This window comes from Amphiura filiformis, chromosome 7, assembly GCF_039555335.1.
Source record: "Amphiura filiformis chromosome 7, Afil_fr2py, whole genome shotgun sequence".
Lineage (NCBI taxonomy): Eukaryota > Metazoa > Echinodermata > Ophiuroidea > Amphilepidida > Amphiuridae > Amphiura > Amphiura filiformis.
The window spans coordinates 17715924-17788012 of NC_092634.1; the positions used below are offsets into that span (position 1 = coordinate 17715924).

At 36.6% G+C, this 72089-nt stretch overlaps 2 protein-coding genes across 6 annotated transcripts; both read left to right on the top strand.

The window, feature by feature from the left end:
- The first annotated feature begins 23493 nt into the window (after positions 1 to 23493).
- On the top strand, positions 23494 to 41994 carry LOC140156825 (pyridoxal kinase-like). 5 transcript variants are annotated; one of them, XM_072179814.1, is made up of 8 exons: positions 23494 to 23616; positions 30618 to 30712; positions 32534 to 32693; positions 33103 to 33307; positions 34931 to 35079; positions 36772 to 36893; positions 37879 to 37945; positions 39466 to 41994. In XM_072179814.1, the coding sequence occupies exons 2-8, from the start codon at positions 30620 to 30622 to the stop codon at positions 39579 to 39581; spliced, it is 912 nt and encodes a 303-aa protein (XP_072035915.1). In that variant the 5' UTR covers positions 23494 to 23616; positions 30618 to 30619; the 3' UTR covers positions 39582 to 41994. The 5 variants fall into 5 exon arrangements, with proteins under 5 accessions (XP_072035915.1, XP_072035917.1, XP_072035916.1 ...); XM_072179816.1 differs by lacking the exons at positions 23494 to 23616; positions 30618 to 30712 and adding an exon at positions 31185 to 31246; XM_072179815.1 differs by lacking the exons at positions 23494 to 23616; positions 30618 to 30712 and adding an exon at positions 31898 to 31959.
- A 26234-nt stretch (positions 41995 to 68228) lies between these two features.
- LOC140156826 (frizzled-9-like) lies at positions 68229 to 71552 on the top strand. Its single transcript, XM_072179820.1, has one exon. It carries the CDS (start codon positions 69568 to 69570, stop codon positions 71356 to 71358), a length of 1791 nt encoding a protein of 596 aa, XP_072035921.1. The 5' UTR covers positions 68229 to 69567; the 3' UTR covers positions 71359 to 71552.
- Positions 71553 to 72089: the final 537 nt, after the last annotated feature.

Below are 72089 nucleotides of genomic sequence, written 5' to 3' on the forward strand. Positions count from 1 at the left end.
TTTATGACCCCCTATTGGGGGCTAAATTTTTACAACCCCTATCTTGAGTCGAAAATTTTATCACACCCCCCCCCCTTCCGCCTACACAAACTCAAGACAAATTATTCATTGCCGGAAGAAAGGTGCGGAGTGCACCAAAACCACCGATCACAACTAATATCTTTGGAGCGAAGAAAGTGCGCAGAGTGGGTTCAAAGAAGGCGCGCGGAGCGCTCAAAAACATTTTGCATTATATAACGAAAGATTGTGCCACATTTTAGTTGCTAAGTTAAAGAATTCGAGAATATTGAGTCACCAGCCCTATTTTGGGTGTAAAAATATATGCCCCCCCCCCCCACCCGCCCTGTATATTTTGGACCCCTCCCCTTCCGAAGAAAATGCCAGCCCCCTAAAATGTTAAATAATAATTGTTAAACCATATACATCTCCATGCTTCGTCATAAATAGACGGGTATCATCTGATTCAGCAATCGATGGTCTTACTGTTTCAGAGTGAAATATTACTATTAGACCTTCTTGAGGACATTGGTGGGTAACTTCCCCCTGTGCCATCCAATATGCCATGAACTAGTAGGACCGGTGGGGGAGAAGGTGAAAGAAAAAAGGAAAGAAAATCCCCAACCATCGAGATAAAAAATATTCGCAATTTTGTTTGCCTCCCCTCACCCGCAACAAGATCAGGAAGATATTTTTATATTTTTCACTCCCCACCCCCCCACCCAATTAACCAAGAAAGCTATACGCCCATGTTAGTATTGGGCTAAATAGATGCACACCCCCTATAGAGGAGTTCGGATTTACAGACTTTTTATCCAGCCGTGACTGTTGGAAATCCAGACTTTCAAAGTGTCCAAAGGCAACCAAATCCGGCAGAAAAATAGCTCAAAATCAGAAATCTTCAATCTCAGAGCTCATTTTGAACATTCCCGTGATTTTCCCTTAATTTAATTGGATTCAACTGGAATTCCAGTCGTTTTCAGAGCAGACTTGAAAATCCGACCATTTCTTTGATTGAAAAATGACTCCTCTATAGGGGTGTGCACTTATTTTCTGGAATAGCACATCGTCCCTTCTTTCGTATTCAGGCTACCGGGGGCACAAAATAAATTTTGGTGGGTATGCTCCCCCGGAATTGTTAGATGAGATGGTGGGTCTTTTGGAGTTGACAGGGTACCGGTAAAAGGGGGTCTATTGGAGCTGCGTACAGTCAAAATCAAGGGTCTTTCGTGGTTTCCTGGTTGAAAATCGCTTGAAAAAAACCCAGAAATGTGAGGACTGAGCAATCTTTTAGAGCTGAAATGATCAAAATCAAGGGCCTTTCAGAGCTCTATTTTGGCCAAATTTAAGGTAATTCGGAGCTGCGAAATCCAAAAGGAGGGGTTGTCTTTCCGGAAAAACATACCCATTGTGGTCATTAGCGTTAATGTTCAGGCTATGCTGGGCCCGTAGATTATCAGACCCGAATGGCCCTTGAAAATGATATTCAAAGACTGGTTAGGTTTTATAGGGTTGAGGTTTTGGGTTAGGGTTATTGTTATTGTTAAGAATTGGGCCGTGTTATGGTTTAGTAGCAGTACACAGGACGAGGCGGGCGAATTGCCAACAAAACCCAATTATTTACATTTGCGCATGCTTAGCTTTTGATTTGTGTTATCTTTCAGAAGAGGATCATCAGATCATGTGGTCATGGTGGTTAATGCAGAAAATAGCCACTCAGCACGTGACCCAGGATCTTGCCTATCAATAAAAAATTCAGCTTCAGGAAAATCAGTGTCTATGGAAGAACATACGAGAATAGGAATCTCTTCATAAAGTTCTTTTATTGATTTGATTGTATATCGCTAACCGTTACATTGTAACCTTTTATGTTGATGTCTAGAGTTGAACTTGTTCCGGTAAGTTTTTTTTGTTTGTTTTTTTAATCTGCTCAACCCTGTTTTTTCGATCAAATTTCCTTGTTTATATTTTTGATCGAATATGCCTATCATAAAACTGAATAATTATCGGCTCGATAAGTGACCAGGTTTTAAGAGAAAATATACTACCGATTAAAAATTCAAGTTTGTCGGCATTTTCCCGAGAATACAAGAGGGTTTTTTGCAATCGAAACATTATAGAAAATCTAAGATTCTCGGCAATGAACCGTCTCATTTCTTCATATTCTTACTATATAAGTACAAGTTACTTGGTTTTAAAGACGATTTTACTCATTTTTTTCGGCAACGTGCTTAGTACTTTTGGTGCTATATGTGTCACGAAAATATATTGTTTGCCTCGGTTCGAGCGTACACGCGCTTGGGTCCTGATGGAAACAGGCTCAAGCAAAAACTGTTCGCCGCTTAAAAGCTTGAATAAGAATATGCTGGCCTGATATGCAGATAAAGGAAGGACACAGAATTGAAAAAAAAGAGCAAGAAAAAGAAAGGCGCAACAAATCAAGTGTTCCATTTTAGGTTAAGAAATACGAAATTGTGTCGAGAGATAATAAATATCTCATTTTGTCCTTCTTTTTTTATTTCAGACTTAAGATGACTGTTTACGCCACTGTACTCTCTGTGCTTAATCTTCAGTACGGTCTTCTATGCCTCTCTTCAGTCTTACTGTTTCTTTGGTGGATAAGACGCCCAAAGAATCTCCCTCCAGGTCCCACTACACTACCACTCATCGGCAGTCTTCCAAGCCTAATATGGGGGTTTTACAAGGCTGGTGAGCCCGCCTACGAATACCTCGGACGCACCATGAAAAAGATTTACGGTAGCGTGTACTCTGTGGATATCTGCGGGCAGTTGGTGATTTTTATCAATGATTATCAGTCAATTAGTACAGCATTTCAGGACCCAGCGATGACTAATAGACCGATACCAGGTGGAGGGATAGCTAAAAGGACAGGACAGGATGTTGGTGAGTTGAAATCTTTCTTTCGATGCAATAAAAATGCAAGCAGATGCAATTATTGTTGAGAGTAGCGTATCTAAAGAGTGGGTACCCGCACCACACCCCCACACCCACACACACACACCCTTTTGTAAGTCAATCGGGGAAATGTACCCAGTCGGGGGAAATGCACTTATATACTCTCTTAATGTAAAAGAGTGAGCATTATCGCACTCCAAAACATCACTCCAAAAGAGAAATGTCCAATCTTCAAAGCATGATTTAAGAGACAACTCTGTTTGGAATGGTCCTGTATATTGTTCTATGAACAGTGAACTCTTTTGAAGTGATTTCACCCTGTTTGGAGTGATTTTCAATCTTTTTTTGGAGTATTTTTATTCTTTTGAAGTGATTTTCACCTTTTCTGTTCATTCTTTTGATTCACTCTTTTACATATTGGGTGAAAATTGACACGAACCCCCACTTTAGTCTGTCAGGGGAAATGCACTCCGTCTGGGGAAAGCTAATCGGAGGAAGCATCCAGTAAACATAAACGTTTTCGACATCATTCGTAAATGGTTAGAAAAGTTTTAATGTCAGGTTATATAAAGGGTATACGTAACATTCATAACATTCAAAAACTTTTTCACTGCAAAATATTCAACATAATGTTATTTACATGTTGACAAGGTATTTGACAAAAATTATTTGTAAAGAATATTTTTGTATTGTATTTTAATACGACCATTATGTCAAGGGCTGAGAGCCAGAAAGCCTGAATTCACGAAGGATTCCTTTGTGAGTTTTCTGGTTCTCAACTGGCTTTCTGGTTCTCAACGCTCAATTTAATGTTATTTTTACCAAAACCAAAACCCAAAATACAACCTGCTGAAAACGTTTTAAAAGGGTTGTGTGTTTACTGCAGGGTAGCTAGAGGGTGGTTGAAATCGGCAATAGCAATACGTTTAAATAATACCTTCATGTGAATGTCTCAGTTTGTTTTTATCGCTTTGCTTTCACGGTTTATTAGCATATTTACCGTGTAGCCTACATCATCTGAATCATGGTGAAATCATATGAAATACCGTTACACTTGCCTATCCTTTATTGTCCACAGGAATGCTGCTGGCTAATGGAGACAAGTGGACTCATCAGCGTCGGTTTACAGTGGCTGCTTTGCGAAGCTTTGGAGTCGGAAAAACAATTTTTGCCGATAAAATCGCTGAAGAAACAAAAGCCCTCGCAGAAGAGTTTTGCCTGACAAACGAGAAACCATTCAGTGTCGATATCCTTCTAAACAACGCCACTGCCAATGTCATATGTTCAGTTATATTTGGGAAGCGTTTCGACTATAACGACCAAAGCTTCCAAGAACTGCTAAACCGTCTTGCCAGAAATATCGAACTTACGGTTTCCACTTCTCCTTGTTCTTCATTCCCGTGTTGCAATATCTCCCATCAAAAGGTCGTGAAGAGTATGCTGCTAACATTGCCAAGATTCGCGCATTTGTTGATACCATTGTACAAGAACACAAATCTCGCTTTGATCCAAATGATTTGCAAGATTATATCGATGTCTACTTGGATGAAATCCTGAAAGAGAAGCAAAGATCAGGTGAAAACAACCTCGTAACAGAGAACTCCCTCATTGCAACAGTGATTCAGATGTTCACAGCAGGTAGCGACAGCACTTCGGTGAATATTCGCTGGGGATTGTTGTATATGATCGCCAACCCTGATGTGCAGGCCAAAGTTCAACAAGAATTGGACAAAGTGGTAGGCAGGGATCGCATGCCCCGTCTTTCAGATAAAGCTGATCTTCCATACTTCCAAGCAACGCTGCTTGAAATAACGCGAAAGGCTTCAACGTCAGGCTAAGTGCCATGCATGCGGCAAGCGAAGACACTACATTGAATGGTTATAACATTCCTGAAGGCGCAATAGTAATGGCCAACTTATGGGCTTGTCACTATGATGCAGAAGTGTTTGCTGAACCAGAAGTTTTCAGACCAGAAAGATTCCTGAATGATGCAGGGGATAAGGTAGTTCAAAGAGACGAGCTGATTCCGTTTAGTATCGGTAAGAAAATGTTTGTATACTTAAAATGACAATAAAAAGTTGTAATTTGTAACCGACTTCGGTTCAATGAATAGTGCATGCTTTCGTATCAGGACAATTTTCATCAACAATATTCAGCAGAATCAATTTTTAATTAATTCATTCATTCGTTCGTTCGTTCGTTCGTTCGTTCGTTCGTTCGTTCGTTCGTTCGTTCGTTCGTTCGTTCGTTCATTCATTCATTCATTCGTTCATTCCTTCCCAATAATTAAAATCACACTCATATCCATTTCCTTAATTATTTCCATTTACCAATTATCATGATTATTAAAAAATCAATCACAATAAATTATATCATGAATTGGGTAAAAGCAACCTGTAAGATTTTAAACTGTTAATTTCCTTTACCTATACATATATAGCAATACCGTAAAACTTCGTCTATAAGCCTATAGAGTGCTTTTGATGAAAGCTAAATTAATCCAGACGCCATCTATCGACAAAATGATAATACTTTGGAGTTTGAGCAAATTAATCACCAATACAAACATATACAAACAAGTACTATTGTAAGACCAATCTATTGTATTGGCATATTTATGGTTGCCTCGTTTTAATTTAGCTTTCATCAAAATCACACTATATGCTTGTAGACGAGGTTTTACGGTATATAATAATAAAAACGATAAGCAAGGCCACGAATCAAATAATAAAACAGTGGACATTAAGGTATATGAAACACAGCATATACCTAGGCTTCTGAATTGCCAAAAAGTGGCTGAAAATACAAAAAGTGACGATGACTCATTTTGTCCCCCCATACCCCACCGGATTGACGCCACTGCATCAATACAACATGTATAATGTTTTTTCATGAATACTTTCTGTTTTCGTGTTTAAAATATTTTTGAAGAGGATCTTTTTATTATTACTACCCTATATTACAATTTTATTTATACACTGCAATTATGTTCAATTTTACTAAATTGCTCTTCTACATGACATGACCGTGTTAAAATATAAATAAAATTCACAGTAAAATAATAAAACATCAAATTGCATAACAAAAAAAAATATTATAGGATTTTTTTTTATTCTTTTTAATTTGATTGGTTTTCATTATTGTATCATTTTCCTATTTCTTCCTCTCTTCAGGACGACGTTTCTGCCTTGGAGACAATCTAGCCCGAATGGAGCTCTTCATCATCATGTCACATTTGTTGCATCGATTTACCTTCAAATCCCCGTCCGTTCAGTGCACTGATCTCGGCATGGCTAGGTTACCTGAAAACGTCAAAATGTGTGCAATACAGAGAGAGTAACATTTTTGTGTATAAGTCAAAACATTTTATGATGTTATTATAAGTTTCCGTAACTCCTCGAAACTTTAAGGGCTGGGGTATGAACGTTTGGACAGTATTTATTTGGTTTTTGAAATTCGCAATTTAATACACATTTTATGGCAAATCATTAAAAATTGATATTTTTGATATTTAACAGTACTCGAAGTAAACTTTATAAATCTGATGATTTATACTTAACGTGTATGTAGGTGGGATGAAATGCCGACGATCAATTGAAAATTTTGACCTTTCGTATTGAAGATATGGATTTTTTTCCCAAAACATCAACAAAAAAAAGGTCTTATTGGGAAAAAAATCTAAATCTTCAATATGAAAGGTCAAAATTTTCAATTGACCGTCGGCTTTTCCTCCCTGCTACATACACTTTAAGAATATATCATTAGATTTATATAATTTACTTCGAGGACTGTTATATATCAATAATTTGTCATAAAATTGGTATTATATTGTGATTTTCAAAAAATGAAAATTATTTGAGATCAGAAAGACATGCTTCGTATTCAGAATGCAATTCGATAGGTCTGAGGTGCGCTCATGTCCCTCAAAAAATACTGTCGAAACGCAATAAACGCTCATTTTAGATCCCTTAACTTTACGCATTTTTGCACAACTTTAAGTCATGGCTTCCAGACTTTTAAAAGACGTGTCGGAGTAGTTACCTGTCATGCCTGTTATGAATTGGTCGAATCGTGGACTAGTAATGACCTCTGACGAAAAAGTTATAATGTAAAGAGTGTCGAAACGAAACATCTTTATAAACTTGACACATATCTAAAGAACTGCAATATATTAAGCATTTTTAAGAATTTTTGAAAGTGCATGTTTTTCATACCGTCTTTATTCAAATCTTCAAGGTGTAACTTTTCAGTGAAACCATTTTAATTTGGTCATTCTTTGCTAAATATTATAAAATATTATTAGTAACAACTGTTAGGAATGTTTTCTGGTCATTTTAAGCCAACTAATCAGCTAAAATGAAAGAAAACGCACTCTCTTAGCCGGTTAATTGTTGTGTTCTTTAGGGGATTTGCTCTGTTATCCTAAAAACACAACGAATTTGGCTGAATTTGGATAAACATCTCAAAAAAAGTAACTAACCCCTTTAAATAATGACCATTATTCAAAACCGGCTGATTGTATTACAAATCTGTAAAATGCGTTGGATGCAGAATTCATTTCTGCACATTTTGACTCCTCATTTGCAGCAATTGACTAAATATTGACGTCACAGCGTACATTTAAATCAGATTTGAAAGTTGCAGTAAATTGTATTGATTTGGTATTCAGTGTAATGGAAGGGAATCTGTGTAATGATCTCTGAGTGTTTTTGTGTTGTAAAAAATTGTATGTATAAGTGCAACTTTCAAATCTGGACCTCACTACATTAAATTGACCAGTGTTTTATTGTTTTCTGGGCTATCGTATCAAATGAGGTATCAAAATGCGCAGAAATAAATTCTGCTTCCAACGCATTTTACAGATTTGTAATACAATAGCCCTTTTTGAATTATGGCCAATATTTAAGAGGGATTAGTTACTTTTTTGAGATGTTTAAGTATACGTTGGGACGTGTGTAAACATTACCAATATAGCTAAATATCAGGTTAGAAAAAAAAAGATCAAACTCATTTCAAAAGATCGTACGTTACGACTTTAATGGCAATGTCACGACCCGAAACCTAAAAATACTAGTACCGCAGTACCGGTAAACAAATAATTGCTATGTTACGTTGCCAAAATATCTGAGTGTTTATATATATACATTGTGTAACAAACAAATTCAAAGTATAGACCTCTGGAAAAGGCAACCGTTATACTTTGAATTTGTTTCTTACGCTCACCTGTAATGGGTTTGAGCACTTTTAATTCCAAAGTTAGTCACCTGAAAAACAATACTTGTTACATATACATTGTGTATAAATATATATCATTGTGCCGATTTTAACGAATCTGACATCATTATTGTTCGTCATATAAAAATCAAAAATAGGATTTGTCCCTAGCTTCATTTGGGAAAATATTGAAAAAAAAGAAAAAATCTAAATTTACGACTGAATGTTCAATCGGGAAAAAATTGCACAATATGAATTTCAATCGCTAAAATACTGCGAGTCACTCCTTTTGTTTTGATATACAGACGAATTCCAAACAGTCATTGTCTCAGCATCATCCAATAATGAGGGCCGATTGTTCCACGAAATGCGACAGAAACTATTACGCACATACCGCGTATTTTTATGGTCTTTCGCGAAAACGGGATGACACACAACGCTCTATCAGATGTACACGAAGGCATTTAACACTCTCTCGCGCGCTCTCGCGTATGCGCGTATACGCGAAGGCACGCAACGCTGGCGTGATCGTTAGACACGTCACGATCGAACGATCGGCCCTCATGAATATGCTAGAATTCACATCATGCAAAGCAATATTTGACTGTTGTATACGCTGGCGAAGTTACGTAATAATAGGTTCAATAGGTTCAAACAATTTTGAATATATCGCGCTGCAGTACAAGCAGGTTACATGCATCACCTATGTATGTCTGCAATCATAGATTGAATACAACAACGCACTGCAGGGTTTATTGTTCTATTGTGTCCGACTTCAGCGCTGACATTATTGGAAAATGTTGCCAATCAATATTCATAAGAGTGTACATTCAATGTCCAGTTATCGAAATTGGGTGACTTGTGTTTGGCTGCTGTAAAATACATCTGAATGTAATTACGTAACGCATAAAGGTTTTGGCATCATTGAATGGCTGCCTAGTGCTCTTATGTGTTTAATTTCTATAATAATAATTATTGTTTTCTTTATTCATTCCTTTCTTTTCCTTTGTCTGGACTTATTCTTTCTTATGCCTATACACTTTAGGGAGCTGTCGATCCCTCGCTCTCCTTCTCCCCCTCTCCCCTTCTCCCCCTCTTCCTTTCTTTTTCTTTTTGTCTTTCTCCCCTCCCCTACAATCTCGATCACCCATCGGCTTCTCTTCTTTTCACCCCTCGACCCATCCTTCACTCCCTCACTTGCCCCTGTCTTTTAAAATGGATATTCGTGATGTTAATAAACCCGTTTGATTTTATTGAATAGGCCTATAACTATGATAACAACACAATACGAAGTAGTTAATTATAGAAAGTGACACAGATAGACCTATAATATACCTGGTAGCAATGGCATGTTGTTACGGGTAATCGATCAGCAACTCTATTAAATTTATTTAAATGAGGCGCCTAAATAAGATGGGTGGTTTGTACATCGAAAAGTGTGCTTTTGTGTGCAGGCGAAGACACAGTCACACCCGTGGGTTGAATGAGAACAAAAGGTACCTCTCACTCAAGTGGAGGCTTTCACATGACATTTTTTATCAGTATACGCTGGCGAAGTTACGTAATTAATCGGATTAATTACCATAGCAATAGGTAAAAAAACAATTTTGAACATATCGCGCTGCACTACAAGCAAGTTACGCTCATCACCTGTGTATGTCTGCAATAATAGATTGAATACAATACTGGTCTTTTCAAAGACACCAACCCTACAGGTGCAAGTAATCAGCATGATATGGTTCAATGCAGAGGTACCGCGTGAACGTATCAGTGCCGCGCAGTATAGTCAAAAACTGTTTTCATCTATTGCTATGGTAGCAGTTTGCACTCATCACCTGTCTTCGATCATATAATAGATTGAATACAATACCGCTCTTTTCAAAGAGACTAATTTTATAGGTGCAAGTGATTAGCATTTCTTTGACATCTATGGTTCAATGCATCGGTACCGCATGAACGTTGTAGTGCGGGGCGGCGATATAGCCAAAATTGTATTCATCTATTGCTATGTAGTTAATCCGATCAACTACGTCGCTTCTACGGCGTATTTACAGTAGCCTTCCTGGTAAAGCGTTAACACGCTGTCAGGTTAGTTACCGGTTTAATGGTGGAACCCTTTTGTCCTGAACAAAAGGTACCTCTCGATGAATAGCTTGTCTGTAAATCAAATCGGCAGAAAGGAACAGTGCTATACGTAATCTATTGCGCCTCCACGGATATGATAGCGCCATGGAATACAATACCGGTCTTTTCAAATAATACTAATCTTACAGGTGCGAGTGATCAACATGATATGGTTCAATGCAGAGGTACCGCATGAACGAAGTAGTGCAGCGCGATATAATCAAAAATTGTTTTGACCTATTGCTATGGTAGTTAATCCGATTATTACGTAACTTCGCCAGCGAATTACAGTAGGGATTCCAATTGAACGAACACAGCTTGATCATTATTCTGTGCAGCAAGCTGTAATCCATATCTTTATATGTCCCTGTGCTAGTTCGTACGGTAAAGTATTGAGAAGTCCTTTGTTTTCTACATGGTGGTCCAAAAACAACTTTACCCAATTACAAAGGTTAAAGCCATATTATAACATTTCTGTAAAAATAGATTAGTATTTATTTTCCATAAAATGTTAGCTTTTACTGTCAGATATGTCCCATTTTAATTTTGAGCTGAACAAGTGAGGTAAAGCATAGAAAATTGGAATTTACTACTAGCGCCCATGCAGGTTACTCACGCGGTTGTAATACGGTACGATCCTCGGTGTGTGTGTGTGTATGTGTATTACGCATCCCGCACGCCGTGTACGTACTGTACATACGTGTTCGACTAATATTTCCATCGTAATAATAAAACGCCGGTTCCAAACTGTAGCATCTAAAGTCTTGATTTTTGAAGAGTATCTTTATTGACTAAAGTACATTACAATCATGTAAAAAGCAGAATTTAAAAAAATATTGAGGGCGTTCTCCTCAGCAAATGTTATAATATGGCTTTAATATCTTAATGTTGAAAAGTCTGTTTCAAATTGCTCTTGCAAATTCTTAACCCTAACAGACCTAAGTCTCACTAAAGCGCGCGAAAATTTGCAATTTGTGTCCCCACGATTAAGCTGCACTCCCCTGATTTCTCGAAGATTTCATTATATCGAGGATGATAATTAAATCTCACTAATAAAACCACTGTGTGTGCATGCATTCCACGTGACTTGATGACGCAATCAGCCAAAGTCATATACCCAGGGAATCGCTGCCCGGGGTAGCTTAACCTTCGTGGCTACAGGTCGGTGATCTTCTGCGTGGGATGCGAGGGGTCCGAGGTTCGAATGCCAACCAAAACCAAAATTAAAACTCAAAATATTTGAAATGGGGGGAATTGTATTCAATCTTTGATTGCAAATATGCACAGGTGATGAGTGCAACTTGCTTGTAGTGCAGCCTGATTATTACTTCGACAGCGAATCACTGCAAGCTGTTAATATTCACAAGACCTTTTATGTTTGGTCATAATTTATGTTATAACACTTTTTCTTATTTATATTTTTTATTATTTTACTTATTTCTAAAATACTTACACTGTTATGATGTTGGCCGTATGTTCAAAATACAGGCATGATTAGCGGGTATTAGTGAATTTTTCACTTACAATAAATTCGTGGTAAAAAAAACCCCACGCTATTACTCGCAATTTTCTTTCACCAATTTTATATAACACCATAATTTTAAATTAAAAGAAAAGAAAATGATTTATACACATGCATGTAAACCTAAACCAGGCTTATACTATATTAATATATATTATTATTATTATTTCAATAATTACACAGGGCCGCACAAACTTAGTTTTCAACCTTAGTCTTCAAACTGACGCCACATTTGTAATTTACTGAACATCGACTGCAAAAATGGCGTTCTGATGTTCTTTCAGAACATGCAAAAATTTGAAACAGACTTTTGAACTGTGAGATATTAACCTTTGAAATTGGGTAAAGTTGTTTTTGGACCACACTGTATTGCTTTGAAACGTTATGGACCATATCTCAAAATAAACTCTGCCGACATAACGGCGAATTATGGAACCAGGGTAGTGGAGAAATAAGTAAACAAAACAAACAAACATGCCTATTTGCAAGATTCTACTGCCCAGGGCCGGATTTACCATAGGGCCAGATGGGCCCGGGCCCAGGGCCCCCAAATTTTTGGGGCCCCCAAAATTGCCCTTTGCAGTGTGCATCTTCCATTTTAGCCGAAACTGGCCTGTTATGTAGCAAAGGTCAGCTTCAATTTGGGCTAAAATAGTATAAAATTGACAAATTTTCGCGCGCTTCGCGCGCAAATGTCACATTAGAAGATAAAAACTTGGCCACTTGAGTGCACATGCCTTCCTCACGCTGCGATTGGGGCCTCAAAATTTTGGCCTGGCCCAGGGCCCCCAAAAAGGTAAATCCGGCCCTGCTACTGCCGAACTTTTTTGCAAAGACATTTTTACAGTGGACTCTCTTTTGATAGACGTGTTGACAATCGGGTGCTTCAGTAGATATGCGGACTTTGGCTCTATATTACTTTGTAGCAAAAGTCGGCACCCCACAAATATCAGTTCTATTTTGATGACACTCGAGTATCAAAATAGAATAATGTAAATTTGAAAAGCTATTATATAATAATTCAATATTTAGAATCAACGATGTTAATCAGTTCTTTTGATGACACTCGAGTAGCAATATAAATTTGATTTGTGAACTCTAAAATCATAATTCAATGTTGCATTCCCATTGTGTAAATATTTCAAATGCACGCGAATAAACACTATCTATCTAGTCAAAGTACGTAAATTATCATACATGAAAAGTTCAACGTACTTAGCCCCTAAGGTGACATGCAAGAAAAAATATTTAAAAATATTAATTGTTTAATCGGTTAAACGAATTTTTTAATTAATTCGTTTAAACGACTTTTTTAATTTTAACTTCGCACTCTTTAGAGTGAGTTTTACACTCTTTTATGGGTGGCTTTCACTCTTTTAGGAGTGATTTTCACTCTTTTAGGAGTGATTTTCACTCTTTGCACTCTTTTGGAGAGTGAGTTTTTCACTCTTTCACATTAAGATCTCGAGATATAAACGAGGGTCATTCAAAAAGTGTTACCTCCATTGTCACATATCTGTTATCTTACGTGTCAGGAAGTTGAAATAACCCCTGATTATACTCTGAAATCTTGGCTACAGAGTAAAATATATTTGATTAAAATGTGATTTTTTATTGTTAAGATGTATTGGTTAAAACGAATACAGATTTGGTACGTCGAAAACGGTCTGGAAAGAAAGGCTAATTTTGATTAATAAGGTTGCCCACATCTATGTGGAAATCATTACAGATTTATTTCTGAAAATGATTAAAATGCTTTATTTTTGTTCAAATAATTTAATCAATATCTAATGCTTGCAGATGTCTTTTGCCAAACAAAACCGAAACATGTTCAGAATAGCCTTCATATTGCCCTTTTCCATAAGTTGTTGACTTCGATCGGGCGAGCATTTGTTGGTAGATAAGTCGTATAATTGGGTAATGTCATAAGTTCAAATCAAATAAGTCGTATGCACATCTTTTTTGTATTTTGTAAGTATCCACAAGGTTAATAGCAAATTGTTCATCTTATATCCATGTCAAGATACACCCATTGCTTAAATTTAAGACGTAATTACGCATTACATTACCCTTAAACGTGGTCTAGTTGAACCTTTCAATGTTTTCTTGTCATGTATAACGTGTTTTATTTTGTTTTGAATTCCCAAGGCATGCCAGGGAGTTCGAATAGGGACAAAAATTATTAAATAAATAAGCAGTTGGACAACCGCATCTTAAAAACATTTTTATGGAGATTATCCAAAGCTACAATACCGTAAAATTCCGTCTACAAGCATATATATGCCTCTAAACGAGGTTTTTTTGACACAAGAGACAAGAGGGAGACACTCTCAACAAAAACGTTATTTGGAGTTTGAACAACTATATTACTGATAGAGGCTGCTGTACAAACATGTATATTTGTAAGACCAATCTATTGCAATGTTTTTGAGAAAGGTATTGGCCTTTCATATCTTTCGTTAAAAAAACCCTCGTTTAGAGGCATACCGTAAACGTTCGCCTAATGGCGCTATAGAGTACATGGAAATGAGAGAGCGCCATCCCTGTAAAAGCCGACTATTATCACTGATCATTAAGGGTACGTGTAGTTAAAGGGTGAAACCTATCGACACATACAATTATGAACAAGATCGAACAAACTTGTTCATGATAATGCGGTAATCATTCACCTGATACGTTGTGGCCCAGTGAGCAGAGCATTAGACTATAGTGCAAGGATAAAGAGAACTTGTGGAGAAGATTGATGGTTCGAATCTCATGCAGTAATTTCTGACAGATTATGATGTCTGTCAATGTTTGTTTTTCTGATTTGAGGAAATTTTATTCTCTATTTTCTTGATTTTATTTTATATAACATTGTTTATATAATTTTATTATTTTATCTTGTATGTGTCTTTTTTCATGATTCTTTGTTTTTATCGTTTCATTTTATTGTAACTCAATCCATTCAATCAAATGTTGTAATGAACCTATTTGATTGAATAGGCATTTGTTATGTGTGTGAGACGAGTTGTCGCGTCCGACAAGTCTTTCAATTCGCGCGGGTGTCCTTGCCTATGCATCAGTGGTCATAAGAGGTATATCATTTTATTCGAAAGGGGGGTCCCAAATATACGGGGGTCATAAAGTCTTGGAAAGAATAATAGGAGGGGTCATAAAATGTTTTATGACCAAAATGTAGTGAGTCACACGATGACCACAGAAAGTGTGTTATTTTATTCAGAAAGACTGATTTCAATACAATTTTGGGGTTTGGGATCATACAATTTTTGTTGCCGAAATAGGGGGTGCGCAATTTTATTGACGGAGACTTTTTGTAAATTTGGGACCCCCCTTCCGAAAAAAATGATAGCCCTCTAAAAGGATTCAAAAGATAAACTCTGCCCCAATAATCCCTAGCTATTTTGTTTGAAACTGTTCCACGGAGGATGTATCATAATAGGCTCAGTCTTCAAATGATATAAATAAAATTTAAATGAGTAAACGAACAAACTGAATAGAGGCTGTGCATATGACGTATCATCCCGTAAATATGGCGGACTACTCAAATGCATTCAACAAAAGCATGATTGCATCTACCGCGACAGTTCGTCTCACACACATAATAAAATGCACTACGATCAAATAGGTTGATGACAACATTTGATTGAATGGACTGCACTGCGCCATGATTACGGGGAAGAAACCGGTTCAAATCCTTTGTTTGGAGCCAATCGATAAACGCAAGGCCTCTATAGCTATCATTGAATACTGGCTATGATTCCACAACACAATGAGAACATGTTATAAGGCGGTTTGGAAGGCACACAATACCACAATGGCTTTCCATATTATGTGCAGTCAACAACTATTCAGCATCGAAGCCCGGTATCGAAGTTACGAAATGTTACTATGTCAACGGGATCACGCGCTTAAGTAATGAACCACGATCGAAACAATCAGTACAAAACAAGGCATACCAAAATAGCGTGATCGTAATAATCGCCATACAAACCATCAGAGTCTATGTACAAACCACAAACAGTGCTTGGTTCCGATACAATCACGGAGTTACGTAACTACTTCGTGTCTAATATAATCAATGGTCTGATCTACTTGGGATATCCTTTTAAGAAAAGAAAAAATAGCTGATCATTTATAATGCATAAATGAATAAAGTAATGTAGTTGAACCAATTTGAAACATTGAGGCCGTTCTATTTTTCAAAGGTCATTTAACTGTTAAATATAGTGGAATATATCACGCATTGATAGGTAGCAGGTGGAGCAAATTTTGTCAGCGGTTTTGTTGCCGTTTGTTCGCAGTGCCTATTTATCTAAAAAAAAATAAGAAAATTAAAAATTAAATTAAAAAAATTTCACAATAATCGTTCGTAAAATGGGGACAAAATCCAAAAACATTTCTTGACCCTTCTTCACATAAAAGTGGGGGCAGAAATCAAGATTCGAACAAGTACCATTCACCATTCAAGGCGCACCCTCTACCGACTGAGCTAACGGGTCAGACAATAGAAGGGTGTAATTTTGAACTGAAGAATATTAAAAAATATGAAGAAATTGCAATGTTATAAAAAGATTTACCAAAATGAGTTACGTATAACGTATGAATCGATTTCCAATAGCACTTTGAGAAAGAATACCTGAAGAAACCCCAAAACATTTGATGCTCTAGCAACTAACCTAGTGACCTAAAGTATTGGGTCATGTCACGATATTTTTTTCTTTGGCATTATGTCCAGGTTGCTCAATTTAACATACACGTATCCTTAATGCTGTTGAGATTTTACAAGGATGGCGCTCTCACATTTCTAAGAATCCAAAAGCGCCATTAGGCGAACGTTTACGGTATATGCTTCTAGACGGAATTCTACGGTATGATGTTTATTCAACTTTTGGCTTCAGTTTTAACCGTTTCCGATGTACCAAATCTGTATTCGCTTTAACCAGTATATCTAAACAACCAAAAATCACATTTTCATCATATAACCCCCACCCCCCTCCTGGCTACGGGCCTGGCGGTCCCACAACGAATGACTGATTTTCCTGAAGCCCAAACTTTTAAGTTTTGTCGACATTAAAATGTCGACAAACCTACCCGTCCATATGGCATGTATGGACCCCAAGGTACAAATCACATTCATAATTTTTATTCGAGCGCCCCGGGGGGCTTTCGGCGTAACTATGGTTACTACAATGTAGAATCATAGACCATGGTCTATGGTAGAATGTACATTTTACCATGTTTATGCATTAGCTGGTAACCTTTGGGAGTCCTTTCATGTTGCTACTTTTATACGTATACTTATGATTATTTGGGCAAATGCACAAATGAAATTGTTTAAAATAGATTTGAACAGAACTGGAGATTGAGATAGAGTTTGTTTACAATGATTTCATAAAATGTTGAAAATAAATGAGTAGGTCCTTATGTAAGATTGAAAATATTAATTGGGGTTTTAGTAATCATGAATGATTCAATTGATGAAAAATGTCTGAGCAGAATTGCTGCTAGGTAACCAAAATTATTTTGCCGGTCTCGAACCCGGTCTCGGACCGAGACTTCTAGACCAGGAGGACCGAGACCGAGACCAAGACCATGCTTAGCTGGTCTCGAGACCGGTCTCGAGACCGAGGCCGTTCTCGAGACCTACAACACTGGTGATGACCACCAGTTGGCCTCCAAAATCTTCGCAACGTATTACTGCTGCATTCGCAAGTATCCGGCGCAATAATTGATGCAACGAGGACCGGGGTTGAAACCTGTATTCGCCAACGAGGCAACCATTTGACCCAAAGAGAATAATGACTTATTATGTTGTAAATAAAAAGAAAACTAGACATAGCTGTGGTCTAAGACCACAAACACAGCCGAGGGGTGACCCCTTAATGACCTTTGACCCCCAAATTTATTAACCCTCCATAGACATTGGCTAATGTCAATGCGTGTGTGCATATAGCATCACTCTGCTATGTTATTTGTGGCAGAAGAGGTATTTTGAAGGTTTCTCGTCTCGGACCGGCAGTGACCCTTAATGACCTTTGACCCCAAATAAAAAACCACTTATATATAAACACAATTCATTTGTGAACATACTATCACTGTGCTGTTTTTCTTGGCTGATAAAATTTGTTGGTATTTCGTTTTAAACCGGTAGTGACCCCTTAATGACCTTTGACCCAAATAAAATACAACATATACATTGGGTAAACACAACGCATGGTTGTTCCCAATTTCGCTAAAAAGGGGTTATTTGTAAACTATGTTTGTTTTTGACGATGGTGTGCTCGATATCAAAAAACAGGGTATATTTTGGTGAATCCAGAATATAGGCCTACTAATAGTCGTATTTTTGCTTATTTTGACCATGTATCTGATCGTATGCTTTGTATTCTTTGTACTTGGGCAAGCTTCCCATACCGAAAACAGAATTCGTATCGCTCTGCATTTAGTAGGCCTACGTGTTTAATATTAGGCCTATTAATACAATAATACAATACTCATCACAACAAAAGTAATTAGAATCTTCAAATAATTGTAATGCACGGTGTAAATTGGACATCGCCTCAAAATGACCTTTTACATTTTGCTTCAGTGGTAAACGCTTGAGGATGGCCCTCTTTAATTAATGGTATGAAGATGTTTTAGGGTTCATACTACTAAATCCGCCTGTGAAGCGGTTTCCGGCAAAAGTTTATCACGCCATTTATCACGCCGTTTAGCATGCAAAATCGGTACAATATTAACACTTTTAGTGTTGCAAATCGTGTTTTGCTAGAACTTGTGAATGTGATCTCTACTAATTTGAACAGAAAAAGCGAAAATTTGAGTGATGTTTACGATGATGAGCGCATGAACACATGAGGTCAAAACGCGGTTAGCAGTCAGACGTAAACACGGGAAAATCGGGCCTTTTTATATAGCGCTATTTTTCTCAAAAAGTAGACCTAAAATTTGGCGTCATTTTCAGATATGTTATGCAGAATTTTGTTCTGATTAAGATGATATCAAATATATATTTCAAAGTAAGACGTAACTCGACTTAAAGCCTACAACGTGACCCCTATTTTGCACGTAAAGTCTATGGAAAGCTATTTTGTGGTATGTACCCTTTACGATGAATAGCCCAGTGAAGAGGCGGCGATAAAGGAGTCCCGGGAAAGTAGTTAATCACCGTAACCTTCCGAGTCCAAAATGTGTAACCCGTAACATAGTTCTTTTTAAAAGAAGACACTGAGCTAAATTGTTACAATTTATACGGATCTGAGTTAATTATTTACTTGATGCAACATAAACGAGCATTTTAGCATCAAAAGGAAAGGACAATTATCTATTATAGAAAATTGATCAATACTATCGAAAGAACCTTTGAAGAAGTATTTTGAAAGTATTCGGTCAGACATCGAAAGTGACCCCTTAATGACCTTTGACCCCGCCGAAAAAAATACCACGTATACACTAGGTGACATCAATTCATGTGTGAATATACCGTCAGTGTGCTATGTTTTTCTTGGCCGATAAAAATTTTTGAAGATATTTTGTTTTATACAGGAAGTGACCCCTTAATAACCTTTGACCCCAAATAAAAAAATACCACATATACATTGGGTAAACACAATTCATGTGTGAACATACCATCACTCTCCTATGTTTTTCTTAGCTAATAAAATTTTTTGAAGATATTTCGATTTATACCGGAAGTGACCCCTTAATGACCTTTGACCCCAAATCTGTGTACACCCCATAGACACTGGGTAATAACAATGCATGTGTGCAAGTGGCGTCACTGTCCTACGTAATTTGTGGGAGAAGATGCATTTTTAGCTGAAATCACTTTTTGACCCCTATGACCCCTGCGTGACCTTTGACCCCACAATTTTCATGTGACATGTAGGGGCATGGTCAATGATGGTTGTGACCAAGTTAGGTCAAAATCGGTACAAGCATGTCAGTGCTAGCTAGAGCAAATGTAAAGGTTGACAGAAGAAAGGTAGACGATCTCGTAAGAAACAAAACACAGCTCTCGGCTGTGTAATAAAAGCCCTCGACCATTGCGCGCTACCACATGTAGGCTTGTCGGCTGCTATGCCGTGCATACATGTCGAATTTGAAGGATATAAGTCTTTTAATTAAAATGACCTCTAAATGACCTTTGATCCCAATTATTTTTACACCACATAGACACTGGCTATAGCCAATATATATGCACCAGGCACATATCCCTGCGCCGTGTAATTTGAGAAAAGAAGCATTTTGAAAGTATTCGGTCAGACATCGAAAGTGACCCCTTAATGACCTTTGACCCCGCCGAAAAAAATACCACGTGTACACTAGGTGACATCAATTCATGTGTGAATATACCGTCAGTGTGCTATGTTTTTCTTGGCCGATAAAAATTTTTGAAGATATTTTGTTTTATACAGGAAGTGACCCTTAATAACCTTTGACCCCAAATAAAAAAATACCACATATACATTGGGTAAACACAATTCATGTGTGAACATACCATCACTCTCCTATGTTTTTCTTAGCTAATAAAATTTTTTGAAGATATTTCGATTTATATCGGAAGTGACCCTTAATGACCTTTGACCCCAAATCTGTGTACACCCCATAGACACTGGGTAATAACAATGCATGTGTGCAAGTGGCGTCACTGTCCTACGTAATTTGTGGGAGAAGATGCATTTTAGCTGAAATCACTTTTTGCAAGGAACCAAATCTGGCTTCTTCAGACTAATTAAATTACGGGAGATATTCATCATTTTCTATCCCGGTATCCAAAGATTTATCGTCTGAATATTCACGTGTATCGATCCCGGGTATTCATTTCAATGTCTCTGCTGTGTAATGTAATTATTAACCGGGCGATGTCGGTGTGCGAGGCGGGGTATAATAGACGTTGGTCCCCCCCCCCCCAGTTTATTCAAGATTTTCGCATAGAACCCCCAAGATGTTTTTAGAAAATGGAAGATTAGATTACCATAAAAACGATACAGTAATCTTTATCGGGGTTCTATAAAAATTACATAGATTTTTCATATTTTTTGAGCGGTCATTTTCACTAAGGGAGTGTTCATAAATACTTTGGTGGGGGTTTTACCGGTTGGAAAATATTGGGGGGATCAAAACTTTTGGGTCTTAAAAAGGGGGGCTCAAAAACATTCGGTCCTTAATAGGGGGGGATCAAAAAATTTGAGGGTAAAATTCTGGGGTAACATGTACGAGAAGGCATGTACATTCCAAAATTTTGTTAAGCATTCAATTTTGTAATCTCAAGCTACAAATCAAAAAAATGTGCGCACTTTACAATTTGGGTGTAATACTATGACTCCAATGAGTAATAACTCCAAACGGTAATTTTCAGCTAATGAGTTAATGACCATAGGGGTAGATCCTGGGGGATAACCACCCCCTCCCCCAATATTTTGATAGGGGGATGGTCCATACAATTCTCCCCCAATGTTGACGCCTGTATATGGGTTTCTAACCAAAATTAACCCCATTATTAATTTGGTCATTTTAAACTAAAAAGTGCCAAATTGTTTGCGCTTCGCGCAAATTTGTTCCAGTTTTGTACTATATTTCACCAGTTTAGCTTCAATATGGTAATTTTTTATCGCGCTTCGCGCGCATTAGTACCTTAAACTTATTTTATCGGCAAAACCACTAGACTTCAAGACATTTTCTCCAACCCCAATGTCAAAAAGAAATCTATGCCACTGATAATGATGTATATTTTTGTTTCCTTTTTTAGAACCTTAAGGGGGGGGTCAAAAACATTTAGACCATAAAAGGGGGGATAAAAATCCACCATTTTTAGTGGGATCAAAAAATTTGACGTCCGAGGTCCCAACTTTTCCCCCCCCCCCCCCCCCCCCCCGCATCAAAGTATTTATGAACACTCCCTAAATTCACAAAATATTTTGATGTATATAAAAAGCTATAAAATTGAAATAAAATTCTCCGCCTCCTAAACAACACCAACTGTACCACAATTGGGTATCACGAATCGTTATACATGATGTGCAGTTAATATTCATATATTCCTTTATCATGTTACCAGCAGACTATGTAAGCATAATTGTGACACGATCTGGTCCATGGCGGCCAATTTGAAATTGAGATAAAGACAAAAATATGGAGTATAAAAACAATTAACTGCATAAGAAAATAGACATCACGAAACTTCATAACTTAAGCACCAAGTATATATCTTTGGTGTTTTCAGTATATTATAGTAACTCAATTTTCAAAAATGCCTCCTTTGGCTTCCATGGACCAAATCATGTCACAAATATCTATCAGTACTACAAAGGTGCAAAAAATGAATTTTTATGGTCACGATTGTCCGAATGAGAAAAATCGTCGAATTTATCCCGAGATCAAGGCCTTGAGAATAAAATTGACTAGAATAGGATTTTCAGAGCAAAATTAAACCCCGGGGGGCCACTTGTATTTCAAGGTGGACACCATGCTCGTGTAAAAAAACAAGTAAAAAGGGTTGTTTTTCAGCATTGGGCAAGTACAGCGCTGTACCTGTTTAGGGTGTCAAAAACGCCAAAAATCAGGAAAAAGGGTATACTTTTCCAAGCAAAATACTTGCTTAGGCCTTTTTAGGGTACCAAAGATTAATGGCAAAATAAAACAGGGTGAAATAGGCTATGTTTGGCTTCTATCAGAACAAATCGTGGGGTAAAACATTAAGAAACATCAAACTAACAAGAACCTGAACATGCATTTTTACTTTCTTAGTGTTAAAAAAATGGCAAAATACTTGTTTAGGGTATGTTATGCATGCGCTGAGTAATACTCGTTTAGGGTGCGTTTCGAGAGTCCATACATGAGCATGGTGTCCATCACGTAATGTAAGTGGCCCCACCGGGAATTAAACAAACAAGATAAATAGACCCGTGACTAGATAAGATTTACATGTAGCGCTATCTCACTTCCCTGGTCAGGCGGACGTGACGGGAATAACGTTGACCAGTCTAGACAATCATGGAGCAAAGTCCGAGTCCATGGACTATTCACCCTAGTCCTCATTACAGAAAAATACAGAAATATTTTTGGGATTTAAAAAAATTAACATTATCTTGTTTTGCCAAATGAAACATATCTAAATCCTAGTCCTTTAGTTAAGTTCTAACTGGCAATAAAAGTCCAATATAGGTCAATTTTTGGAAAAGGGCCAAAAACGTGCGTTTTTTCGTGTGCTGTTAAAATCAAGCCCAAAAACTTGTAGGCATCGTATACATTCTAATAGTTGGAAACTTCACATTAATTTTTCTAATATCTTTTATAACAAATAATTATAATCAATAGTACAAACTTAATTTATTAACTAGCATAACTCATAGCCTATACTCCTAATTTTGAAGGATTCGACTTGTGACCAGTCTTTGAATTTTAAATGCAATTAAATTAAGAAACAAGCAAAATTGTATGAGACACCAATTTTCCTTAATTGCAATTGAACTTACATTGCCAGTTAGAACTAACCAATGGATTAAGATTGAGCTATGTTTCATTTGGCAAAACAGGAAAATATATTTTTAATCAAAAAAAAAAGAGTTCTATACAGTTTTCTGGAATAATGGGGAAAAGCCTGGGCAAAATCATCCCATCACCATGATCACTCACAGCACACAGCACCAGGCAAATTTTATAGGCAAATTTATTTGCCGCCCTCTGTTGTCTTGCGTATTAATTGGTGACGAGCTGTGATTAATTCACCGTGTGGGCGGAAGTAACTGATTATATCTGAAACTTCGTGAAATAAAATCAATCATTCCAGGGTGTTGAAGCTGTGATTTCTAGCACTTAATACCATTTACTTTCGGGAGGTAATATTACTTTGACTGTACCAACTTTTTTACCCAAAATATTAATCTTATGGGTGTGTCAGGTGTCGAACTTGAAAGGGGTCAAGTGGTTAAAGTTGTTGAATTCGGAGGGTTTCGCAGGACTATCATTTAGCTCATTAGGGACCGTTCATTATTTCTACCGGAGGGGGGGGGGGGCCGGGAGCAGACAGAAAGTCACTGCCGAAAACTATATGACCCCCCTTCTCCGATAATAAAAATCATGTGACCCCCCTCCGAGCTACATGAAAATCATATGACCCCCCCCCCCCCCCCAACCAAAAAAGAAAGTATTGCTGCATGCTGCAGAGGAGTGGGGTCTTTGTAATTTTGGTTACAGGGATGTGCCACACAGACCTTTGAATGCTGACTTTCTCGCATCTGTACCATTTTTCATCACCATGTAGCAGTGATGTCATTGTGCATTTCATTTATAGGCACAGCTTCAAGTAGCTAGTGGACACTTTAAGCGCTGAAGTATGCACATGCGCAATGACGCGCAATAGATGCACGCATGGATCAGCTGCCTCAACGCATCACGTCACTGCCACATATCAGGCTGACAAATTATGCCTTTTAATAAAAGGAATAAAAAGTAGTGACATCTTACCATAAATCAGTGATGTACAGTGGCATAGATTTCTTTTTGACATGGGGGGGATGGGGGTGGGAAAAAGTATAGTGAATCCAGCACCTTTTGGTGGCAAAATAAGTTTATGGTTCAAATGCGCAAGCAAAGCGCTCGAAAAATTTTGATATTTTAAAGCTAAACTGATGAAATATGGTGCAAAAGAGGAATAAATGCAGCGAAGCCATGCGGAAATTGCACTTTTGATCTAAAATGGGCAAATATGTGGTCAGAAACCTATATTCAGGCGTCAACATTCGGGGGATGATTGTATGGAGCATCCCCTGGCAAAATATTGGGGGGATCTCGCCTATGTTGATGTATCAATTGGACTCAAGTCCACTTTTTGCCTGACTCGGACACCAACAGACTCGGTTCGACTCAAACTTGGACACAGAAGGTCCAATTAGATCCATACAAAATGTGAAATGATTATCTAAAAATGTCAAAATAGATCTCAAATGTGATTCAAAATTTGTTGTCATAATGATGATGATGATGATGATGTTATTTTTCTATAATGTATTTGAATACATTGCCCAAGTTTACTGTCATGGTGGTTTGGGCGAGTCTTTGTAGTTTAACTAGGGTATGGAAATGACACCTGTGTGGGGTGGGGTTTGATAGTAAAAGAACAAAGAAAAGTCTGACCACAGCATTACTGTGCAGCAGCTTGCAATTCTCTATTACGAAAATGGCAGTGTACATGTATATTTATGAAATATGGTTCAAAATTCTCTTATTTCAGCAAATTTGTATTGTACATTTGACATTTGGCAAAATCTAGAATTTTTCTCCATTTTTTGGAATGTTTTACCCAATGACCCATTTTTTCAAAATGTTATAATAAATTACTTACTTTGTGCAAATTTATGTCAATTCACACCGTGGCAGGTGAAAAACAGGTGAGGCCCGACTTAAGTCCGGACTAGGACCAAAGTGTCAGCCGACATGCAAAGCATAAATTTAATGGTCAGGGGTCATGGGGCAATGTTCCAGATGGGGGTCCAGGGGGCGAAGCCCCCAGTAAGCTCTAGGATTTTTGAGATGCAAAACCATCTGACCCCCCCCCTTTCAATAACTAAAAAACCATCTGACCCCCCCTTTTTGCCTGACAAAACCATCTGACCCCCATGTATTCTCCGGCCCCCCCCTCCGTGGAAATAATGAACGGTCCCTTACTTAGGTATCCCAGGTGAATTCAAATTTGCCATCAAACTGCATCATTTTATATATCAAATTAAAGCCCTTGAGTAAAGAAAGCCAACACTGAAAACCTTTTTGTCATACACTGTAGCACTTTCCAAAGACCAAAGTTACATCTTGTCAAAGATTGACTTTCATCAAAAAGATTCTGCTAGCAAAATTCCCCAAAACAGCATTACGGGGGTGTTTCTAGATCTTAGTCTCATGACGATAGCACCTTTTTTAATGGAACTGCTATCAAAATCTCTCTGAAATTCCATGTCTTGAGTCTCTCATCACCAAAAAAATCATATATTTGGGTCAAGTGAAGTATAGACAACATATTTATGAAGGTTTCCTTCTTAAAAAGCTTCTTTTTAATTTCAATGTAAATTTGTATTGCCGGTTTAGGCCATTTTGACTGACTAACAAATGTGTTAACTGAGGTTTCCCTGTGATACCTACATTACTAAATACTAATAATAGTCATAGGCTGTACAGCCCAAAAAAAAGGGTGATGTTTCAAAAAGCTTAGGGTACCAGCTGAATTGAAGCAGCTAATCCTCCTGAGCATTTTGACACCTTTTAAAAAAAAATCGGTTGAAAAATGAGACAGTGCGGGCCGAAAAACTACGCATAAGGGGGATTTCTTGGGACCCCCTAATTTACCACTATTTTGACAATTATGGGCGTTTTCTTTGCTGTTTGTTGGATTCTAATGATTATTTACATGCTTTTGGGTCTCCTGGATATATTTATGCAATTTTTACACAAATTGTATGTTTTGATGCAAGTTTAAGAGCCAATTTAGCATGTGAGGGCGCTGTTCAGCCTAATACCTGTTACGTATCCCCCTACTAAAATTTTATCATTTCTTATTATCAAATCAAAGCTACTGATAAATAACATCATCTGTCCAAATTTGAACTCTCAAACTTATTTCACTTGTGTGTGGTACCCATTTGAAAATGTGTAGAGACGCTTCCATTGACTTACATGTGATACAAAGTTCGTTGACCCCTGTATATTGCTATGGGCAGGTTACCCCTTTATTAAAAATTAGTGCCACGGCCACAACAAATGTGATAAATGGTAGAAAATTTCAGAATATGGATGATTGATGATTATCTCTAGTATGATTAACTTAAGAATCAAAAATGGTTGCGAAAGGGGTCACTAAAAGGTAAAGCGCCCTCACTGCCTAATTTTACCCAAAACCGTTAATTTTAAGGACGCTAAAAAGTTTCATCTGACACAAAGTGCATAAATGACCTTCCTGTACCTAAAACTATGTAAGTAGACACCCAAAATGCATTACATAATCCTTAATGTGAAAAAATGCCCTTAAAACTAGAAAATATAGGTCAAATCTGCCCCCCCCCCCTTGTGCGTCGTTATTTGGCCCGCACTGTCTCAATTTTTGGCCGATTTCAATAAAATTTGTGTCAAATTACTCAGAACAACAAGCTGCATCAAATAAGCTGGTACCCTAAGCTGTTTGCAACTACACCCTTATACAGCCTATCACTACTAATAACCTCAGCTGGAATAATCATATTCAGGAAACATGTACAAAAGCTAACCGTACTCTGGGTTTCATAAAACGTTAAGGGCTTTCTTATTTCTAAAGATTGGTTGCGCATTCATGAGGTGCTAATATTATAATATAGGTACTTGGTACTTGGTATGAGGTAGGTATGAGAGGGAAACATCAGTTGAGGGGGTACTACACCCCTGCCCAATTTTGTGCCTATTTTTGCATTTTTCTCAAAAATTATAGTGCATTGGTAGGCATGTTCACAAAATGTTCAAGTAGGAAATTTCACATGGAAATTATTTTGTTTAAAAAGGTGATTATTTAACTTTAAAAAATGAGGGGTCAACCATGTCTGTAGGTCAAAAACTAGCAAAGTTATGGGCAAATGACTGTTTTTAAAAAACTGCACTTTTCTGCGGCCATCATTGACAATGACTTACTGTACAAAAAAAGCATGTAAATTAATGCATCATTTTTTACCACGATGATCCATTTTAAACAAAGGCGATTTTATTTTATGAAATCTAACTTTCACTGCATGCTGACTTCTGTATCAAGGATAAAGTACCAGCACTTTTTAGACTACGTCGTCAAGTTTCTGGTGTCGAAATTTCACATTTTTGTATTTCCCTATGGGGATTACACAGTTAAGCCATTGACTGTGAGCTACTGTGGTCCAAACTTTTTGGATTGAATGTCGCCCTCTATAATAAGCAATGTGGACATGTCTAGCATTGGTGACAAGTAAGATATGTATATTATAAGGGCAAGGACTAGTACAAGGAACTTATACGATGTCCTCATTCACAAACTGATACTATCTGTCCATCGTATAAGACTGTTACCGTGACGGCAATGTGGTGAAGGAATATTACACAGTCAAGAATAGGCTCCATCATTTTTTATTATGATCCTCCCAGTCTCCCGAAACATCAAAACATCAAAAGCGTTGCACTTATACTTACTTAAGACTGTCCTTTTTCACATAACGCAGACAAAGTAGGGCCAACTTGCCTAGAAATGGTCAAATTTTGGCAAGAAATATCTCTGTGTAAGCCTATGTAAGTCCCATATCACATCGTTATCGGCGATCGAGGTTTTTTTTTTCTGAAGTTTGGTTGGTAACCACCAGTGTCATGCATGTGACGTGACACAGCTAAAATAAGCGACCGGGAATCGGGGATCGTTAAAACGTCAACAAATTTCAAAACACAGAAAGCAGTAAACTTAATGGCGAGCGGTCCGAATTTTGAGCCATACAAGTTTACGTGGTGAACTAGGCAAGGACTACAACTACTGCACTGGAAATTTTATTTCAACCCAGACAACAGTTGTGGGGTTACAGTCAAAAATGAGGAAAACCAATATTTGATCAATAAATCAATAACTACTTGCCTTGAGTTGCTGAATTTTTAGTGCAGTAGTTGAAGTCCTTGCCCCTATAATATGTATCTAAATTGTCACCAATGCACTATAATTTTTAAGAAAAATACAAAAATAGGCACAAAATTGGCCAGGGGTGTAGTACCCCTTTAACACATTTGCTAGTCATCCAAAATGGCCTAAACCGGCAATACAAATTTACATTGTTCAATTCTCTCTCGCTTCAGTGGACATGGTGTACATTAGTCCGAGATAACACTCTGATCGCCATCCATCTACGTTTAGTAGGCCAGTGGGACAACGGAATCGCTACGTGAACGAGCTAGGTGTACATAGAAATTATAGCCATCGAGGTCATGTCACTGAAGTCATTGTTCTCATAAAAAAAATAGGTTTTCTACCTAGATGGCATAACGCTCTAGCTGAAATACAACAAGATAGTAAAATGTAAACCTGTATTTTAGCTAGAGTATCTTGAGCTACATAGATCATTTGTCCATTGCTCGAGAAGTCTTAGTCTAGTTAAAAGGGCATTTCGTGATCCACAGTGCTCATCATCCCCCACTTTTCTCAAAAAAAGTTGAGATTTTTATATCACTGGAAACCTCTGGCTACATAAGGCCAAGGAAAGTTGATTTTGAGTTTCCCTTCACCCGCCCTCACTTCATTTTCTGACCCTCACTTGAATTCATTATTGTGATTTTCCAAAAAATACTGATAAAAACTGGTTATATTTGAAAAAAAAATTATGAATATCCCTTTATTTTTTGTGGAAAAATCAAAATCAAAACATATATTTTGCTGTCAACCTTGCAGACTCTTTTTAATATACTTTTGAATCTCATTTGGGCTAAACATCCATCTTGAAGTGAGTGAGCGGCAAATAACAACACATTTTACATGCGTGTTGGTCATATAATGAAAGGCAGAAAAATAATGAAAAAGTTACCTCACTTGTTTTCAGAAATTATGTGACGGGAAACTCAAAATTGACTGTTAGTGGCCTAATGTTTATTTGCAAAATATTTTTTGCAGATTAATTAGTTTAGCAAAGATTGTCTATGGAGCAGTGTAATACACATAATCATGCATAACTCCCAACTGCAAAATTGGAATCAAAACTGATATTTTGGGAATAAGCTTTTGATTCCCAGTTTCCTGTTACCCGACTGCGGTCAGAAAGAAATGCCGATCAAATATTTGTGAACGTACAGCACGAATGAGCCGTAAATTCCCTAAATTGTATTCTGAGTTACAGTGTAAAATGTGTATGCAGGTCGTATTCATAAGCATCTCTAGCTGGCGCGACATCTATCTCATTTTATAGTCAAACACCAATCAATAATCCTATTGTTGAAGAGGATAATAAGCTTCTACCTTAGATGGCAATAGAATTTTTAATAGCTCTGGTCTTTGTTTGCTTTGGCTAAATCCTGTTCAAGTGGTGGGTTAGTTACCAGGCATTGTATTTTGTATAGGTAGGCCTATGTATAACCAACAATTAACAATGAGAGAACTTTCTTGAACCTTGTTGACTTGGGGATGATTTGATATGACCGCCAATTATGACTGTTTGATATTTATTGCCAGCAATATGGAAAAAGAGACACACATAGAAACGAAAAAAGCTACCATTTTGTTGAAGGAGCAAAGTTCAACAAACCATAACCCCGCTTACTGGATATCATTTGAAGTCAAATAATATACCATTTTAAAGCTTATGATGTATACATATTTTCTAAACACGAAATAAAACAATTTTGACCTTGTGTTCCTTACCAGATCCGTAGCAAACGTGGTGGCCATGGTCTCCTCAATATTTGAGCAATTTCAAATACATTTATTTATAACATGCTCCAAATTTTTGATGGTCAACCCAAGGTTGTAGCTACTGTGGGTGGCCCCGCCCAGGACTGACGCTGGCCACCCGGCACAAAAAAATTAAGTGATTTTTTTAGGGGGTGATATCACCGGAGCTTGTTCCCTGATCACTCTCGTTCACAAAAGATTGTGCCCCGAACCAGCGCACTAATTGGATAGTAAAATTACCTGGCAACAGCCTGCCACTCAACTTGGGCTAGCTCTAATCCTGGCCCACCCCAATATCTTTGATATCGCTATTGCCCTGTTCCTCACTAGATCAGACCCAAGGCAATACTTGAATTAGCAGTTTTTCTTGTCAGTATTTCAATTTTGCTTGTTAGTTTTATAACAACAAATTCTATTTTTATATTGTTGAATGTAATACAGATATGGCAGGAAACAATGACCAGCGTGTGTTATCAATCCAGAGTCATGTAGTCACAGGGTACGTTGGCAACAAGTCGGCTACATTCCCTATGCAGGTAAGTACTAGGAAACCAACTGTTATCGATCCAGAGTCATGTAGTCACTGGGTACGTTGGCAACAAGTCGGCTACATTCCCTATGCAGGTAAGTACTACTAGAAAACCAACTGTTATCAATCCAGAGTCATGTAGTCATAGGGTACGTTGGCAACAAGTCGGCTACATTCCCTATGCAGGTAAGTACTAGGAAACCAACTGTTATCAATCCAGAGTCATGTAGTCACAGGGTACGTTGGCAACAAGTCGGCTACATTCCCTATGCAGGTAAGTACTAAGAAACCAACTGGTATCATTCCAGAGTCATGTAGTCATAGGGTACGTTGGCAACAAGTCGGCTACATTCCCTATGCAGGTAAGTACTACTAGAAAACCAACTGTTATCAATCCAGAGTCATGTAGTCACAGGGTACGCTGGCAACAAGTCGACTACAGTCCCTATGCAGGTAAGTACTAGGAAACCAACTGTTATCAATCCAGAGTCATGTAGTCACAGGGTACGTTGGCAACAAGTCGGCTACATTCCCTATGCAGGTAAGTACTAAGAAACCAACTGGTATCAATCCAGAGTCATGTAGTCATAGGGTACGTTGGCAACAAGTCGGCTACATTCCCTATGCAGGTAAGTACTAAGAAACCAACTGGTATCATTCCAGAGTCATGTAGTCATAGGGTACGTTGGCAACAAGTCGGCTACATTCCCTATGCAGGTAAGTACTACTAGAAAACCAACTGTTATCAATCCAGAGTCATGTAGTCACAGGGTGCGTTGGCAACAAGTCGGCTACATTCCCTATGCAGGTAAGTACTAGGAAACCAACTGCTATCAATCCAGCGTCATGTAGTCACCGGGTACGTTGGCAACAACTCGGCTACATTCCCTATGCAGGTAAGTACTAAGAAACCAACTGGTATCAATCCAGAGTCATGTAGTCATAGGGTATGCGTTGGCAACAAGTCGGCTACATTCCCTATGCAGGTAAGTACTTAGGAAACCAACTGGTATCAATCCAGAGTCATGTAGTCACTGGGTACGTTGGCAACAAGTCGGCTACATTCCCTATGCAGGTAAGTACTACTAGAAAACCAACTGTTATCAATCCAGAGTCATGTAGTCACTGGGTACGTTGGCAACAACTCGGCTACATTCCCTATGCAGGTAAGTACTAAGAAACCAACTGGTATCAATCCAGAGTCATGTAGTCATAGGGTACGTTGGCAACAAGTCGGCTACATTCCCTATGCAGGTAAGTACTTAGGAAACCAACTGGTATCAATCCAGAGTCATGTAGTCACAGGGTACGTTGGCAACAAGTCAGCTACATTCCCTATGCAGGCAAGTACTAGGAAACCAACTGGTATCAATCCAGAGTCATGTAGTCACAGGGTATGTTGGCAACAAGTCAGCTACTGAGCTACATTCCCTATGCAGGTAAGTATTAGGTCACTGGTCACTTTTTCTTTAATTCTCAACCGATTTCAACAAATAAGATCTTAAATCAAAGCCAAAGAGTACAGGTAGTGGTTGCTTGGTTTAATTTTAACATATTTGTCTTTGTTTAGGATATACAGGGGTGAACAAACGTAACTGGTACCTTAATTCTTTGGCTTACTGTATTATATTCAGAATACAGAAATATAAAATGTTTTCAATATTCTTACAAAGGATATCTCAAAATACAATTTCACTAAAATATCATGTAATTTTCTCCCTCCCCCTCTCTCTCTCTCTCTCTCTTCCTTCCGTGCCCTGTGTCTTTCCCCCTTTCTTTTGCGCTTGCTCCCTCTCTCTATCCGCCTCTCTCTCTCTCCCATGTGCAGGTTTTAGGGTATGAAGTAGATACCATAAACTCAGTGCAGTTATCCAACCACACACAGTATGACCATTTCAAAGGGCAGGTTCTTAATGCTGAGGAACTCAGGGGGGTCTATGATGGACTTCGATTGAATAAAATAAACAACTATTCACATTTACTCACTGGTAAGTAGAAAGTGCATTTGATGAATATAATGAACTTAGTTTTTGTTATGAAAGCTTAAATGGGTGTAATGGTGTAAGGTGTAAACCACTTTAACCAGTCATTTCTGATCCCTCTGACTGGCAGAAACAAAACCTTTCTTCCAGAAGATGCACAGGCATACATGACAATTTTAGAAAAGTACAGTGCAGTTTGTTTTTAATGAAAATGAAATATTAGGTATTGCTAGAATTCCAGTTCAATCATTTGTCATAAGCATTCTTGTTCGATTCTTTTGAAATGAAAAGAAAAATTATTGGTAGCATTTCATTTAATATTTGAATATGGATTATAATGCAAGGAGCTTAACAGATTGGGGGTTATTTATTTTCAATAATTATGTAAACTTTGTGTTTGATTGACATCTCTTAGGTTATTGTGGATCAGAATCATTCCTATTAGAAGTGGTCAAGGTAGTCAAGGAACTGAAAGAAGTCAATCCAAATCTAATCTATGTGTGTGACCCAGTCATGGGAGATAATGGCCATTTCTATGTACCTGAAATATTGTTACCAGTCTACCAGAAACAGCTGCTTCCTTTAGCAGATCTTATCACACCAAATACCTTTGAAGCTGAGTAAGTGATCAGATGGGGCAGGGCCATTATCAAGAAGGAGGGCGAGGTGTGACAACCCCACTCGTATTTAGTCAGCAACTTATGTACTTGTCGGCAAATTGTAATGCATCAAAGAAATGTTAAATGTGCATTCCTGGGGGCATGAAACATTGCATTGCAATAGCAATTTGAAACAATAGCAATTTACTATTGAAAATAAACAATCACCTTTCACCCCCCCCCCCCATACACACCCACACACCCACAATATTTTTCAGATTTTTGAGTGCCTGGGCGAAAAACATGTGGGGTTAAGAGTTCACATTAATATCAGCGTGCAAAAAGTGTAGAAGATGAATAAATTTTGTGTGTTTTCATCTCTTTTTATCCTACCTGAACTTGTTCAGGAAGAAGCTAAACAGTCACTATTTCTGTCTGTATGTGTATTGTATGTATAAAATGGGCATATATGTGATGTGATCAAACAAAATCAGTCGGAAATATTGATTTTGAGATATAGCCAAACAAAGGAAGTACCGTACTGATGCGAGTATAGTCCCACCTTGAGTAAAGTCCCACCCCAAATTTTGAAAAATTTCAGAAATTAAAAAAAAAATTTTTTTTTTTTTTTTTGCAAGTTATTTATTTTTTCGGCTTTGGAGTGTCCCAGGACCTAGACATAAAAGCTAAGATAATTCATGGTTGAACAAAAAAAAAAAAAAAAAAAAAATTTCAAGATGTTTTGTATTTTTAATATGAAAATTGATACTTGGTATTCATGTCATACTCTATTAATGATTTCAAAATGCATTCAAATTCAATGCATTTTGAAATCATTAATAGACTATGACATGAATACAAATTATCAATTTTCATATTAAAATACAAAACATCTTGAATTTTTTTTTTTTTTTTTTTTAGGTCAACCATGAATGATCCTAGCATTTAAATCTAGGTCCTGGGACACTCCAAAGTTTAAAAAATAAATAACTTTAAAAAATAAATAAATAAATTTTTTTTTTTTTTTTGAAATTCGAGTATAGTCCCACCCCCAATTTTAATAAATGTTCACCCAAAACGGGGTGGGACTATACTCGTGTCAGTACGGTATTTCCTTTTGTTTTGGAAATTCCTTAACTGCTCACATCTTTTCTTTTGAACTGGTTTTCCAAATTTGTTAGGGTTTTCTGCAAAATGTAGCTTTACAAATGTTTTTCACAATCCTATAAGAAACTGAAAATTGAATATGTCCAACTTCAGACTGCATTTGCTTGATTACACCACATATGCACATACATAAATATAAAACTGGTGATATATTTGTAAAAATTTATATCCCATTGAGAAATCACTGATTAAATGCTCTTTAAAGTGTAAAAGGAAAGCAATAGAGGGGTGAAGGGCATTTTTAGCTATTTTCGGCATTAAGCCCTATTGGATTGCATGGTAATACAATACACACTAAAACACACTAGTAGTAGGCCTAGGCAAAATTATGCGCTTGTTGACAAATTGCAATGCATCATAGAAATGTTAACAGTGCATTCCTGGGGGCATGAGACATTGTATTTGGTAAGAAGTAGTTGCTATTGAAAGTAAACAGTCTTGTTTATTGAACATGTGTCTCCTGCAATCTCTCCATAGATTATTAAGTGGCAAGAAGATCAGCAATGAAGCAGAGGCATTGGAAGCTATGCAAGTCCTTCATGACATAGGAGTCAAAACTGTGGTTCTTAGCAGCGTAGATACAGATCAAGATGATAAACTTATAACGTTAGCAACATCTGTAAAAGGTAGGTTTTTACAATGTCGTAAATTTCTGATGCGCAAGTATTCCTGACAAATCCCTATTGCTTATGATGCATATGAATCATACAATAGTCTCCATAGCAAAACGGGCGTTACAATACCTACAATTGATTTTGAGACTTAACAACATGTCGTAAATGTCAGTGAAACATGGCCCAGGTTATAATTGTCCAAAATTGCAAATTCACTATTAGTCTTGATTTAGTTGTGCAAATCCACTCTCAATTGGTAATGACCAATGAGGTAGAATCAAAGAGTACCAACTCCGTCATGTTTGTGTGTTGCTAATGGAGGCAACTTAATGTACCTCTGGATTATTTTGATATATGCTTGGCAGACTTCCATTTAGAGTGCGTAGTTGGTTGCATTCTGCATGTAACATGTTGTGTAAAACATGTGTGTTAAGTGCTGCATGGGCAAACCTTTGCAACAAACAAGTTTAAAGACGCAAATGATAGTTTGATTTCGAGCTCTTGCTGACAAATGAAATGACAAACTTGAAATTTGGACATTTTGAGATAAATTCATATCTTGGGTAATACGAGGGCACTCTTTCCATTGGTGACATCCTCAAATTTTGAAGGTAGCAGAACCTATCTTAACACTTTTTTGTCACTTTTCGTGTATTTAATGTGGTAAAAATCTCAAAGTTAGATCATTTTACCACATTAACGAAGACCCCCTAGAGAGTGTCAGATAAACCCTAACGCATTGATGATAACACGGCAAAACAACGTATCTCAAGAGAGATTATTTTACCAAATTATTGAGGCTCACTATGTTTATTTTTGTTATGAGGTAAAACAATAGAGGTTATCCACTTTAGGCCTACTCATGCATGACTTCTAACAAAAGGCGCTGATTCCCGTAGTATTCCTCATTCAAACCAATTGAATGCACAACCTCGGAGTTACCTGCATGACTTTGTCAGGCTATTTTGAAGCAGTCATGGTTGCACATGCAGGTATTTCTTTTGAAAGTCCTTAACAAGGTATAGCAGTCATTGATAGGATATGCAACTTATAGATGGATAACCTCTATGTAAAACAATCTAACTTCCTAAAAATGGTTGTCATTTCAAAATTACTCAACCAAATTAGCAACATTTTTGCAAATAAAAAGATTTTTATATTTTCTAAGATATTAAATGTGTTTAATAATTTATTTTATTCAAAAAGAAAAACGTCAAGTGTTCAAACTTAAAAGCTCTTTTTCTCGAAACAGCAATTTTCAAGTTAGATCATTTTACCAAATCAGGGCCAATTATCTGGCCACCATGAGGGACAAGCCAAGGTGGCCGATTTGTCATATAGCATTACTATGGTGCAATTTTGAGTCTGTAATCTTTGGTAATGACAAACATGAAGGTGATAATTGACCTTTTCGGTACATCCCATAAGCCTTTACGAGTACACCTGAGATGTCGCCATTTGTCGTCACGCTGATGGCACATCATTTAGTGAACATCACTACTGCACATGACAACATCGCAGGTCTACCCTCAAAGGCTTATGGGATTTACCAAAAAGGTCAATTGTTCACAAAATTAGCTGTGAAAGGAATGATGGAATGGTGTAGAAAGTCATCCCAGTGTAGAAGATCAAGGTCATATCTTCCATAGGGGGTGTATGGATTTCAGCACAAAAGTCAAGTTTGATGTGTTTCTTTCTTTTCAGATGGCAAGAAGACAGGCTGCAGGATTGAGTTCCCTAAAATTAGCTGTCAATTTACAGGAACAGGAGATCTGTTCACTGCATTGCTGCTGGTATGGACACACAAACATCCTGATAACTTGCAGGTGAGTGTGTTACTGGGCATTTGTAAATACCTCCAAATGAGGACCTACATTAAATATATGTACGTAGGTTTCATTATCATTGAAGTATAGGACTTTTTATTTTTTTCGGAGAAGAGCAGGTAGGGCAACTATATTTCTACATGTTCATACTACATACTCTGAAAATTTTAGAAAATTCGCACGATTCCGTTTTTTTTAAATCACATTTTTGTTCCTAAAATGGGGGTTATAGCGCCCTCAACGGGCACTCTCTCCATAGGGCTACATGTAAAGACTAGATAGACAAATGGCCCTAAAATAAAACGGACTCGTGCGAATTTCCTCAAATTTTGCATTTGATGTAGATTTAACATCTGGAATGTAATGCAAGTGATGTCGTTGCTGCTCTTCTAAATTCATTTTTAAAATGTCCGCCCCAGACCAAGGTGGTATACACACATGACAAACAAGGAAATACCTCCGACTGTGGATGTCCTCGATATAACCAGGACATTGCAAATAACATAAAAATGCATTTAAAACGAGTCCACCTATAGGGGTATATGACGGGCCACGGTTGGATAGTATTCTGGTGTGTGTGTGTGAGGTCCTCGGTGTGTCGATTAAGAACGGGTGTGTGAGTCCTCGGTTAGATAGTATTAAATCATATGCAGAATGTGGTCCTCGTTTGGAGGTATTTACAAGCAGGCGTTTGTGTGGTTAGGTGTGGATTGTGGTAGTGGCCTGTCAGTTGAGGGCAAAGATGAAAATATTCCTGTGAAGCCTTCTTACTGTCCTGCTTCAAAAGGGGCTTTTCTAGGACAATTGGCATTGATTGATTGATTGATTGATTGTTTATTAAGGCTTTACTTTATTGACATTAAATTATTTTGATTAATTGTATAATGTTGATATATCTGAGACAAATTCAACTCAGGATATATTGATTGATTACCTGATTGATTGTTTCACAATGTTTGTTTGTTTGTTTGTTTTTCATTTCTAGTTGGCATGTGAGAAGACATTATCATCAATGCAAGCTGTATTGTCAAAGACAGATAAACATGCTCAAGGTAAGATAAATATAGGATGTCAGCCTGGTGTCACACTACAGCCATCTTTATGATACCATCACAGACTACTATAGACCATGTATCAACAGTCAAAGTCCCTGTGCATTGTATGCTGTGAATTCTCGCATATTCATAAGGGCTGAGCATTTGATTGTGCCATGTTTAACAATCATGCCAACGTTGCGTGCCTTTGCGGCGATAGAGCGTTGCGCGATTTCGCGATAGACCGTAAAAATATGCGGTAAGTGCATAGCAGTTTGCCTGTCGCATCTCATGGAAAAATCAACCCTCACTATCGGGTGATGCTGAGACTTTGACTGCTTGGACATGGTCTGTTATCTTTTTCATCCATGGATACCATATATAATCACTATGCCTGTTACATATGGGCAACATTCCATTTGTTTGTGAATAACGTTTTGTGACAGGGTCTTAGCTAGAAATTGAGGGTTGCCCGTCATTTGAATAAAATTGCCTGTCCTAATTTGACCTTCAAAACATTTACCAGACTTCTATAGCCCATTGGGGGTTCAAAGAGTTTAAATATGTGCTGATATGGCCTTGTCCTATAAATTGGGTCTACTAAAAAAGTCAAATAGCTTCTCAAAACATACACTTTATAATAAATCATCTGTCAAAGGCATTAATTTTGCCCGTCCCAGGAGCAAACTCCCCGTCTAGAATGACGGCCAGACGGGTGGCTAGCTGAGACCCTGTTTTGTGATATCTGTTCTGAACTTCCAATATCTATTTCACATCAGGATAGCAAAAGGCTGATAACCTCAAACAGATATATGTTTCCAAATATTTGATATGTTAAAGAAGTAATGTGTTTAACCAAACTAAAGTCAAGCAGTTTTGGAGGCAAAATTATGTACCTGATGTCACAATTATCATAATATCATCATTTCATCATAATAATTCTAATGATATGTACTTAAAGTGTATGTAGCTGGGAGGAAAAGCAGACAATCATTTAAAAATTTGGGGAAAATGTACCTCCAAAACTGCCTGACTTTAGTTTACTTAAGTTCCAGGACTGTCAAATATCAAAAATTTGCCATCAAATTTGTATTACTTCATATTAGGCCTATATCGAGAATATTTAAAAAAAAAAAATTGATATCAGAAGGAAATTCCTTTGCAATTTGATATGTCTGATGTGCTCTCATGTCCCAGAAAAATACTGTGCAAACTTTGCTATCTGAACCCTTAAGTTAAGCAGTTACCCTATTTGTGTTCCAAGCAGGTGTAATAGTCAAATTGAGGATAGCAACAAACACTTTTTGAGACAATGATTTTGAATTTTGCATAAAATGTGTGCAGAAGCAAAGCATGAGTCGGTCGATGAGGGACAATGAGCCTGATTGATGGATTCACTGGTTGTTATTTATAATTTCAATGTAATTTTTCAATTTGTTACCATGCATATCATACTACATCACTAAATGTGCACTGTAAAGTGACTGAACTAATTGTATCTGTTGTTTCTTTCTTCTTTTTGACCCATCCACTTACAGCTCTTGCTGGGGAAGGTAACAAACCTAATGCATTTCAACGAGAGCTACGTATGGTGCAAAGTAAAGTTGATATAGAGAACCCAACACTGACTGTGAAAGGGAGCCCTCTATCATAATATCAAATTTTGGAATTATAGAAATCTCATCCCAGCAAACACAAAACGTTTTTAAAATGTTTTAAGCAGGTTATATTTTGGTTTGGTAAAAACATAAAATAACCTTTAATGTCAGATTTTATAAAGGTTATGAAATCTTTTAGTATGTTTTATATGAAAATACACTACAACGTTTTTGTTAATTTGTAAAATATTTTTGCCAAAATTATGTTGTCAACACTTAAATTAGCATTATGTTACAATATTTTGCAGCACATTTCAAAGAATGTTTTAGCTGAATATTAGAATGTTTTTTATACCCTCAAATTATGTATCCTTTATGTAACCCAACATTTAAATGTTTTCTGGCAAGCTTTTCGCAAATAATGTCAAAAACGTTTTGTGTTTGCTGGGTTATTGGTCAAGCAAACTCTTGGCTACAGTATTATATTAGCTAACCAGAATCTGCCTCAATGATATCAATGTTGGTATTTTGAATGATGTCTTAATCAAACAATTGAATCAGCAAGAAAGGTACATTGTAGTCCTAAGTTTCTGATGGTATAAAAATGAAATAGGTTGGGGGATGAGGCTGTGGATCACAAAGTGCCCCTTTAAATGATTAAATCTGTGTTAAGATATTCCTGTGGTTAATTTCATATTGTGTTGTGATATCGCTGGGGGTACTCAGTACAAATGACCATAATGGGACGATGCCGCAAACATGGGTAGCATTTTCAGCCTTCTGGTATATCAATGACCCCTTTTTCAAAGCCTATTTTGGTATATGAATGGGTCCTTTTTCAAAATTTTCTCAATTTTTTCGGAAAACAGCCCAATTTTTCCTTAATCTAGCCAAAATTGTCAAAATTTCCCCAAAATTTTGGGAAAATTTGTAAAAACTAAGACAATTTTGGGTAAATTTGGCCAAAAATTTTTGACTTTTGGTATATCAATGGGTCCAAATTTCTTGAAAAATTGGTATATTTATGGGTCTACTTCCAAAATCTCAGCGGCACGTCCCTACCAAAACCAAACTTGAGTACCCCCCCCGGGTGTGATATATGCAAGTAAAAAAAAGTCAATTATATATGTATTGTTTTTACAGCCCAGGCTCCACCATTATTGTAATATTAATTTCATACTGTAAAAGTCAAAAATTTTGTGTAATTAATTTGTCTCACGATGCCAATTTTGAACGGTTTCACTTGTTTTTAAATTTGTGATTCGAAGGCCAAAAAAAATGTGACCATCCAGCACAACTGAGCCCTGAAGTCGCCAATCATCATTTTTGAGATATTCAACCAAAATATTCTGCTTGAAATTAGCTTTAAAATGATGTATATCACACACCGACATCGCCTGGCTAATAATTATTTGGTGCAGCAGAGACATTAAAATGAATACACAGGATCGATACACGTGAATTGCTATGCACGATTTTGATATCAGACGAAAATCTTCGGATACTGAGTTAGAAAATGATGAACTACAGCGCGCAGCAGGCTATAGCGGCACTCACTCAAGTGGAGACAGTATATTAACCATTGACCGCAATGTCGTATACAAGCTTGCTCACACAGCGAGAAATCAATTACCCTGTCTATTGTCATAGCCTTAGTCGGGTCACTTCGCTAATAATATGCATCTCATAAGGTCCGAATAAAATAGCCATGTGTGGCTGTGGATTCAACCTACCATGGCGATTTCTACTATGAAGATGTCGGGGCGATGTCACTGTGTATCATGTCTATAGTACTTGACATTTAAGTAGTGAAAAATCAATAAAGCAGTCAATAAATCCTTTGTTTCCTATTGTTTATTGTTAAGTTCAATGGAGCATATCTCAATAGTGGCACTGGCGACATCCGGGCTCAGTTGTGGAGGATGGTCACAAATGTCTGTCTTAGACACATTTGGTAAAAAAACCTAAGTGCTATGCTTTTTTTTTTGCTGTTTCTTTTAGAAAATGAGCTGTGCGATATGCGATTTTACAGTCAAGGCAATGTTTATGTACTTCGTGATTTATTCAAAAAGAGAAACATAGTAATATATATACATACACAGTGAATAGTTTTGTCTTTTACAATCATGGCGAAATGTGTACAAAAAAACAACAACCAAACTGCAAAAAAAAGACAAAATTGGATTGTGATAAAAATTTTGAAAGTATCCGCACAACAAAAATGAACATTTGGAAAAGAAAAAAAACACCTGAATTTTACAGCCAACGTGTAGCTCTAAGGGTTAATTGGAGTTCACATAGCAATGTGTGCGGGTGTCTGAGGCAGACCTTTTTTTAGCCTAAGCTTCCATACAGTGAACCATACAGAAAAGGAATCACTTGTTGTAATAATTTCATGTTAGCTATTTGGAACGTGACAAGCACAAAAATAAATTCAGCGTGAAAATTTTCACTTTTACAGCACTGGAATCAAGCGTAATTATTTTATTTTTAAAGAGGCTTCCTGTAGACAGGTGGTTGTGACTTTTAATGTAAATTTATGTAAATTTAATGTAATTTAAGTAAATTGTCATTTTATTCGGTAACATATAACAAATGTACTGTAATCATTCGTCTGGTTCTGTGAATATTGGTTCTGGATTAGTAGGCCCTTTTAATTATTTAATCCTGGTATTAAGGGATGCGGTATGAACGTTTGGACAGTATTTATTGTGGAACATTAGAGCACATCCGACATAGCGAATTGCATTCTGAATTCGAAGAATGTCCTTCTGATATCAAATAATTTTGATTTTTTGAAAATCGCAATGTAATACACATTTTATGGCAAATGATTAAAAATTGATATTTTTGATATTTAACAGTACTCGAAGTAAACTTTATAAATCTGATGATTTATACTTAAGTGTATGTAGGTGGGATGAAAAGCTGACGATCAATTGAAAATTTTGACCTTTCGTATTGAAGATATGGATTTTGTTTCCCAAAACACCAAAAAAAATGAGGTCTTTTGGGGAAAAAAATCCATATCTTCAATGGTCAAAATTTTCAATTGATCAGCTTTTTTTCCCAGCTACATACACTTTAAGAATATATCATTAGATTTATAAAATGAAAATTATTTGATATCAGAAAGACATTCTTCGTATTCAGAATGCAATTCGATATGTCTGATGTGCTCTCATGTCCCACAAAAAATACTGTCAAAACGTTCAAAACGCTCATTCCAGATCCCTTAAGGCAAATGAATCTAATTTCAAAAATATTCAATTTCAAGGTTTTATACCGTGATATTTTCTGGTTACTAAGTTATAGGCAATCTATCAGTTGCACAAAACAGTAAGAAATGAAATAATTTGAGCACTTATTTTGCTAATAACTCAAACTCAATATTAGTGGCATTAGACTCATTGCTCTAGATCTTTTATATGAATTTATATAACCCAGGCAAAAATTATCATAATTGAGTCTTTCCAGTAACTGTATAGCATACCCATACAGCAGGAAAGCAGACTGCCAATTTGAGTCCTGTTGATATTGACATTAGTGTTTTGCTGTACTATTTAGGTAATGGCCCATTTTAAGAAATGTAAATTTTTCTCCTTTTTTTTCTTTTTGTGGCAGGACTAACAAAAGCAATTAAATTGCTGAATACCACCACCTGATATAGTTACTATAATTGTAATAGCCCCTCTATTTTTCAAAAATGAATTATTTTCTCACTCTCTGATATATGGTATGCTGCCCTCACCACCCAAGCTATAATAAAAGTGCATGGTTAAAAACACAAACCATACACCAATGTGTGCACCCCTGCATGCGCACACACCCCCGCACATATCTTTAACTCCAGCAAATGTAGACAGTGATTTTTAAATGGCAGGCTGCGACTAATACTATGATACTATTATTACTTGTTAGTTTTCATTATCCAAATTTTCCTTGAATGGCGTCACTTTCTAAAGCTAATTAGTTTAAATTTGTTGTAATCATGATTTTTATAGCATTTAACATTTTACTATACACAATGATCTTCTGTAATATTATTACTATTTGGCTACAAGAATTTGTTCTACGAGCCTGATCGACCCAGAATATTTGTTTTGAGATTTTATTGTAAAGAAGTTTTTTGGCCAAAAGTGGAATGAGTTTGACAGAAGTTGCTGTGTGTAAAATCAGCTGTTTTGAGCAAAAAGTATACTTATTTTGACTGATAAAAAGCGAGCAAAGTGAGGGGAAAACTTGCAATTTATTTACAGATTTTGGTGATTTTTATAGTCATTTGGCTAAAAAACCAAAATGGGAGTTTTTATTGCCTTACTGCAATTTTATTTATAAAAGTTTTATAAAATACATTGCCATGTTAAAAATGATTCACAGTAAAAATATATCATTTCTTAAAGTTTGTGTATGGAATTGCCAGTTTTGTTGTGTTCAATTTTAAGAATAAGAGCTATTTTAGAATACTTGTCTCCACCCCTAATCCCATTCCTAACCGTAAATTCTAACCCTACCTGTAATTAGTATTAACAATTCTGTGTAGTTGAGACTCCCAAGTTGTGCCTTTTACAAGTCATGAAAGATAAAGATCTCCAATTTGTGGTGATAGTTGTAGCAGTTATGCAAACCTTGACGTTGTTTGCACTTTCATTGAGTTGAACATGAAATCAAAATGTGTGTATGTGACCAGGTGCAATTACCATACTTATTAGATGCATAGCAGGCCATAGAAAGATTACTGTGTTGTGAAAGATTACATCTCGTATCTGTAGCAGAAAGTAATTGTTAAATCATGACTATGAAACATTACACTACTTGCACTTTTGTTGAGTTAAACATGAAATCAAAATGTATCTGTGTTTTACCAGGTGCAATTACTGTGCTTATTTGCTGCCTAGCAGGCTTTGGATAATTTGTGAGACTACTTCAAGATTGCAACAATTTCTCAGGCCAAGAACGTGGGGAGCCCTGCATTAAGGTAGTGGCAAGAAGGGCACAAGAAGCCCAATTTCCACTTTGATAGAGGAAAAAACACCAAAAATCGGATGAAAGTTTAGGCACTTCTACCAGGGAAGTGAGTTTCCTGTTGAACCCTGGAATGTACCATTTACACAGATTCCCCATTTTGCTACTAAAACAAGGTTCTTTGTGCAAATGTATGTGCAATTAAGTGCATTTTTTGTTTTCCATGTACATTTACACATATTAATGTTACACACAGAGTGCTTTAGGCCTATTCAGTGATCTGCTTATCCGGAGGATCAAAATATTCAGATTTTGGCACCTTTGTTAGTAGTGTTAAAGCGGTACTAACATAGCCTGCAAGTGGTTGAGCTAAAAGCTGTGTTTTAAATACAAAAATAAGACATTTCACATGAATCTGTAATTTCTCCACTCAGTAGGGAAATACTAGTAAGCTGCATATGAATGGGGCTTCAACTATGTCAATATTGCTTTTTTCCTTGTATTTTGCCAAATTTGTATCCTTCACTTTTAAGCAACTTGTGTGCAATTGTAATTTTTTACACTGTCACTGGGATCACCAAATGGGCCTTTAAAATGGGCATTTAAGATTTGTTGCAGATTTAAAATCTGTGCAAATCGACAAAATAAACTGAAACTGGTGTAAAAGGTGATGTGAATACTTTTGAAGAAGCCTGGTAAGGCCAAGTAAATAAAAAAAACCATGTTTCTCGTCCCCTTCCGCTTCCTTTTTTGAAGATTTTGCATTATTCCTTTTTATTTTGCAATCTTTCTGTCATAACTTTTTGTAAAGATAATAGAGAAGTTGCAACTTCTTCTTATAAGCCTTTACAATAGTATTAGAAGCATTTGTGAAGTGTTTTGTGATGACCAGAGGGGTTGACATCTCAAAACAACAAAATAAAAATAGCCTCTTCATGTTTTTCAGCTTCTAATTTTTACGCTATAAAAAGGATAAAAAGCGTCTGAATAGGGCAATTTAGGGCATATTTTTCAATAAAAAATAAAAAGCCCCTCTTCCTCCTATTTTTCCAAAACCTGGACAAGAAACATGTTTTATTTTTTACTTTGCCTAAAGACATGGCAGGATTCATTTCTGAATCGTGCAGGGTGCAATTTCTCAGGATTCTCTTGATTTCAGGATTATCTTAGTCTCATCTTTGTGCAAAAAAGCTGGTTTTCAGGATTTTTAACCATCTTTCAGGATTTTTGTCATAAATATGTGTTGCTGGTGGTTTGAGAGTAGCCCAATTCAATAGATAAGGCTCCTTTAATAGCAACACTGTGTGTAAGATCAATGATACGTTAAACCCAGTGTGACTCACAGAAGGGGAGGGTGGGATGGCATAATGAAATAATTGTAGCACTAACTGATACATAATTGTTTATCAACTCCTAGGATGGGAACTCAGAACTATATGAGATGAGCAGACTACATGGCATGCCTTCCCATAATGCATCATTCAGTGCTGCTAAAATGAAAGACAGAGATAAAAAGATTTTATCGCGTCTGATGTCACTGTCAATTACGATCCTTGATTGGTTTACACAGGTTAATTGCCCGTAAAAAGAAGACCGATTTATCTGGTGCCGGTCGGAGAAAAGGAATAGCAGAAGATGGTGAAAAATTACGTACTTTTAGAAGACAAAAAGCAACTTTTCTAGGCATTGTTGACATGGTGCCTTTGCGAAAGAAAGTTTCCTACTATAAAGACCTAACTTTTGAGATGGTTTGTATGTTTGAAGGTGCAAAATTAACAATAAGGTGTATATACCGCCGCGTTCAGCAAGTCATCATCACGACATTTGTAAACAAACCGTGCTCGAATTTGATTGACAGATGACGTCAGATGCGATAAATTCTTTTTATCTCTGTCTTTCATTATATAACCAGCGCATATTATAATATAAGTCATAAAAAGATTCTTGTCATTTGATTGGCCAACTGCTATATTTGGTGCCAGCTGCAAAAAGACTACTGTTAAAACTTGATAGTTAGCATATGTGCTTACTATTAAGCACTTTTAAAACATGCAAACGCAAAGTGCACCATCCACAAAAGTGTAAAGGGTTTTGAGCAAATCATTGATATACATAGATATGAACAAGTAAATATGCAAATGTGTGTCTCAACCCCATTAGCTCAGTTGGTAAAGCGCCAGACTTTGGTACAATTTCATGTTTTCAAAAGTGCTTGATAGTAAGCATATATATGCTAACCTATCAAGTTTTTACGGTATTGCACTATGCGTATGTGAAATAGTTTTCCATTGCACTCACGCGATGCTACCATGGCATCACTGACAAATGTATGCGTATAGCGCATGGGGTATAGCGTTTGCGGTAACCACCTCGACTCGCCAATTATAGGTATAGGTGTTGCTTCTAAAATGAATATAGTGTAGATATATTTCAATTTATTTTGTATTCCTGGTGATTTATAATTTAGTGGAAGAAAAGGAATTTATATGAGTTATATAAAACAAATTTTGAATGTGTTTATTTGTTTAATGGAAAGAATATCTTTGTTTCGGTGAAATATGAATTGGTCCATTCAACTCAGCAATGCCTGATGACAGTATTCTTACCATGGTGCTCATAAACGTTCAATATAAAAAAATTGTATACAGTAATGTAATAATCGGATAATTGCTTTGACTGGAGTAAGAGGTAAATGGTTGCAATATGCAGTTATATGCATAATTAATTTTGTGGATGTTCCATGAATAATGGCCAGTCGATGTAGCAATGTATAAAAAGTTTGCATGTGTGATTTAGTGCAATTTCAGCAATGCATCTTGGGCAGGCATGATGTCCTGCAGTACAGAGACTGTGTTAAAGCAGAGAAGATATCTTACACTTCCCACAATGCTTTGCTTCCAGTTCATTCTGCATTGATTTGCTATGTGGTACAACATGGGTTGGTAGTGAGAAAATGTTCCTCACTGAACAGATGCAGATCTTGAAAAATGTGTTTATTTCATGACTATCGACCCATGTTTAGCCAGTCTATTCTCAACATGAAAACAAAGGCAACCTGCAAAGTAATAAAAGAACAAGATTTGATGACATAAGGTGATGTATCATGTTGCAAAGGATTTTGGGAAGGGTAATATACCTTCTTTGATATTAAAGTGTTAATTTGTATTTTACAGTACTCCAAGGGTGGTGGGACATGTATGTATTTCAACTATACTACTGTTTCATAATAATATTGGTGGTACTTTGAACGTTGCACTTTATATGTTGGACAATTTAATGTTATTACATGTATATGTATGGGCTATTTGGCAATTATAGATGTTTAATGAAAAATTACAAGACTGAAATTCAATTTTATTGTTGTTTTTTTTTTCTTCTGGAAAAAGTACCATATAGCCCATGTAAAAATTGGATAGGGAGTGGTAAATCGACATTATTTTAGGAAATCGGAAAATGAAGTTAAAAGTCATGCAGAGTAATAGTGTGTTTTGTCGCTTGTGACTTTGCAGTGTATTATAGGCTAAAATAAAAAATACTTATGTCTTAAAGCCTATAGCAGTTTCAAAAATGAATGCGGAATGCATGTTTTTTAAATTTTGAATTAAGATGTCATTTTCGAGTGTTCAAAAGTTTCGAGTGTTCAAAAGTACACTGCATAAAATTGTGGTTGACTTATACAATTGAAGTACAAATATCAATTGTTTTATACCTAAACAATGCGAATATCGAATCAATTAACTTTTCTTCCAAATTTATCTCAGAATTTAATGATTTTACGGCAAAAAACTAAAACAAAAGGAAATAACAAATTAATTTGATGTTTCAGCTGACATACATGCACTAAGAAGGGAGGGCGAGTTAGCGCAGCGGTAATTCCCCCGCTTTGCACCACTGAGGTACCGGGTTCAATCCCCGGCGCGGCCCAATGACTCATGTGCACTTGGTTTATCCCGATTCCATGCTCGCTCTCGCAGGTTTTCTCTGGGATCTCCGGTTTCCTCCTGTATTGCAAAAATCGGTGATTAGTTGTTTGGTTATCAAAAACTTCCTTCACCCAATGGAATTTGGGGAGCTGCACAGATAATTGGTGGATGTTATAATCTAAATGCGGATAGGTGTGCGCCGTTTGGCAGCAACCTAGTTGATGCGATCTGATTGTGATGATTCACCATTGCAGCGAAATTACAGCGCTTTGAGTCCTCTAAGATCTGGAGAAAGGCGCTTTATAAATCCAAAATGTATTTAAAATTTATTTATTTAAGAAAAAGGAACATGCGCAGCAGCTTTGAGACATGAGTATTTTTTTATTTTAGCCTTATAGGCCTACTTTGTATCACTTCTAGTTTGGTAGTGATGTAAAAATGTGTCTTTGTATGTGAGAGCCACTGAGAGGGTGTCACCTTTACACGTGACGAGAACGATGACGTCACTACCAAACACCAAGCGACACAAGGTATAGTATGTAACCACTACATTTTATTATGAGCCTTTGTAAGTAAATATCTTCATTCTTGAGCAATATTTTAATGTAATGATGAGGTTAAAATTTATCAATGCACTATAATTATATATATTTTTATATCTGTATGTCATGGTGTAATTGATAATATCTAGTTAAATCATGAAATTATTACAATGATGAAGTATGTCGAGAGGTTTAATGCATTTACGGCCCTACCCAGCAAACACAAAATATTTTACAGAAAATAAATGTAACATTATTTAAGAGAGTTTATCCGATAGACTCAGATGGTAGGTGGAAGATGGGGGTCAGCAAATTTTGTTCATATTTTGTCAATCAAACATGTGTCCATGAGTATTAACAGTGGAGGTATTAAAATTTTGAGGACCCCCACTGGGAGATACTGGACCCCCTCAAAATGAACCCCTGGGATTGTCTTCTCAGACACAAAAACTTCAAATTTGCGCTTAACTTTCGACTAGAGCCACGTAATAACACCAATTTGCAGACAATTTATTTATACTTCACAGTAATTATGCACAGTTTGTCTCGACAGAGCAATTACAAATTCTTTAGAAAAAGTTTGGATTGTTCCATTTTCAGAGAGGGGTGTAATGGCCTTTTCAGCAATTTTATAAATGTTAAAAATCCCAATTTTGAAGCCAAGTTTACAAGATGATTGTGAGAGTTCCCCAATATTTTTGTAAAAGTTATTGATATGTTGGATAAAGTAAATATAGGCCAAACAATTGAGCAAATAAAAATCATGGAGACTTTTTCTGTTTTAAAATGAGCACATCTTATTTTATGCCCTTTTTCAGAAAATGCAACCGCGATATTTCTAAGCTATAAACTCATGTTCGGTGATTTTCCATGTTTGAAAAGAAATTGGATAAAAAGTGAGCATATTAGAAGTAAACAACATCAACAATACTGTTGCCTAATAAGTTTGGGGCCTAAATTTTGCTGTAGAAATGCTTAAAAAGGACTATTCCATTATTTGTTGGGTGTCAATACCCGTGTTAGTACTAAAATTCCCTTTGTTTTGATTTAAAATTGCATCATGCTTATATGCATCCTCAAATGAATATTATCTCTTTCTTCCAAGGTAGATATAGCCTACAATTATTTTCTATCACATGTAGTGAACAACAAAGACAATAGTAATATTGGAATGATACATTCATCAAGTAGGGGTGTTATTATGATTAACATAAAAATGCTTATCTATCTATGATTTTTAATTGTTGAAATACCAATCATGCTGTTGACATTCAATTGATTTTGGGATTTGTATTGAGGTTCCTATGAGTGCTCTCTCTCTCTCTCTTCCTCCTCCTCTCTCTCCCCTCCTCTCTCTCTCCATCATATTGCATAAAAATCAACATTTTTAAGTGGCATTTTCTACCATGCGTGGCAATATTTTTCAATTTTTACATCCTCTCTAGTTGTATTAAATAAAGAATACATTTTCATTTAAGGGCTTGGATTTTTCCCAAAAAGACCTAACCTGCTTTGGTGTTTTGGGAAAAAAAAAATCTATATCAGATTAAGGTCAAAATTTTCAATTGATTGTCGGCCTTAAGGTGGTACTACACCCTTCGCCAATTTTGTGCCTATTTTTGCATTTTTATCACAAATTATAGCGCATTGGTGACAAGTAAGATATGTATATTATAGGGGCAAGGAGTACTAACTACTGCACTGAAAACAGTTGTGGAGTTACAGTCAAAAATGAGGGAAACCAATATTTGATCAATAAATCAATAACTACTTATCTTGAGTCACTGAAATTCCAGTGTAGTAACTGGATTCCTTGCCCCTATAATATACATAACTTTTGTTACCAGTGTTTTATTAGTTTTTGAGAAAAATGCAAAAATAGTCACAAATTTATCAAGAGGTGTAGTCCCACCTTAAGTACATATCATCATATTTATACACTTTACTTTGAGGACTGTTAAATTTTTAAAAAATGTATAAATTTTTATAAAATGTGTATTATATCGCGAATTTAATATATATATTTTACATTATTTAATATCAGAAGGACATATTCAAAATGTTCTAAGGTCCCAAAAAATAATTTAAAACATCCCTATCCGAGCCCTTAAGCTTTAATTTCATGGCTATCTTTACAGAATCAGATTTTTTATTGAAACTGTTGAAAAGTGACGCTAACTATTTTGATACCAAAACTATTATCAAAACTGGCTCCGTTCGCAGTAATTCGGAGAAGGTCTACCTTTCTTGTATTAAATAATTTCATATCCATTTGAGTGATTAATAAAATAGCATGTTTTATTTACCGGGACATTTGCTCAATTCACTGGGGAATTAAAAATTAGTATAAATGGCTGTTGCCATGGAAACTGTCTTCTCTTTGAATTCTCCTAATATATGTAGTCTAAAATTAAAGAATCCATGTATATCATTATCAATAACATAAAGTGTAATACAAACGTTTGTAATGCAAGTAATATGAAAATGGGTCAATTTTTGGCCAAAATTCCCCAAATTACTTATGAATTTCAAGAGGTCATAGGTCACAGAAAAATATTGTTGCTGTCATCTGGAATAAGGGAGGCAACAAAAGATGGCATAGTGGGGTTTATCTTGATGATTATGGGGATGGAACCTTCCGAGTGGATCGAGCAGTAGATTATGCCTGCGCCTGTAGCAGTTTCCAGTTTCCGTGGCAACAGCCATTTATATCCAAAGGGCAATTTTTTGGAAAATTTTAAAAGAAAATTTACCAAATGTTACGGGGGAAATTCGCTTAAAAATGACTGAATGAGTATAAATGGTTGTTGCCATGGAAACTGCCTTCCCTTTATTATTATTCGAATAACTGACACTGTATATCAAAAATATAGAATAAACCAAAATATAAAATGTAAAAAAAGAGCAAACAATTTATCTACATGTTTCATTTTTAACAGTATGTTATTTTTCTATTTCATCATTAATATCAATATTGTTATGTAATTTTTAAACTGTTGTCTAGCTTTTTTCTATAATATGAGGTTTACGGGCATGGTTCAAAGTGTAGAGTAAAAAAAGGGTAAATTTGGTCAAAATGGATTTTTGCTCGGTAGGCCCACCCTTTTTGTGGACCCCAGACCATTTTTTTCATTTCATGTTGAGATAGGCCTAAGTCAAATAAGACATGACCAATTAAAGCCCACTACTAGTATTATGATTTACCCCCCTCCCCCCCCCAGGTTAATAGGATTTTGTACTTTTGTGTCATGGGCCCTTTGTAGGCCTAGTTCCTATACCCAAAGTGCTGATACAGTCCAACCTCTCTTATCCGGCCATGATGGGACCAAGCATTGTCCGGATAAGTGAAAAATCCGGATAAGTGAATTACATGTAATTCTGCAAGTACTGAAATGGTGACAACAAAAGATTGTTTTAAACATGCTGTAATGACACTAAAAGATGGCTTTAGAGTGCTTTTTACAACATAGATGTCATTCTAAGCATTCAGAGCATAGAATTACCTGTGGTAAATCATCAAAAACATATTTCCCTGTGAAAATTTCACATCCGGATAACAGAGAGATCCATATAAAAGAGGTCCGGATAAGAGAGGTTGGACTGTATGTAAAATGATTAAAAGTCAGAATAGGAGCTTGTGATCATCATAATAATCGTGATAACGCTAAAATATAGGCCTATATGTTCATGGAGCATTATTTACTGGTGATTTTACCAATATGCTGTAAAAAAAGAAGCACCCATGTACTTGGTTTGTATTCTTAAGGTGGTGCTCAACTCATCAAAGCAATAACTGACTCAAGATAACTGACTCGAGATAAAGGACTGATCAACAGTGAAAAGATCATACGTTTGATGTTTGTGTAATATACAGCATCATTATACCAATGCCATACCGGTTTATGGGGAAATATATGTTTGTGTTTTCTGAAAAGTAAAGAAGTCTCCATAATTTTTATTGGATGATATAAATAACCTATGTACAGAGCTTCTCTCCTGTAATGAACAATATGAAAAAAATTGGGGAACTCTTACAATGACGTCACAAAGTAGAGGGATGTTTCACTTATTTTTTCAAAAGTTGTAAAATGTGAAATATGGCCCTCCCCTGTAAATAAATGGAATATCCCAATATAAATATTTGTTGTTTTATACTTTTTTAAGAATACGAAGGATGAAAGATTTGGTGTACAAAAATTTACTTTCATAAATGCTCGTCTTAGGTGCAAAAATATAGTTCAAAAATGGTATAAAACCGCATTTTACAAGTCAGGGAAATGCGCGTTTGGGAGTTCATGGAGCATTATTTACTGGCGATTTTACCAATGTGCTGTAAAAGAGAAGCACCCAGTTACTTGTTTTGTATTCTTAAATGTGGTGATCACCTCTTCAAAGCAATAACTGACTATTGACTCAAGGTAAGGGACTGATACAGTGAAAAGATCATACATTTGATGTTGGTGTAATATACAGCATCATTATACCAATGCCATATATTGGGGAAATACATGTTTGTGTTTTCTGAAAAGTAAAGAAGTCTCCATGATTTTTATTGCATCATATGAATAACCTATGTACAGAGCTTCTCTCCTGTAATGAACAATTTGAAAAAGATTGGGGAACTCTTACAATGACGTCACAAAGTAGAGGGATATTTCAGTTTTTTCAAAAGTTGTAAAATGTGAAATATGGGCCCCTCCCTGTAAATAAATGGAACATCCCAATATAAATATTTATTGTTTTATATTTTTTCAAGAAGATGAAGGATGAAAGATTTCGTGCACAAAAATTTAATTTCATTAATGGTCGTCTTAGGCGCCAAAATATTGCTCAAAAATGGTATAAAACGGTATTTTACAAGTTAGGGAAATGTGTGTTAGGGGCATATTTTAGGGGGTCCCATATTTCCTAGGAGGGGCATACCAGATTTTTTAAACCTGATTACTGTGAACACTTATCCAAACTTACTAAATTGCCAAAATATGGTTGAAATTTGCTGACCCCCATCTTCCGCCTTTTTCCCATTTCATCGGTATTTCTCAGAAAATCTCTCTTAAAGGGTATACAACGTTTTAACAAGATTGAGAAATCATTTTGAAAACTCTATGCAAAACATTCTAACATAATGTTGTTAAGTGTTGACAAAATATTTTGCAAAAATGTTTGCCTGAAAATATTATGCAAAAAACAACACTTTGACAACATTTTAAAAATGTTGTCGTGTGTTTTCACATCATGTAAAACGTTTTACAAATGTTTTCATGACCTATATGTAACCCGCCATTTATATGTTAATAAAACATGCAATAACAACAAAAATGCATTTATAACATGTTTACAACGTTTTAAATTTAAAATATTTTTGTGTTTGCTGGGTATATACAAAATAGAACACAAAAATGTAGTGCCATTAATAGCCTTCTTGCACTTACCACGTCTTGATGTGGATTGCTTGGGTTGGAGTGCTATTTTGAAGTCCATATTCAAAAGTTTAGACATTTTTAGGCCTTATGTAGACCTACTCTATATTGCACATTATATTTAAACCTTTATTTAGATTTGATATTGTGTTGGTTTGCCATAGTATGTGAATTATATTGGGAAAAAATGGATATCAAAATATAATGGGAAGAAATTGTATCGCTTTGTTTCTTATATTTCGAATGGACTATTAGGTATTATTTGCCTCAAAGGTGTGGACTATGAGAGCTACCTGCCGATTGGCTAAAATGAATATTGTGTCCAATTTTGAACCAATCAAGGAGGGTATTAATAAGGTCCTCTGCAAATGCAAGTTTGACCATAAATAGTTTAAAGCCTAATCAATTGGCAATTGAAATGAGTATTTCATGTTATCAACCAATCAGAAATGCTGTTAGATGACCAGTAGTGTCCAGGGATTAAAAACAAAAAACAATAACATCATAGCTTGAGTGTAAATGGGCAGGGATGTAAGTTTTCAAGCATTTGCCTGGACTCACCCTTTTTGTAGTCCAGATTTGGAGTAATTGCCAAATAGGGTGCAAATCTACTATACTAGTCTTTATACAAGACTGCCCTAACCCTAAACTCCGTAAACGGGGATTGGACTCAAGTCTAGCAAGTTGCACCCTATTCGGTAATTGTACCCCAGATATGGCAAACTATTCATTTATGAAATGCTTTTGCAAGTGGAACAATATGAGACCTTTTTTTTTAATCAAAATTAGAATATTTCATTTTTTGTTCCCCAGTCCAAATTTTGACATTTGACCTTTTCCTCTATAACTCAAGAAATGTACATCGGAGATATGTCAAACTAGACTTTTTCTGAATCCTTATGATGAGAGCAATACATCGGTATGGGTTTTTAGCAAGATTTGACCAAATTTGAAGTTTCGCCCCTGCATAAGCAACTAAAGTCTGCACAAAAAGTAACTCAGCTGTTATAAATACGCCTATAGATTAAGAACTAATAATTGTTTTCACAATATTTCAACATAGAGAGAAGGATGATTTATTTACACACATTTTGATACCTCATTCGTCAAATGTCGTTCAATATTAACAACACAGTAGTGCTTTTACAGAAAAATACCCCAATTTGAAAATTGCAGTTTACAGCGATCAATGTTTATAATGCCAGCACTGTATACACGTAAAGCCCGCCATTATCGTCGCGCTTACCTTCAAATCAATACAAATTTGCTGCAACTTTTAAATTGGGGTATTTTTCTTTCAAAACACTGCTGTATTGTCAATATTGAACAAAATTGACAAATGGGGTATCAAAATGCGCGTAAATAAATCATCCTTCTTTATGTTGAAATATTGTGAAAACAATTATTAGTTCTGAATCTATAGGCGTATTTATAACAGCTGAGTTACTTTTTGTGCAGACTTTATTTTGAATTTATGCAAATTAGGCACTGTTACACTACTTGGATTTTTCGAGACTTTTGATATGTTTTTGTGTGAGCTTTTGGGAGATGTAGGCATTGCGAAATGGATTCTGTTGCAATTAGTGGTGGGTGATTTTTTAATTTGACTAGCCTATATTCATTTGTTACAACTAGTTCACCCGTTGCTGTGAGAGTAACTGATGGCAATGCTATTTGACCCCTGCTGACCCTTTTGACTTTTTGACATGTTCTCCTCATATGAGGATTCTTTCTAACACTTTTAAGCCCAGTTGGGCATACTGACCCCATATGACCTTTGCCCTTGAGTGACCTCGGTTTGATTTTGTTCATGCTCCCGTGATATGGAGAATTACTTTCATTATCTAGAGAAGAAGCTCAATGACTTTGAAGAGGCCAACCTCAGTCATAAGCACCGGATGGCGTGGGACCTTGTAAACGAGATCAGTGGTAGAAAAAAGTCAAGAAATGGAAGGTTAAAGGGGGATACTAAAGAAGACAGGATCCAAAGTTGGTTCAATCACTTTCAGCAACTTCTTGGAGATCCTCCAGTTGTGACTGATGAAGATGAAGATATACCCACAATCTTCGAAGAACTACCAATCAGAACTGATCCTTTTGACAAAGAAGAATATCAAAAGGCAAAGGAGGCCATTAAGGAAGGGAAAAGTTTTGGTGAAGACGGAATTCCTCCAGAAGTCATAAAAAGATGCAACCTGGATGAAATTATCCTTGACTTCTGCAACAAAGCATTTGTTAGCAACGAAAAACCTGATCAGTGGTCTACAGTGTGGGCCAAAAACAACTTTACCCAATTTCAGAGGGTGGTTGCTCGAATTGTAGAAGAGCTATTCATAATATTGTTACATATTCTAAATGTATATCTTTCTAAAAATATGTGATGAAGAAATGAAAGCAAAAGAAGCTAAATTAACAAAATGGTGCTAGTTTTACGTCCGAGGGTCAAAAATGACTTTGTCCACACGTAATTCAATGGGATGTGTCCGATTGCTAAGAGTATAAGGCATACATATGCGATATGCGTTAGGCGTACATGTACTTGGTAAACACGTTTGGCTTGTCTTTGAAAAGTGATGATTGTTTTACATGCATGAAAGAAATACAATCGAGTTTAACCCCCAATTTACTTGTCATGTACTCGAATTTCACTTCTGTCATTGACCAATAATTAGCATAAAAATTACACAATTACAAAGGAGGTTTCATCTGGCGTAATTCTTGAATTTAAAATAGGCCTTCGTGCATTTTGTGACTAAATATTTCTAAATAGGTTTGCAAGGTGTCAAGATAAGGCAATTCACAACACAACAGATATCTGTTATGGCAGAGGTATACTTAAGAACAGAAAGCTTTTGGGAAGTGCAGCGTCAATTTCGGATTCGTTTCCCGAACGCAAGAGTCCCGCCGAAACCTACCACAACTATACTTCGAAAACTTTCACCACCTCGGAAGTGTGATGAATATGCAAAGCACGGAGCGGACGTCCAAGAACTGACCGTTCAGCTGCAAATATTACAGCGGTTCAAAGGGAACTTGCAGCTATAACCCCAGAGTCAATTGTCGACGCAACAATTTGTCGAAAGTAGGCCTACCTAGAACGCAATAAGTGCAATAACTTCTAACTTTCTTGTAGATAAAATTTCGTAATGACAAAAAAATGAGGTCTGAGGTTACAATTGCTTTGCGCATATTTGAAGAGCATTGTTTTTATATCTTTGCAGCATGAAAGTTGCATATCATGACGAAATATCGTAGCGGCTTGACATTAAAATAGTTTATGTTTGATTTATTTGATTGTGTTATATAAAATTGCTGAACAAATGTGTGCGTATACTGAGTCTTTCTCATTCTCTATCGAACTCGCTATTGCAAGCGACGCGACGCGACGTCTAGTAGGCCTTCGCGTGGACAAAGTTAATTTTGACCCTTTGATTTCAAACTAGCGTCACGTTTTTATTTTAATACATTTTTGAATATTTTTTTCATCAAATACTTTTAAGAAGATGGTTTTTATGAATATGTGAAAACAATTTGAAGCAGACTTTTCAATTTTGAGATATGAACCTTTTAAATTGGGTAAAGTTGTTTTTGGCCCACACTGTATAATGAACCTTATCCCTGTACCAAAAAGTGGGGATCTCAGCAACACTGCAAACTACAGAGGTATAAGCCTTAGCTCTATTGTAGCAAAAACCTACAATCGCATGCTGCTTGAAAGGATAAGACCACATATGGACACCAAACTCAGACCAAACCAATGCGGATTTAGAGAAAACAGATCTACTGTATGCCAGATTCTTGCACTTAGAAGAATAATAGAAGGAATTCAGGACAAAAATCTCACTGCAGTAATGACATTTATTGATTTTAAGAAAGCATTCGATACAATACATAGAGGGAAAATGGTCAAAATACTCAAGGCATATGGACTACCCACCATAATTGTGAAAGCCATAGAAGACACCTACCAGAACACAAGAGCAAAAGTTGTGACTCCTGATGGAGAAACAGAGGAATTCAACATCCTTGCAGGAGTTCTTCAAGGAGACACTCTTGCTCCTTATCTTTTATAACTGTGTTAGACTATTGCATGAGATCTGCTATAGATGGTAGAGAAGAGAATCTAGGCTTTACAGCAAATCCCAGACGCAGTAGAAGGGTTGGACCGCTATGTGTTACCGACTTGGACTTTGCTGACGATATAGCATTAATATCTGATACTGCCAGTCAAGCTCAGGAGCTACTGGAAAGGATAGAGAAAGCTGCTTTACGAGTAGGTCTGCACATGAATACCAAGAAGACAAAATGCATGGTATTCAATCAACAGACTGAAGTGGATGTAAGAACTGCAGATGGAACCAGTTTGGAAGTTGTAAAAGACTTCAAATATCTTGGAGCTTGGATCAAAAGCAGCGAGCAGGACATCAAAACAAGGAAAGCACTGGCATGGAGGGCATGTAATAAGCTCACTAAAATCTGGAAATCCCATCTTCCAAGGCAGATTAAAGTCAAGCTATTCCAAGCAACAGTAGAAAGCATCCTGCTCTATGGTTCAGAAACATGGACAGTGACAACAAAGATCCGCAAGTTGTTGAATGGTTGTTACACCAGGCTACTTAGATCAGCTCTTGATATAAGCTGGAGGACACATACCACAAATAAAGAACTGTATGGAGAACTCCCAAAGGTAACTGATAAAATCAGGAAAAGGAGACTACAATTTGCTGGTCACTGTTTAAGAAGTACAGGGCAGGTCAGTGGTGTCAGACCTAGTGTTGTGGAAACCCAGTCACGGCAAAAGAAGTGTGGGCGGCCGAGCAAGACCTATGTGGATCTTCTGTGTGAGGACACTGGACAGGAACCAAACGAAATCCGGAGCTGCATGCAGGACAGACACATCTGGAGAGCCATCGTAGGAGTCCGACAGAAGTCGTCCGAGTGAGTGACTTTCACCAAGTTTTACCCGAAATCAGGCGAAGTTTAAAATACAGCCCCTGGATGACATTTGACCTCGGATGACCTCGATTATATTTTTACGTGTTCCCCTCATATCAAGGATTCCACCCACCAAGTTTGAGCCCGATCGGACAAAGTTTGAAATTTGAACCCTCCGTAATGACCTTTGACCTCGGTTGACGTCGATTTTATTTCGCGCATATATTCCCCTGGTATCAAGGATTCCACCCACCAAGTTTGAGCCCGATCGGACAAAGTTTGAAATTTGAACCCTACGTGATGACCTTTGACCTCGGTTGACCTCGGATTTTATTTTGCGCATATTCCCCTGGTATCAAGGATTCCACCCACCAAGTTTGAGCCAGATCGGACAAAGTTTGAAATTTGTACCCTCCGTGATGACCTTTGACCTCGGTTGACCTCGGATTTTATTTTGCGCATATTCCCCTGGTATCAAGGATTCCACCCACCAAGTTTGAGCCAGATCGGACAAAGTTTGAAATTTGAACCCTCCGTGATGACCTTCGACCTTGGTTGACCGTAATTTTATTTCGGGCATATTTTCCCCTCCTATCAAGGATTCCACTCACCAAGTTTGAGCCCGATCGGACAAAGTTTGAAATTTTGACCTTTGACCTTGACCTCCGATGACCTCGAAAACCATGCGGTCAACATGCTTTTTCCGATACCTATCCATATCCGAAATATCGGATCGATGCGTCTTAGCGCGGCGAATTAACGCATAGCCGGACAGACACACACACTTCGCTGGTTATTTTAGTATAGTAGATTGCCAAAATGGCTGTTGTTAATCAGGCCTGGGTTATCACTCTTACTCACATGCATAGTCATCAAACTCAAAACCACAAGACCTCTGGAGATGATTTTATAAAGATTTATTGTGTTAATTAAGTAGGCTTGAGATCAATTCTGTGGTTACCTTCATTCATCTATTTGCATTCATTCATATGATTCATTCGTTCATGATATATTCATTGAAGATTGATGAAAACAATGAAAGTTTTACCTTTTCTCACTTTTCACCTGTATTCAGTCCCATGTCCTCCAGAAATCAAAAATCTTGAAATTCAACATTCATTCAGTATTCATCTGCAACAATAGATCATCTATATGTAAATTAGCTTGACCATAATTACCATATTCCCAAGTTCAATTTCACCATTGATTTCACAAAATAGACTTGTATTACTAATTTGCATGGTATATGATACTGGGTGTAATCCTGTTTACCTGGTAGGAGGTTCGCAGTTTGGAATGTCATCCTTTATTGAATTAAGTCGTGTGCGAGGTCGAAGAGTAGCGGGCACCACCCCATGCTGAGATAGATTCAAGTTCAACTGCGACAGAATAGACACATTTACAAACTTTCGTTTTAAAGGCCTATTCAGCGATTTGCTCATTCGGAAAATCGTAGAATTCAGAGATGAGATTTTCAGCTGATCAGCTAAATTCAGCTTTTTTGACTATTAATTTACGCATTTTTATTTATTTTCAGCCTAATTTTGGGTATTTTTTGCCAATTTCATGCCGGTTTCCAGCTTCTTTTTTTCATGCCTGAGAAATTCAGTTTTTTGCATCTTTATACGGTGCTATATAGCTAAGCCAAAGGTTTTATAGACAAAATATCCAACAAACACAAAACGTTTTACAAAAACGTTTAAATGTCGGGTTTTATAAATGATAAAAGGTATAAAACGTTTTAATAACGGTCAAAAAAACATTTTTCAAAACGTAATGCAAAATATTATAGCATAATGTTTGGTGTTGACAAAATATTTTGCAAAAATGTTTGACAAATATTTTGCAATAACATTTTTCAACAATTTTAAATATTTTTTTTTTCCATAGAACAAAAATGTTTTCATGGCCTTAAATATGACCGACATTTAATGTTATAAGAAGGTTTTGGCCAAACCCAAAACGCGTTTATAACACGTTTTACGGTTTTCAAAACATTTTTGCTGGTACTGATGTAGGACATTATTTTTAACAAGGAACTGTAGAGTGTAGTATAGAAATAAGCAACATGTATTTGAATGGGGCTTCAACTCTGTCAGTAACTGCTGGTTTCCTTGTTTTTTGCAAAAAAATTCATTTCAAAAATACGTAATAACAGCTTTAATGACTTATCTTTCACTTTCTTTCAATGTATACACATTCACTTTGATCACTGCATGGGCCTTTAAAATGATGTGAAATATTTTCATATTTAGTGGATGTGATTCAAAAGTGAATAATATTAGGAACTTTCTAAAACTGAGTTAAAGGTTGACTTGCATTCGCTTGCAATATGTGAGGCTGACATCGGGACCGAACCCCGGGACCGAACAAGCAAGTGCAATTTTAAGAACTAGTATAATCCCTGTCAAAAGAAGAGGGAGTGGGCAGATATGACAGCCTATTTTCACGTATTTAGAACCTTTTTATCCAAAGGTCACATATGATATATCAAGAACCCAAAAGGCTCATTATAGAACCAATAGGCGTGATAGGGGTTCTAAAAATACCCCTTTCATGCTTTTAGACCCTTTTGGAGAACCTTTAATACAACCGAAGAACCCTTAACACCATTTTTTTAAAGAGTGTGTGCAAGTTAAATAGATCTATTTCCGTTATATTGTTAGTGTTTTTAGGGGGTATTAACCCCAAATGAGTAAACTAACAAATTATTTAACACATTTGGTGACCCGTAACACAAGTTTCCTACCGGTAATGGCTTGTCGTTCTATGGTTTCAAAGCCGTAAATTGGTTATTATGAAAGTACAAAAAGACGTATCTGTGGCGTGAGGGATCATAAGCTGCTACTAGTAAAAACAACCTTTAGGTGTTCAGAGGTGGGGGCAATGGGGAACGGACTTACGGAACGGTCTTTAATATATCCAGCCCTGTAGCCAGGATGTTTTTTTGTGGGTGGGCTGTGAAATTTTGTAAAAGTCACCATGGTCACTAGACTTTTTCCCTAAATATATTCGCTTACATCAGTATACTTCGACTCTATTTATAAATACGTAATTATTAATACGCAAATACGCACGTGACCACCTCAGCGCTGCCATAACAAACAGTAAGTCTCGCGTTGAAGTGACTTCTACATAGCGGTTGGTCTTCCTGTACATTTGAATGCAAAGGCGGTAAAGAACGCTAATTTTGCTATTCAATTAATACTTATATTTAATGATATTTATCGAAAGAGTTCCTCTCCTTTTCAATGGCATGAGGATTTGGTCACGGGTGTTGGTCTTGGTATGTCCTACCCATGGGTCACGTGCGTATTTATAAATACGTATTTTAATATAGTCGAAGGTAGCTGTATATGCATCTACAAATCGACTTGAAAACCAGAAAGCCTTATCTCACACGGGGATTCTTTTAGGAGTTGAGGCTTTCTGGCTCCCATTCCTCGAAATTGAGATTTCGGGCTTGAAAAAGCAGTCTCTTTGTTAACATGGTTAATGATTCTTAAATCTTTTTTGTTGTTGTCAATCTGGGCCTGCTTTTTGTCCACTTCGGACATCCAACATAGGCTTGTACTACTATTAAATGTAAACGGCAGCCATTGCATAGCATAACGGTACAAATGCATTTTAAACTGACTACTGCAACTTCAGATACAATATTTCATAAAATAAAGAAAAGGTTTGAATTCACGATTTTGTGGTATACAACCATGCAGGTGACGGGAAACCAAGCGGAACAGACATACACACAACCGATTTCAATGTTTACTCGATCGGTGTAAAATGTTGCCTGAGGCAGGGTAACCCATGATAAACATTCCTGTGCACTTGACTCCGTATACTATACATTGTATAGGCCGAATGTTTGAACTTGGGAGTTAGAAATAATATTTTAATTAATCCAACACAGTTGCAATTATAATTATTTTTTACTTTTTAAAAATCAAAATTCAAGTGAATTAACGCCTAACTTGCTTATTTATTCTTTATACTCTACTTATACTTTGATACTCAACTTATGCTTTACTTATACTTTAACTTTACTAATACTTTACTGATACTTTACTTATACTTTAACTTTACTTAAACTTATACTTTACCTATATTTTACTTATACTTTAACTTTACTTATACTTAACTGATACTTTACTTATACTTTAACTTTACTTAAACTTATACTTTACCTATATTTTACTTATACTTTACTTTATAACTTAAGTTTAATAGGCCTAACTTACTTCAACTTTATAACTTGAACTTACTTATAACTTACTTTTAATGTATCGAATTGATAATTAAAATCTAGTCAACTGAACTTACTACTTTTGACTGGCGACGTTTCACATTCTATCCTGGAGGCTTCCTCAAGCCGTCTGCTTTCTCGAAATCTCAAAAATAGCAAGTCCAGTTGACTAGATTTTAATTATCAATTTGATATTTTATGCCCTGAGAATAATACAAAAAATACTTTTAATGTACTTATAACGTATTTATAACGTACAGAGATGTGTTCTGTGGGTGTGTAATACTTGTCGTCAGCAGGAATGCGAACTGTGTGTAGGAAACATTAACGACACCATTAAGATAGATTGTGATAAAGGACCTAAAATTGATCCTTGTGGAACGCTACTTATATTCATATTTGCAAATGCCTACGGTATTGCAATAACTTATTGATAATTAATTTTCTATACTATAAGAGCTTGTGTAGTAACGTAACCCTCTCCTATTATGGGTTGTTGTCGAGTGGGAAGATTATTTAAAACAAAAACACATTAAACATAAACACTAAAAAGATGTCAGAATTTCTGGCGAAATCAATCACTTTGCCCCAAAATTATGATTCCATGTTTAGGTTTAAGGTTATATATGGGAAAATGTACTACTATTTAAGCTTGTTGGGATTGTATATTTAGGGTAATGTTTGGATTGGGTGGTGAGTTAGTGTTTTGTAAGGTTAATTTATAAAACCTGAATTTAAAAAAAAATTAACACATTTTGGTATCGGTATTGATTTAAAATGCTCAAAATTTATCCCTTTATTTTCAAGGCCTTTGGTTAAAACTTGTAATTTTTCGCACTGCGTTTTGATGAATTTTGAAAGAAGTTTCTTTTAAAATAATTGAATGAAAGAAATGTTTTCCGCCCACCCGCTCCTAATAATGTTGTAAGGTATATTTACAATATCACCAGCCGTGCTTAGAAACACTCTCGCTAAACAATAACCCGAAGGCTTGATACTCTACATTTTGTTTGGTATTCTTGTACCTAGCCCTGTGTTTGTGATTTGATCCTTGGCCCTCGGGTTACTTTGTGAGAACTTTAGAAGTTAGGGGTTTACTTTGATGATGCCAAGATTTAAGTTAATCCAAGTTTTCATTAAATATTAATGAATTTGCATTAACAAGAAATGAAGGAGATGTTAAGTTTAGATTACTAGTAGTACCTTACAGCGAGAGATTGTATTGAACCTTAAAATGCCAGGTCGTCATTTGGTCTTAAGTTTCTACCTTATCCGTTTCAAGGTGTTTTGAGTTAAGACACCTCGGAATGGTTCAATTGAACCATGAAAAACTTCTCCTCTTTGGTGACGAATATTATGTAGGCCTACATCATAACCATGACAGCTGCATTATTATTAGGCCTATTTACTGTTCTGGCTATTATTTATTAACCACATCAGTGACTAAGTTCGGTGTTCGGGGTTAGTTTTTCCTCATTTCTTTTCCAAACAATAGATATTAAAACAACAATTATATCGGTTTCTCAACCGGTAGACGGATTCTACAGATAATTATTCTACATATTTGGGCCTAATAGTAGCCTACTCTGCAATTATCATTTGCATTTTAGTCAATTATTTACAGCCCCAGACCATCGAGATAAAAATGCCCAGACCATTAACATAACGAATGGCTCCCAAATTTATCTTTTTGTGTCCGTACATTCAAAGATACTAAAAATACTTGTTTACTATCTTTGGTACATTTAGCACTAGTACTTCACCATTTCAAGGTACTAGGCCTGTGATATCCTAAAATAAATGATTTACTCCAGACTAGTTCATTGTCAACATGTGATATGGAGGGCAATGACCTCTCCTGGATCCCGTAAGTCAAATCTGTCAACAAAACTCTTACGTTAAGTGTACAAAACAAACACGTGAGTTTTCTTAAACTGAGGCGACATTCACACTTGTTACTTGCAAGTGAATATTTCAATTCAACCACTGATCTTCAAAACATTTGAAGATCTGTGATTCGACAAAATGGGATCAACTCAAGTACCATTTGGAAACTATTCTGGTTTCAGCTTTTATTTTCAAACCTATTAGGCGCTTTTCTTTGTAACCCCCTTTCCCTAAAAATATAACAACGAAAGAAGAAGCTTCACAGCGTTATTAGAACAGTTCTGAACAAATTTGAAAAGCATAATATTCCACTGTTTAGAAGTATAATACATTACCAACCCCCCCACACACACACACACACACCAATTTATTTCATAGAAAATACCAACACCCATTGATATCCCAACAGTTTATTGAATGGACTGCATTACGGCCGAGGACGCAAGTTCGACTCCTTTGCTTGAAGTCCTTGTCTGAAGTTAATCGATAAAAATATGCAGGCCATGTTGTATTTATTCATCTTGTTTTTTGTATATCATCATTTATTTATTCCAAGCGAAAATATGCTACTACATACCCTCTACAACTTATGACTGCATATCTTTAAGTGCCTGTTTTTGCTTTGTTTTTTCTTTTTCTTTTTCTTTTTCTTTTTCTTTTTCTTTTGGTTTTTCCTTTTTTTTCTTTTTCTTTTTTTTTTTTTTTTTTCTTTTTCTTTTTCTTTTTCTTTTGTTTTGTTTAGTTTTGTTTGTTTGATTTTTTTACAAGTTTACACAAATATTGACTAAGAGATGTTCAGATTTTCATTAAATTGTATTTTTACTGAAACCGGAAGCATCCGGCATAGTTAAGATAATTATCCTACTATGTTATTATCATTATTATTGTCTTATTAGATCAGCTTATACAAGCCAATTATCGTCAACCCCTGACCATTAAGGCATATCAGAACATTGAGTTCGATGATCCCTATTATATTATTATTAACAGAAGGTAATACTAAATAGAATTGATTCTCAAATCTAATGTAGTTATTTGTCTATCTGTTATTAAATTTGGTATTCCTGTCTTTTATTTAAATGGTATTCTTGTTTAATAAGTAGACGTCGCGACTGGAAGGATACTATGCCCAGTTGTAAACTTATTACCTACTTCATGCAATTATGAGATCAATACTATATCAATAACACACCTTTTTCCATTACATGAATTAAATCAACATATATTGATTCATTTTGTAATGTATCATTGCCGTGTGGATTTATGACAAGGACGAGTCACAGAGAAGATATCTCACCCTTCCCACAATGCTTTGCTTCCAGTTCATTTTGTACTGATTTGCTATCAAATACAACATGGGTTGAACAGAAAGTGAGTAAACGACTACGAGTTTATACTGAACGACATTACAGCTTAAATTTTGAAAACCCAAGAACTTGAGAAAAATTATCGTCATGATAACTGGAAGTGAATGATATAACATTAAAGAATTAAACAGCAGTGTAAACTTCATGCTCCAGGATCGCCGCCCCAGCAAGTATTCATACCACATGAATGTTGAATTTGAATTGAAGATGGAACTTTGCCAATACTGCACTGAATACCTCTGTTGATACACATGTATTGAACAATCTAAGGAACCACTGAGATTGATAACGCATGATGATTTGAGCCAAGTTGTAAAGTGATAAAAAAAGAACAAACAAATGTATATACCTCAATGGACAGAGCACACCCAGATCTTGCAAAATATGTTAATTTCATGACTATCGACCCATGTTTAGCCAGTCTATTCTTACCATGAAAACAAAGGCAACATGTACAAAGTATAAAAGAACAAGATTTGATGACATAAGGTGATGTGTCATGTTGCAAAGGATTTTGGGAAGGGTAAGATGTAACTATTGACAGAAGCTATTGTTGCTCATTTTGACAGATAAATTATCTATCTAATGTGAAACCTTGAAATGTGAAAAGATATAATCACTCAAAAATTGGTTGTGGCTCGCTCTTTTCCAACTTGGTTCTTTATCAGTAAAATTGCTTTATTTGGCTGTGTGGTGTGTGTGGTGTGAAGGCAGAATAATATCCACTTTTCATTCGTCGCTTGTAAATCCTTATTCTACTTTCAAAACCCTTTGTGTTTCAACATAAGTTTTGGACTAATCGAAGCCTGAAGACACTTACGGTTTTTTGTAATATTCGGTACTTTTTTATTCTCAAGCATGATTAGCTTCGGTGAATAACCTCAATAACAAAATCCGTGGACCTTTTCAAGTTATTCTTTATATATCGAAGACTGAACGGGGCTATCGGTTTAACCAGCTCAATAACTCGTCTATTGTGCGGTTTTACAATACGAGGCCAGTGGGCATTTTACACGGATCTCAGTGGATAGTTTAATTACAATGTTTTGAGCCTTTTCCCAACATGATCAATTCAATAACCAGATAACGCAAATTAAAAACAAACCGTAGAGAGGCTTTGAAGTGGTGTTATTCGCTGATGCATGGTGTAACTATTTTTATTTGCTTACTACTTTAGTGGCATTTTGTCATTCTGGTACTGTGTGCAGTCAGAAACAGTTCTGCATTTTTATGTACAAAAGTATACTTCATTTTCTACGGGCAAGTTGTGGATATTCTTTATTTGAAAAACAAAATGTAAACGACTACGAGTTACTGAACGACATTACAACTTGAGTTTTGAAAACCCAAGAACTTGAGAAAAATTATCGTCATGATATTAAACTGGAAGTGAATGGTGGTAACATTAAACAATTAAAACAGCAGTGTAAAGGATCGCCGCGCCAGCAAGTATTCATACTACATGAATATTGAATTTGAATTGAAGATGGAACTTTGCCAATACTGCACTGAATACCTCTGTTGATACACATCTATTGAACAATCTATTAAGAAACCACTGAGATTGATAAGCGCATGATGATTTGAGCCAAGTTGTAAAGTGATAAAAAAAAGAACAAACAATTTAATCGTATAATTACACAAAGAAGTTATGTTGTGCGCTCCTAACAATCTATGTTTGTTCTTCTTAACATTAATATCTTCACTTGTGTGTCAGCGATTGGAAAATTATACAGCGAGCAATTCATTGAGATTGTGTGATGACCTGCTTTTTAATAGTTTAACAGCCAGGTAAACTAATTTATATGGCTTTACTCTATAGCCCACTGTGGGCGGAGTTAAACAATATTTTATGAGAAACACTCTTACAGCCTAGCTATCCAAGGTCTCAAAGGTAATGCGTTTCTCAGCCAGCCTGGTCTGCCGTTGTATTGCTTCAGTTTACAACAACCCCATGTTTTCAATACGACATTCGCGGTGTGTGTGGATACCAGCTACACAAAAGAGCAAAAGGATTGTTACTGTATCTGAAATTGAATCAAATCCAATGCTGGACTGGTACTTCCATTTCACATTACTAATATAATAAGGTTGCAAGAGTTCACCACAGTGCACGGGAACTTGGTAATAAATGTATTAGCTGCGAGTGGGCCAATTCTACGCGAGTGGTAAGGAGCTCATACTGAGCCCCGGCGGACACAGTTGCGCGTCAGCAATTGGTTGAGTTGAATTCACCGCAAGAGTTTTACTTCAGTAATCTGTACTACTTGGAAAGACAGCTGTAATGGTGGCTACATATTCATCACATTTGCCAAAACATTAGTTTTACTATTTGACTTCGATCTATTGAAAATAAAAAACCAGCTCGTAAAACAGTGTTGTTTAAAGTGTACACACTCCACTCGATGAGTTTTTCATGCATGAGAGGATTAGCATCGCATTATACATTGACTTGTATGCTGAAGAACGCGGTATGTACAAAGGAATTATATGCCTATCGCCATCCAAATACGCCTGGAGTGATTGTAAAGTGTGCTTATATATAACCAAAAGTCCACTATACAACTATACAAGTACGTTTTAAATGAACCAGTGAATGAATAGTACTTGAGGAAAGCTGATCGGGACACTTGTTCTTTTCAACGGCACAACGACTTCATTTGCACAGTTTCTGTCTCAAATGTGATACACGTGTGTGTTTATCCTGAAACATATTACTATTTTGGTGGAACTATAATACTAAACATACACAGCAGCAACATGGAACCAAGGTGGTGGATATATATTTTAGTGTTTTCGAATGCCTGCTTTATAGCGTGTTGTACCGCATTACAACAACCGAGTCGACAAGGGCAGTGTGAAAGGATTACTATTCAAATGTGTGTTGGAATTGGATATAACATGACCAGAATGCCCAATTTCTTTGGACATACATCTCAGAGCGAAGCAGCACCATTAATACACGAATTTATGCCGTTAGTTCACTATGGTTGTCATGACCATTTGTTATTTTTCTTATGTTCTCTTTACGCTCCTATGTGTTCAGAGCAAGTTGACATGATTATTCCGGCATGTCGACCGATGTGTGAAGACGTGAGAGCAAGTTGTGCACCAGTCATGGAGAGATTCGACTTCAGATGGCCTGAAAGTATGGATTGTTCTAAACTTCCACGAAGTAAAGATCGTAGCAATCTGTGTATGGTAGCACCCAACACTTCTGAAAATGTACCAGATGGTACAGATTATCCAGGACGACAACCTGAGAATGCAGCAGGTCGTCCACAAGATGAACCTCCGCCACCAACTCAATCTCCAACGAATGAACATTGTGATAACCCGGATAGGTTTGTGTACCTTGTCCAGACAAACTCGTGCGCCCCAAGATGTGACAGAGATGTGTACTTCCAACAGAACGACAAAGACTTCGCTATGCTCTGGATTGGTATCTGGTCCGTTCTCTGCTTCATATGTACCACTCTTACCGTCCTAACATTCCTCATAGATCGTGCTAGATTTAAATATCCTGAAAGACCTATCATCTTTATTTCCATGTGCTACATGATGTACTCTATCGCTTATATCATTCGTCTAATCACAGCCAAAATAGGACCAATAATTGCTTGTGATAGAACCCCCAAACCAGATAACGAACTCTTCCTGATACAGGAGGGTCTAGAAAGCACAGGGTGTACCATCGTATTCTTAATCCAGTACTATTTTTACATGGCAAGTTCAATATGGTGGGTGGTTCTCACTATTTCTTGGTTCCTTAGTGCTGGTATGAAATGGGGGTATGAAGCCATTGCAGCTTACAGCAGTTACTACCATTTGGTTGCTTGGGCGTTACCTGCTTTAAAGACCATAATTGTTTTAACTCTTCGCAGAATGGATGGCGATGAACTTACTGGAATGTGTTACGTAGGAAACCAAGACATTGGAGCTCTCACTGGCTTTGTCTTAGCCCCTCTATTCATATATTTCGCCATTGGAACACTATTTATAGTATCCGGCTTCGTTTACATGTTTCGTATAAGGAAAGTCATGAAAAGTGGTGGCACAAACATTGACAAACTTGAAAAATTAATGGTGCGAATAGGTGTATTTTCAGTACTATACACGGTACCAGCTACTTGTGTGATAGCGTGTTATTTTTATCAACGTGCAAATATGTTATATTGGGAAGTTGCTGCAAAGTTGAATCGGTGCAGACCAAACGGGGACTGTATCATGGATTTTAGTATCCCTTCTGTACCAGTACTTTTAGTAAAAACTTTTATGCAATTAGTTGTCGGAATAACTTGTGCCATGTGGGTATGCAGTACAAAAACAGTTCAATCGTGGCACGAATTTTTCAGTAGAATGATTGGATCACCACAAAGAAAAACCGCTGTTGCAATTAGTACGAACTATCCACCTGCCCCGACTCAAAGTAGCAACTCGATGCTGAATAAACTCAAGTATACAAGAACTCCAACCAAAATACCACCATCGGTTCCAGAATCGACTGTCGGAGGAGCAAGTAGTATGAATGGAACTGGAGCGATTGTTTGATAAAACAAACAAACAAACTTAACATAATTCACAGACGTTTTAATCAAATTAAGAAGAAAAACATAATATTTTGATGATGAAATCTGACTGTTCATGATCTAAAGAATGAATTATGATTATGAGTGCCTGCGGTGATCGAGAATTGCAGTCTCTTTATTCTATTAAAAGGATTAAAATTCTACAATGTCTACACAATATATACACACAAAAAAAGAATGATTTTATTATCCTCAGAGTCAAATCGATAAATAATGAGCATTAGCAGGCATTCCACGACCATAAAGTTATAAGCAGTGGTGGCGGGGGGGGGGGGGCAACTTTCAAGGAGAGGGGGAGTAAAAATGGACGAAAAAAAGTCCCAAAAGGCGTAAATATCTTATCAGGGCGGCCAGCATGGGGGGGCAGACTTCGAAAGGAGGCACCTCCCCCTCGTCCCTCCCTTGGCTACATGTACACCACTGTTTATACAAATTCCTCTCAGGGCATTTTGTTTCATCCCAGATTTCTTTAATTTTCAGAATGGCAATTTGCCAGCGAAGTGTTACGTGTAATCCGATCACTATGTCAACTGGATCACGCTTTTGAGTTCTGCACCACGATCGAAATGATCGCAGCACAAAGTCTGTGGTATACATGTACTACCAATATTCCATAAGGTGCGTGATCCAGTTACCAAGGAGTTATGTAACCTCTTCGCTGGCGAATTGAGAGTAAGCAATACTTGAGAGGAA

Bases quoted from the DNA above. Each gene is read 5' to 3' on its own strand.
- LOC140156825 (XM_072179814.1), top strand. From the start codon at position 30,620: ATGGCAGGAAACAATGACCAGCGTGTGTTATCAATCCAGAGTCATGTA. The intron at 33,308-34,930 runs GTAAGTGATCAG...ATCTCTCCATAG, and splicing joins CCAAATACCTTTGAAGCTGA to ATTATTAAGTGGCAAGAAGA. The intron at 35,080-36,771 runs GTAGGTTTTTAC...CTTTCTTTTCAG, and splicing joins GTTAGCAACATCTGTAAAAG to ATGGCAAGAAGACAGGCTGC.
- LOC140156826 (XM_072179820.1), top strand. From the start codon at position 69,568: ATGGAACCAAGGTGGTGGATATATATTTTAGTGTTTTCGAATGCCTGC.